Raw genomic sequence first — 71,018 nt, 5'->3', positions numbered from 1 at the left:
CGTTGCCGAATAATTGCACGTACGATGCTTCAATTTATACAACAAACCCATTGGGTTCCAACTATAGTAGTCAAATGCCCAAAGTAAAAAGCACAAGGTAGATATCATATTTTAAGGGCATTAATACTAATGAAATCTCGAAAATATCATACCCAATCACGGGAAAAATATTAAAGTAAAAAATATGAAGAGTCTTACCCACTGAACCCGGAAATTATTTTTCATAACATATCAAAGGGGATTGTAGTTAGGAGTGTTCGAAACACTTTCTTCAGTATCCAACGACTAAATGGTTCTGGCAGATTTGAGGGAGACAAAAATCCTAATAATATGATGAATCGCTCCCTACTTAATTGAACAAATCACCAAACAAAGGCTATGATGATAGCAGTACCCTGGCTCCTAAAAAGGAACATTTCGCACATAACGTCTCTTCGACTACAACTAGAAAATGCTCGGGGTAACTAACTAGTTAAAACATGCCTAGAAGGAATAAACCAGACCGTCATCATTTGATACGTCAGTTCTCATATATCCTGCCAAGGAGTAGTTGGAATTGCAACAACAACAAAAATTGTAAAATCTAAATTATACAGAATTTCCAATCCACCTCCTAATTACGAGATATAGATCAATTCTAATTGATCCAATAACCACTTTCAAACGAGCGACTCCAATAGTATTATCCCATTAACAATGTCTAGTGAAAAATAAAATGATAAACTCATCTCATTATGAAACAACAAAACTAAAACATAAGCAAAGCATCAAGTGACGAAACAGAAAACTTCTAAAAGAAATCATACTATCATCGTCCAGACAAATGTCAGTTAAAAACATCAAGAAATAACTAGCGGAAGTATAAAATATCTCCAGATAACATTAAAAAATGGCAGTTATGCCGAATTCTCGAGCCTCTTACTTCTCGGACGAGTTTGGTCCTCTCTTCTTGCCGAAGCCAACAACTACAAAAGGACATTAACATTCATAAAAAACTAGAAAAGGATTTAACGTTCGAACATAATTACAGTATCAGAGAAAAGAAGAGAGCGGAAAAAAAAAAAAAAAAACACGTACCGGCAGTGACGAATCTGCGGTTGTATTGCATACGTTTGTGTGCACGTCCTCGTGGCTTCTTCTTCTTGTCTTGTTTAGCAACCTTTGGTGTTTGGCCTCTCACCTTACCGGCACGAGCCAAAGAACCATGAACCTTTCCTGAATGTCGATTACAGAGATGAAGAAACAGATTTCAGGAAAATGAAATCTGAAAGGAAGAGAGAGAGTTCGATACTCACCCATGACGAATCTGATAAGCGACTTCTCCTTCTCTGGATGTTCGGCGACTGGCTTGTTCGCTCCGTCCGCTAGAAACTAAGAACACAAGAGGCAAAGATTAGGGTTAGGGTTTTGGACCGACAAATATATAGCAGTGGGTTATTTGACGCGGGAAAATTTGATCCAGCTCGCCCATTCCATATTTAATTTCACTTCTATAGTCGGCCCAATATGAGGTTGGCCCAAAATATTTTAACCCAATTAAAAACTATTGTGTTTTTTAGTACAACATAGTTGGGAATTCGATCTATGACCCTCTTAATCATTCAGATGTGCTATATTCGTTTTAATAAATTTTCAATTCCCTTGATTTCGTTTGATAACTATTTAATTTTTTGTTTTTTTTTTAATTAAGTATATAGGCATTATACTTCCAAATTTCTTCCTTAGTTCTCTGTTTTTAACCAATGGATTAAAAAACCAAATCAAAATTTGAAAACTAAAAAAATAGTTTTGAATAACTTGTTTTTGTTTTTGAAATTTGGAATTCACCATTGTAATAAATATGTAAATTATGGTAAGAAATTATGAGGAAATAGGCTATGCAAATCATGGTAATAAATTAAGAGGAAATAAGATTAATTTTCAAAAACCAAAAACCAAATAATTACGATACAAGAGATTCATTTTTTTTCCCTCTAAATTACCTGTAACCTTTAGCATGAACATCACTGAATGTAGATATTACAAGTGAATTACAATTTATTTTTAGTTTTAAAATAAAAATATCAAATAATTACCAAATCTATGAACAAAATAAATCATTAAACCAATTTGTTTTATCTATTTATATTAACTTAAAAATCTTCTATTCATTTATTATCCTTATAACATGAGAAAGAAGAAAGTGGGAAGTAAAAGTTATGAGGGCAAAGCTCAGAGGAAAGTAAAAACCAGGGGTTGAATGAATACATCCATTACGAGTGATCTTTTTCCAACAGAACATCATCATAAATAAAAGCCAAAGTGAGGTCAGGCTCCTTTCCGAGTAATCAAAACCTCAAATAAAATTAGATATCTTCTACTATGTGATAGGGGTATTCAAAAAAATTGAAGACTCGAAAAAACCGAGCAATCTAACCCAACTGGTTTGGGTTGGTTAAAAAAAAAATGGTTTGGTTTGGGTTTTTCTTCTTTTTTAATGAACCCGAATAGGTCGGTTCGGTTCTCGGGTTCATAGAAAACCACTCGATTCGAACCGACCCGACCCAAAGACTAAACGATCGCTTAACAAGTCCAAACGATCGTTTACAAAATACTATACGATCGCTTAAATTATCTACACGATCATTGAGTAACAAAATGCTATACGATCGCTTACCAAATGTTACACGATCGCTGAGCTCGGCTAAACGAACACTGAGTAACAAAATGCTATATGATCACCTACCCAATGCTACACGATCGCTGAGCTCGGCTACACGATCACTTAGCTCTACTACATGATCGCTGAGTAACAAAATGTTATACGATCGTCTACTACGATTGCCTACCAAATGTTACACGATCGCTGAGTAACAATCGCCTACTAAATGTTATACGATCGCCCATGAAGACCTCGCGATCGCGGAACTACCAAATGCTACATGATTCGCCTACTAAATTGGAGGCCCCTATCAAATATCCAAAATATTCCGTCAATCTCCACTTTTTTAACCCTTTTACTTGACGTTTTTTTGGTCCAAAATCATATTACTTGACATTTTTTCCACATAAACGTCAAGTAATTAAAAACTACAATACAAGTGTCAAGTAATGTAAATTTTGTAGTAGTGGTTTTTCTTTTGTGATTCCAAGTTTTTTTTAAGGGGACCAATGGACCCAACCCGACCCATTTTTTTGGATTGGTTTGGTTCGGGTTCATAATTGAACAAGTGTTAGTTTGGGTTAGAAAAATACACAAGTTAAAGCATAGGGTTGAACCTAAAATATCCAATCCACAAACACCTCTGCTATGTGATTGGCCTAATCCTGACCCAACACAATTATATTATAAACTCGTAGAATATTAAATCTTAAGAAGTTAATAATATACTCTTCACTCCTTACCCACCTTATCCACTTGTACTAAAAAGAATTGTTGTTTTAATTTTTGAGAAGCGGGATAAGTCAACTTATACCAATTTATACCCCTATGATTACACTAACATTTTGTGGAGGCTTTGTTCATTCTATGCCAAAAACAATCCCTATCGTAATGTGGCCGATAGACACAAAGGAGATATTTGAGAAAAAGAATTGATTATTATACTCCTAAATTATTATAATTAAATTATTATAGTTTGTATTATAATGATATGTATTTGAGATGTAAACCATTTTAGTTTAAAAAAGAATTGGTAAAAATTGTAGCAAATAATAAATACGATAACAAATGAAGATTTTGAAATAGTATTTCCAGTAACTAATTGAAGGTTTTGGTTTTGAAATGGTATTTCTTGTAACAAGAGGTGATTATTATAGTCTCTTTGCCCCGAACACCCCAAAAGTGTTCATGGGTAGAAAAGACGTTAGTTTAAATAAAAGAATAACTACCAAACAAACATGAAACCGGATTTCAGATTGAATTATATAACATGGACGCGATTTTCTCAAGAGCTAACCAGCTCGGTTAATGTAACCCAAAAACATGTGAACTTAATAATATATAAGTCCAGGAACTATAAGTTACTTTAACCCAAAAAAAATATCCAAACACAACGATAAAATATGACAGTCTTCTTTCATTCAACAAATCAAAACTACAACCTAACCTCATCTTACCACCTCTTCTCGAAAACAGATGACAAATCAATCGTCTTCCTCAATAACTTTTGTCCCGAGTCCCTTCAGTCCTTCTGCTGGGATTTCTGCAACTGTTACGAGGGAGTACAACTCTTCCTTGGCATCTTCATCATCATTCCTCTTGCGAGCAATGCGAACTCTGATTCTTCTGGGCACACTCCTGATTCCCCTGCTCCAGATATGCTTGTTAAGCTTCACATCCACTCTCACATCCTTTGTGCCCATAGCCTTCTCAGCAAACTTCCTGATCTCCTTGATGGCCTTGGGAGCCTTCTTCTTGAAGGTGCTGTTCATTCAAAAAGGGTAAAGGCTAATGAGTCATAAATAAAACTATCTTGTGGTTACACATTAATTTCAGAAATAATACAATCATGAAAACAGAGATGGACATTAAAATTAAATGAGATTATGAGAATACACTATCAATCATAGTCTATGACACAGATAAATCGACAAGAACTCTGCACTCTATCTGGTATCAGTGCCCATATATGGCGATAAACTAAAACAGTCAAAAGAATTGCACATCACAGGCAGCAGGTGAAACCACTAACACACAGCATGTTTTATACCAGTTGAAGCTTCTAACTTTTCAAAAACAAGAGGATTAACAATCTTGGTTGGTTCCTTCCAAAGGCTCAAATCTATCTCATATGCGGACGATACAACAAAACAACAAAACAACAAAACATGTTTGTGTAGTGGGAAAATATGGTTATTCTGGCCATTTGTACACAAAAGTAAGTTCTAGTTTTTCCTTGGCCAAAGTCCCTAAACCCCAAAATACTAAACTGTAACTTCAATTAACAACAAATCCGAAATATCAAACTCCAAAGTGCCTGGGGTTGTATTTTCCAGTCAGTACCACAGACGGTAAGAACTAAACTGAAGTGATTCCAATCTAATAGAATCTACATAGTTCTGGGACAAAGGAAGAAACATTGAATTAATGGCACGTACTTCCGAATAAAGAACAAAAATCTCCTGAAGTCATATCAAATAATCGATACTAAATCGAGGTTACTCCTCCCACAAAAAGTACATTCTGAGAAATTAGCTGGAATATACAGACCGAAGATTAAAAAGGAAAAACACATATGAGAGGCAGATAAAATGAACGTACCAGCCATGAAGGCGTTTGTGAAGGTTAATAGTATACTCTCTGGAAACTACCTCCTCCTTTCTCCCTTTGGTCTTCTCCACCATTTTTAAATCTCTTCAGAAACACCTGTACCCAGCAAGCCAATCAATATAACTCAACCATAAGCAGAAACAATTCAACTATCCAAAATTCAACGAGGCAGAAAAGCTGAATGCACTATCTAATAACAGGATTCATGAGCAACGCGGATTAGAAAGGTGGGGAAGTGAGTAAGACGATCGCAGCAAATACAAAAAGGTTATCAGAACAAAAAAATGTTAATGACTCTCCAATTTCCAAAGTTTCAAAATGAAAAAAAAGTATGAAACTAATAATTGAGAAGATATTGGATGTTGAGAGTTGAAGAGTAGAGACCTGGCGTTGAGCGACGGGAAGAGTGGCCTCCAACGAAAGAAATGATCTTCAGGGGCACAAAAAAAAACCCTAACACTGAATTTATATATATGGGTATAAAATTATCGCGGGCTTACTGTGACAGGGACTTCGTGAGAAAAGCCCATATTAAATTTTATCTAAGTTTGGGCCTAAAGATGGATCAATGAATATGAATGGGGTAAGTAGAGATGTCCATGGGCCGGGACCATGAATGTTCACTCCCCATTTTCATTCTCCATACTTGTAAAATTTTTTACGGGGATCGGATTCTTCATAATAAATTTTTTTTTCGTTGGTTTTTTTTATAAAATAATCAGTTAATTTAAATCACTAATGTGATCAATTTTTAATTAAATAATTAACTTTATCACTAAATTGTTTATTATAGTTAGTTTTACATAATAATTTGAATTTAAAAATAAATTACTCAAAATTTAGCTTAAAAGATTGATCAAATTTGTGAGTATAAATAAATAAATATAAATAAAATTATTCACAAATATAATCTAAATGTAAATAATCAATTTAAACATATTCATTATCTTGACCAATAAACAATCAAACTTGAAATTTAAATATTGTAGTAGTAATAATATTAAGGATGATAATAATAACAACGACGATGACATCAACAACAATAAATAATTATATTAAATAAATAAAATGAGACTAATTAGGGTGAGAACGGGGAACGGGATAGGGGCGAGGGCGAGAGCGAGGGCAGGGACGGGACGGAAATTGCATTCCTTGTCCCCATCTCCGTTTAGCTCACGGAGATCGGACATCTCTAGGGGTAAGGGGAATGAATCAAAATAGACCCATTTGACCATATTCTGACATAAAAGGCCTTAAAATAAGGGTTATATTACATTGATGTCTTGAATATTTCATTTTTTTAAAAAAGACCTATAGAATTTTGTTTTTCCAGTAATGCCAGTGGTTATTTATAATTTAGGCCTTGGCTCTATACACAAATATATATATATATATATATAAAAAAAATTGTGATTCTCTTTCCCCTATGCACAGGTTTAAGGTTTCACGCCCATTAATGTTCCTTTTTATAAGAGAAAAATTGTTATACTCCTCCACTTCCCCTTTGTTCCTCATCTTTCTCTTTTCTCCTTCCGGCGATTTCACACCCTATGTCGTCGTCATTCGTCCTTGTTCATCAACCGTTTTCCATCATCGTCGACTTTCGCATGCCACTGACCGCTGGTCGCGGAGGTAAACCACTAGTCGTCTTTGATTCTATCTTCCATTCACGGTTTGCTCCCTCCATTCGTGCCGCTTGTACAGATCCATGGTGACCATGGCTGAAGAAGAAAAAGAGATGAAGATGGGGGGTTATGTGTTATAAACTCTCACATAAAGATGGACTTTGTTCGTGCCTCCTATACAGATCCGTCGTACCAAGATAGAGGATAACTTTTCTTCTCTTTTTTTTTTAAACCCTAATTGTATATGTTATAAACCCCCAAGTCAATATGCATTCCTTTATTTGATATATGTGAATTATATATTGTGCTATATACCTTTGCTTATTTGATATATACTATGATTTATGTTGAACATTAAGTCAATATGTGATTAATATATTGTGGGATAACTGATAAAAAAATTTGATTAAACAATATATACTCTTAATTTTGTATATTGCAATATATACTCTTATTTTTTTATATGATATTACTCTTAATTTTGTATATGTTTCAAGGTATATTGACATACATATTAGAACATCGAGGGAATATATTGTTGTCTTAAGTGATACCTAAGTATATACATAAATACCTGCTATATGAACCAAATAAACAATGAAATATATTATATTAAAACAAATAATACTCAAAACAAACAATGGTATATCTCCATGGGTGCTTTTTATATAATACGTGTACAAAAAATTGGTATAGTTCCTAAACCACTAGCTAGCCAAATGGTAACTTTTCCTTTTAGCCCTCTTTAGACCTAGATTCAAGCCCTACTCACTACGTTTTTTCTTACTGAATTATATAAAGCCCCCTGTTAACAAAATTTTTGGATTTGCAAAAAAAATGAAGAGATGTGGAAAATCGTGAAATGAAAAATAAAATAATGCTTTTCTCTAGAGGTGACTAATTAATGAAAAGGCATAATTACACTGAAAGCCTTTATTGAAAATTTTCAAAACTAAAGACATTTTTTTAAAATATATGGCCAAATATGGTTTTTTATGTAAAAATCTCTATTCAGTTTTAGGGTAATTGGAAGAGGTAACAACAGATAAGACCCTATATTTCACTTTTATCCAATTTTTCTATTATTTTTAAAAATGTCCAAATGGCTTCTTAATTACATAAAAATTAGGTTCTAATTACCTTTTAATCCCCAACCTACAATTAATTACATTTTTTAAAGATAGGAAACTAAAAGGTTTTGAATCATCAAAGTGCACGAATATTTAGTAAAATATCTTATTTCAAAATTTCCAAATAAAACCAGTATTTCCCAAGAAACTTCTATTGGGATGTATACCCTAAAGTCTCATAGTTATATATTATTTGAATCGATAGTTGGTTAGTTTTATATTTAATATTCCATTAAAGAGAGATCCAGGGTTATTTTATGTACCTTAACATATATGTGGTTGATATACAGATGGATCATGTTTAAATAATAACCTAAAAGGTTTATAGTATATAGATAAGGTTAGGTGTCTTATCCTAGTAACACTACTGATATGACCCGTTTTGTAATTGTTATAACTGTTGTAAAGTGTTACAAATGATTTTATCCCAATCATTCATATGGAGACATTTGAGTGGAGTATCCTATATAAAGAGATTGTATAAGACCGGACCACGAAATGTTAAGTCTCCCTTCATAATGTTGTTGCTAGAAGATACATATATTTCACCATGATGACCATATGTGACTTGACCTTAATTTTGAGTGAGTTATGAACTCATGCCTATAAGGGCAATCATTTGATCTGCATGGGTGAGAATGACCAAATTCGCTAACTCAATATGCCTATCATTTTGAGGATTCGTCTGATTGAGGAGCTAGGAACATAGTTACGCAAGAAGAAAGTCACTCTTTCCCGACTATTAGGGTAAGTAGATAAATTGTTCCCTTAAGGGCTGATTTTGAGGCTTGAACAATGGGGCACCTCGCCCTCTCCTAACCTGAGAGGGGTTCGGTTGTAGTTGGACTATGACTAAATTGTTCCTTAGAGGGATCAGTGGTACTTGAGAAGTTAGATATAACTATAGGGGTAAAACAATAATTTTGACCCAGCTGTACTTACGAGCAATATATGAAAAGTCAACATATTGTTGACTGGTTATAACCAAAGAACACAAAAATATATCTATAATGCGAATAATGCAACTGTCAATCTTTAATGTAGTGGCTGTCAGTTAATAAATGTTGATTAATTTAATTAAATAGTTTAATTAATTGATCAAATATCATTGGAGCTTCAATCTATAGGTCCATAAGGTCCCTTTGTTAGCTCAATAAGGAGTAATAAGAATCAAATTAATTTTGGTTTAATTTGAATTGTTCAAATTAATTAAAAGAAATTAATTGTATGAGATACAATCAATATAATATATGTTGATACATTATATAGTTTAATGAGAGATATAAATATTTGAATATGATTTAAATATTTACTCTATGAATGAGATTTATATAAAAACTATATGTTAAAATTAACGTAAATATGATTCATATTAAATCTTTATAGTATTATGAGAGAAATAAATATTTGAATATGATTCAAATATTAATTATTTGAATATGATTCATATAAAAACTATATGTTAAAATTAATGTGAATATGATTCATATTAAATCTATTGAGTTATATGAGAGAAACAAATATTTGTATATGATTCAAATATTAATTCGATTCATATAAAACTGTAGGTTAAAAATAATATGAATATGATTCATATTAATACTATAGATTTTATGAAAGAATAATACATTATAGGTTATATTATATATGATAAAATATAAACTATAGATTATAGATGATATAACCTATGGTTTAATATGTATATGTATTAAAATAGTTAATATGTATTAATTAAATTCAAATGTTGAATTTAAATTAATATCTCACTTGGGAATTATTTAACTTCTCTCAATTTATTTAAAATAATAGGGAGTTAATTTTGGGTGAGATTAGAACATGAAACAGATTCATAAGTGAGATTCATTTTCTTCATCCTTCTCCCTCTCTCTGTGTTATGATTTTTTTCTCTTAATGAGTTATCAAAGAAAACTTCTCTCCCTTTTCACCAAAACTAATCCAAGCGAGCCCATGAAACTCCACCTTGATTCTCACCTTGAGAATAATAAGGAAGACGTTGTGGTGGTGTCCTCTTCATTACTGCTATGTCTGTGCCAAGTTCGGGAGATCAAGAGAAGCAATGTACATATTCGTGTGGTAGGAAGTGAGAAGACGATGTTCTTCAAAGGTAAGTTTCTCTTGATCCATTCTCTTCTATATTAATTTTATGTAGAGAAGTATGCTTAGTTATTATATTTATCACATGTTTCCATCATTCTGCATGAATGGTGTTCTGTAAAACGAAATTAGGACACAACGACATCAATTACTTCCGCTTCGGGATATTCAAAATCCTTTCACCTTCTATATTCTCCCCTTCCTTCTCAAACACGTCATATCTCACGCCATTTTCTCCCCTTCCTTCAGCATTCCATTTAGTAGGAGTGATCATCGGCCGGTCGAAGTCGGCTTTACGATCAGACCGACCCCGAACTGACCAGAATCGGTTTGGAATATGTCCAAACCGATCACGGCCATCGACTGAATAGAAACACGACCGGTCGGCCGATCGGTTTGTTTTGGTCGGTTTTATTTTTCCCTATTTCTTCCTTTAAAGGAAATTATATTTATTTATTAAAATTCTAAGAAAAATTTCTATTAGGTAGAAGTTATATTTAGTTATAAACCATTATCGTTTTAAATAGCAATTTTTTAATACAAATAAAAAATCAACTATTTATTAACTTCCTTATCATTCATGTTTAGTTTTCTCTCTTAATTTGTGATTGTGATTCAGAATTCAAGATACCATTGTTTGGGATTGTATTACTGTTCGCTTCGCTTAATTGTTTAAAGAACCTCTAATACATATTACAAATATATTTGAAAACAAAACTAATATGAGAGTCGAGAATGTATGTCACAAATAGAAACATAAAATCAATTGTCAACTACAACCCAATTACAATAAAACATAAAGTCAATTGTCAAATACAACCAAATTATAATAAAACACAAAGTCAATTGTCAAATACAACCAAATTACAATAAAATCAAATGATAAATTCTTAATCGATAACTGACAACTTTGCAACATCTGGAAGGTCTTGAATGTCTTTTTCGTTGTCCATAATCGCTCTGAATCCTATATAATTAAGATTAAGAAAAGAAAGACAACCTCATTAAGATTTTAATCTAACAAGTTACAACTACAAAATACAAATGATGAATAAATACCTTCTTTAAATAATGAAGCTTCTTCCATGTCATAATAGACTTCAAGATCTATTGGACCAGAATTTAGCCAATTTTGAGTACAAATGAAAGCCTCCACTGTTTTTGGAGCCAATGAACAACGTGATGAATCAACAACACGTCCTTCTATACTAAAAGCCGACTCAGACGCTACAGTAGATACTGTAATTGCCAAAATATCTCTAGCCATACGACTAAGAACCTCAAACCGATGACTGCTCCTCTTCCACCATTGAAGTATGTCAAAATCACCTTCATTCTTAACATTCGCTTCCAAAAATAAATATCAATCTCTGATCCCTGTTCGAAAGGTGTAGTCTTATAGCCTTCAAAATCAAGATCAATTATATCATAGACAAAGTCTTCACTCACTTTTTCAGTTGGATCACAATCAATCATGGTCTTTGAGGCTGAGATAATTGGTGTATTAGTAGTAGTACAAGTACTCTTACTTCCTCTCCCATTCCCACTCTGAGTATGAGTAATACTGTACTCATGAAAGAGACGTCTACAACATTGTTCTACTACATTTCCTATAGATTTGACAACCTCTGGCCCAAAAAATTTTTTAAGGCAAAAAGATACAAACCTTAGCTTTTTTTCGAGGATCTAGCACAATAGCAACATACAACAATAGATTACTTTTTTCATTGTTCCCCAATACTTCTCAAATTTGGCCTTCATGCTATTGGCCATTCCAACTAGAATTTCATTTGCATTACCAACATTCAAATGTATACAATTCTGAACTACTGTAATTTGATGAAAAACCATATTCGAAGTGGTGTACAAAGACCCTGAAATTTTCAATGTCACATCATAAAATACCTTTAAAAACCTAATCAACATCTTAGCATTTGTCCAATCTTCCGTATTTGGTGACAAATCGTATATATTATAAAAATCTTCATCTTCTAATCTATCAAAAGCCTTTTCAAACTTCACAGCTGCCTCAAGCATCAAATATGTAGAGTTCCATCTAGTGGGAACATCAAGACACATATAACTCTTACAAGAAATTTTTTCAATTTCAATGCACTTTTTAAATTTCAAAAAACGTGCAGGAGAATATCTTATAAACCGTACAGCATATCGAATCCTTTCAATGCAATCATTATGTTCCTTAAAAGCATTACATACTATGAGATTTAATATACGAGCACAACAATGAACATGCAGAAATTCTCCACCAAGCAATAATCCCTTATTGAATCTTTTCAGAAGATAAGCAATGACAGTGTCATTCGAACTTTTATTATCAACAGTCAAAGTCAATACCCTTTCAATGCCCCAATCCTTCAAATTCTTTTCAATGGGTAAAACCTTTATGATTCTCAATTGGACAAAAACTAAGTATCCTTTTAAGTAATCTCCACTCAGAATTTATGAAATGGGCAGTTAGTACCATGTAATTTATATTTTGTCCCGATGTCCAACAATCCGTAGTGAGAGAAACTCTATACTTATTGTTCACAAACATGTCTTTCAAATGTTTTTTCTCATTAACATACAACTTAAGCACATCTCTAGCCACAGTAAACCAAGACGGAACAACAAATCTAGGTTGACTTGCACATGTTAATCTATCGACAGATTTCTTAAATCCTTTACCTTCCACAAACTTGAATGGTAATTCGTCAACAATTACCATTTCAACCACAATGCTTCCCGACCACTCTCTAAACTATATGACCCACATACAAGTTGTGACGTATTATCCCTAACATTGTCTTTGGCTTTAGTTTTGAAAGCTAATGTCATTTGTGTTGGATCTCTCTTTTTCTGGTAAGGGTATTTTTTACAATTTTTCAAATGATTTTTCATAGTCCTAGTACTATTACGTTTGGAATGACATGCATAGACAACTCCACAGTACTTACATTAAGCATGAAAGTCTTTAGGATCACCTTTTAGCCTCTCAAAATGATCCCAAACCATGGATTTTTTCATTGCCTTCATTCTTTTTGGTGGATTTGGAACATATGATGTCTCATTTGTTGAATCAACATCAACGATATTCGTATCGACATCCGTTTCTTCTGCATCTCGTTCATTTTTTGAAGCATCAGTTGCAGTTCTATCAAACTCCATATCCGTTGAATCCATGTAGCTGAACCACAATATATCAGACGCCAGTATCACACAATTCACAAAAACTAAAAGTTTTTCAACTTTACATAAACTCTACAAAACTAATTTCTATTTTTTTGGCCACTCTGTAGTGTGTAGAATATTGAATCTACAATACAATGAATACATTACAATCAGTCAATCACTATCCACACATCCATAAATCAAACTAATTTCTATTGAAATGGCTAGAATCTACAATCCACAATACATTGAAACAGTTGGAATGGAAGATATCAAGATGAAGATACGAACCTGCGAAAGAAAGAAGAAAGTTGGGTTGGAAGTTGGTGATGGGAAATTAGACGTCAAATACTCGACAACTAAAATCCCTTGGTCGCGATATGCGATGCATGTTCTTAAGGTATGCGTTGATAGTCATGCGTCGATGGTCATGCGTTGGAATGACAATGCGTTAACGAATGTATACGATGACCATGCGTTCTATCACAAGTTTTCTTGCGCTTACGCCAAGTATAATAAGAACGCAAGTTTCTCGGGTGATCCGAGGTTGAACTCAGGGACTTGTAGCAAAATGAATGCGATAATGTGCATGCGGCAGTTTGAATAAAAGAATGGATGGGAAAGTTTCTAAGTTAACACTTCTCCTACTCCTAGCTAACGGACAATGTAGTGAGAATATGAAAGAGAGATAGATACACGAAAACCCTTGACATGAAACAAATGAATGGGAAAATAGATAAATGCGGAGATGATTTCATTGCAACCCTTAAGAGTGACCGCAAGGGCAACCTTAGTCAACACAAGCCATGTTGTTATGCTACACACACCAAAGCCTAAATCTAGGACATATGCGGTGCATATGCGATATTGCCGAGAAGCCTATGCCTGCCTAAACCCCTATAACCCGCTCATGAGCTCTCGCCACATAAACGTGATGGCCGCATATCACATCTTATCCTACTTCCTGGACGCATGCAATATCTTATCCGTAGGGTACATACGCTGTGTGGAAGCAAACGAAGCTTATCTCTAAGATCCCCATTCTTGCCTATGCGTTCCAATCTACTCTCTCGAGTCTTAGATTTGGGTTTTAGACTACTCTCCCAAGTATACCTAAATGATGAATGAAGCACTCATAGGACAAGGTAGCCGCATGAACTTTGCTGACCTAAGATTATTCCTATCCCTAATGAACAATGACTTACATTGCTTAATGCGACCAACCACATACCCTTTCGGGCAATTGGTTGTTGCTGACTTTACTCATAGACAAGTAATGCGTTAGCCTATAGACAGGCGTTGCCGTAACTTTACACTAAAAAAATAAGGTTTTCTCACATACTCGCACAACACACACCTCTCGGTGGTTTGCTACATGCTTCATATCCTTAATCCACATGACTAAGTATGCGATACTCAAGCAATCTCACTAAGTGATGCAATGAAAGTAAGGAAGCTAGGTGAAGATGATGGAGATGGAGTCAAAGGAACACAAAAATATATTGAAAATAAATTGTATTAATTCTTTAATCACAAAATGTCATACAATACAATATAAGAAAAGAAAAGAAAATGAAATGACCTGCTAGAAGCAAGGACTTGCTTCTAGAGATAAGCATCAAGGCTGCCGGTGGTGCCATGGATGGGCAGTAGAGTTGACTCTCTCGAGATCTAGCTCCGGTCGAAGGCTCTAGTCGTCACTCGGAATGGATGAAGGAGGTGAAGAACTCTCAAGTGTCTTCTCACGCATTTTGTCTGGATCACAAGGATCCGCCCTAGGCGAACCTCAGGCGAAAACCTTGGATAACTTGAATTTCTGCTCATCGGCTTCTTTATATAGAGTCTGAATTGCCGACAGCATTAATGGACTGCTCTGATTCTGACATTTTGTGCGTTTAGTCCTTTCTGAACCTCTGTTGCTAACGGTGTGGTAGGTAAAATATCCACATCATCTTTAATTTTTCTCGAGGTAGATGTGTTGATGCGTTCATTCCACCAACATTGCGTTGATCCCATTAGTATACATTATCGCGTAGCTGCAATCATTCAGTAACCGCATTCGCTTAATAACTCAACTCTACACGATGACCTCAATCGCTTGACGAGCGTAACTCCCATGCGATGGACGCATGCGACTGATTACCGCAACATCCATACGTTGATCGAACGCATTCGCCTTTGCGATGGAGAGTTTCTCCGTATGTGGTCGTCTATGCGGTGGTTCGGTTTTCGCGTTTGCGTCCACTTCCTGCGTTAGCTACAAAAATAGAACATTGAACGTATAATATCGCATAATAATGGGTTAGCCAAGATTCATCATGTTGAACGATGCAAGCTCATTTTCTCATGAATTCCTAGCATAATTGCCGCATATTCTTCTTAACAGTCCTCATAATTCTAAGTAAAAGGCCTAAGACAACATGCATTTCTGCCTGTCATCAGAAGTGCCAGCGGCTGGAACGAAGTCTACCGGCTATGACTAACTAGAGTGCTGGTGACTGGAATGAAACTTACGGCTAGAATGAAGAAAAGAAGATCGGGGACAACCAATGAAGACTGGCGTGCAGAGCGAATTGTGCGTCTGCGTGCGGGCTGGGGCTACTGCTGTGGAAGAAAGAAGAAGATTAAAGTAAAACTAAACCCTAAAAGTAAAATCTAATATATATTTTTTTAAATAATAAATCGGTCGGGTCGGGTCGAGACCTGACCCATTACACACACCGACCGCAGATACATTTGGTTAAAAAAACCAAAAATCGACCTGATCGGTTTGGGTCGGTCGTGTTGGCTTTTCAGTCTAACATGCTCACCCTTGACATTTAGGGTTGGCAAAAATCTTTGCGGGTTCGTATCCCCACGAGTCCCTGCCCCAATTGGCATGAGGAATCCCCAGTTTGACTGGGGATAAGGGTCACGAGAATCCTAACCGGGTCCCCAGTCGAGGACAGGGCGGGGATCAGCACGGGAAACCCCCGGTTTGACCAGGGATGGGAGTAAAATTAGGGATCCTAACTAGGTCTCTGATCAAGGACGAGACAGGGACAGGGAGGGTATCCCCGATTAATTTTTTTATTATATATATATATATATATATATATATATATATATATATATATATAGATATAGATATATTAACCACAAATATATATTAACTACAACCAAGGTATATCATATAAATGCCTCTTATGTTATATAAACTATTGATTAAGTCATGGAGACTTAAGTCTTCAACTATTTAAATCGGAAAAAAAAAACCCCAGAAAATCAAATAATACGTTAGAAAACCTCTAAAAACCGTGGTATCGAGAACATCGGTTTGGAAAACCTCTAAAAATCGTATATATATAAAACGGGGATGGGTCCCGGTGGGGACTCGTTTCCCCAGCGGGGAATCCCTGTCCCCGTCCCTACCTTCAATTGGCAGGGGCGGGGTGGGGACGGGGATTGGGAGTCCCCCGTCCTGCCTCGTTGCCAACCCTAGTTCCATTCCTACCATGCATGAACCTATTTCACGGTATAAAAGAATATTCCGACCATATCTCATGGTGTAAAAAAAGATCCTGACGATTCGGGCATTCGATTTTGATTTCACCATTCGATTCCACCAATTTCGGATTGAAGGGATCCAACGTTTTTTTATTTCTTCTTCTCTAATAAGTGTTTGCGATTCTTTCTTCAACCCATGGTATTTGCGATCTCTTCTTCACCCCCAAAATATTTTGCATTTTTTCTATTTCCTCTTTTCCAAATCGGTGTTCTCGATACCACGGTTTTTAGAGGTTTTCTAACGTATTATTTGATTTTCTGAGTTTTTTTTTCGATTTAAATAGTTGAAAACTTAAGTATCCATGACTTAATCAATAGTTTATATAATATAAGAGGTGTTTATATGATATACCTTGGTTGATTTAGTTATACATTTCTGTATGACTAATATTTATGTTCAATTTTTATGCGAAAATTGTCAATTATTGTTTATGTTTTGGGGTATAACTTATATAACTTATACAGACAGTGTGCGACTCGGCTGGACAGCAAACGATGAGTGGCTCTGCTTAACGACAGTGGACATGCAAAATATGATCAAATGACAGTAGATGGGCAAATATTCTAACAGAACTGGTAAATACATTGAAATATATCTTAAAACATTGTATTAGATGTTTGTAAATAGGCAGTGCGACTTGGATGGCGGTGGACATGCAAAGTATGATCGAACAACAGTAAATGGGCAAATATTCTAATAGAACTGATAAATACATTGAAATATACATTAAAACATTGTATTAGAGGTTTGTAAATGTTTAATTATACCTTAAAACACTGTATTAGAGTTTGCAAATATTCTGACCAATATAAAACATAAATGTACTCAAATAGAAAATAATTGGTAGTAAATAAACAATATTTGAGTACATTTATGTTTTATAAATTAGTCGAAACATTTACAGACATCTAATATAATATTTTAAGGTATATTTAAAAATAATCATGATTACGCCGAAAAAAATCAAGAAGTTGCATGAAAATAGTTGTGTTTGAGTACATATCAAATGTATTTACCAGTATATTTCATATAAGGGTTAAAACATTTGCAAAATTCTAATACAATGTTCAAAAGTATATTCTAAATGACATGAATCTACAAGTAAAACCAATTGTTTGATACGGGAAATGCGTTAAATAAAAAAAATCATATTAAATAAATTTTCTCTCTCCAATTGAAAATGGAATATATACTCTCTCTCCGATATTAAAGGTGCTTCGTAAATATGGAAAGATTTTTCCAATACAAATTTTCTCTCTGGTCGTCCACCACAAAGGGGTATTTTTTGTCTAAAAATTTCATTAAATCTTATATATAAAATATTTAAAATATTTAAAAAATTTGACATTTATGAAAATAAGTTTTGGAAAGGGGATTGAATCATTAATAATCCCTAATCGGAATGAGTAGTACTTTTAGGGATAATAATTAAGGTCACATTTACCAATCCGTAATAAAAATTGGTGTAATTTGAATGAGACGTCATTGGTGGATGAATCGTAATAGGCCTGAATTGCAAACATAATTTGATTGTTTTTTATTGCATTTATCTAGAATTATGAATTTTTCACATTTTATTGTTACCATTACTGCTTGACTCTAACGGTAACAGTAAATGTAAAGATAACAACAAGTGTGGCAGATGCATAATTTTCATATTATTACAGGAACAATATTTATAATAGTAACGATAGCGATAATGGAGAAGATAGTAGGTCCCACGTAATTTTCAACCACAATCATATTGAATACTCTTCCATTCGTAAATTAAATTGCATGATTTAATTACAGATTTTAAGGTGGACCCCACAACTCATTACAATTATAGAATGCATATAAACAAAAACAAAAGTAATCAATTGGGACCTACATTTTACATTATCAGCAATGGATTATCTTTCACCTGGAGCAAACGTAACCTAAGTGTATAACAACATTTTTAAAGTATTGTACATAAAGAAAAATTTGTTAGTGATATACTTTGTTGATGATAGACTCCTAACAATGACATGGTCTATTGTTGATAGACTCTTACAAATGATTTTTCATTAATAAATTTCAAGCTCGATCTAAGTTTTACTATGTTTTCAAAATCTTTTTCACTATGTTATACTTATTAATACTTTAGACCTAATTATTATATTTGTATCTTGCCCCTTAATTTTCAATTTTTATAGTCGAGAAATGTTGGAATTTTTCCACAGCACATGTTGAACTCAAATAGAAAATGTATGCATTCTGACAATGAACCAGGTTTGGTCTACTGTGTGAAAATGTTAAAACGAAGATTCAAATAACAAAATAATTTTGGAGGTAAAAAAATCTAAATTTATATATAATCTAAAAGTGGCTTAAAGCCAATGATTTTTTTTTCTTTTCATGCATATATTCAATTTTTAAAATTTTGTTAATATCACACGTCTGTGTACTTTGCTTCCTAGTTCAATTTTCAAGGCATCTCCTCTTTCTTTTTTAATAAAAAAATTTCATTCACAACACTAACCATCTACAATTTTTCCTTTCTTCCTTACACTTCTTTTTTTGTTTTTTCAATGAATCACCTTTTCTTTATGTCAGATTTACTTTAAAATTTTAGGCCATGTTTACATCGGAAGAGTGGGAGTCAAATGGCATAACCAGAAACTCATAATGCCCATATCTAGTCCGAAAGGTTGTCTTAGTGATATCTGATTCTCTAACCTCTAACTAGTGGTAACTTAATCTCATATCGAGTTTAGAAAATATCGATGCTCCCTTTAACTGGTCAAACAGGTTGTGAATACGAGGTAACAAATACTTATTTTGTATAGTTACCTTGTTCAACTGCCCGTATCCAATACATAGCCTGAGTGTGCTGTCTTTCTTCTTCACAAATAGAATTGGCCTCAGGACGACATAGTGGGCTTGATGTAGCCCCTATCTACCAATTCCAGTAATTAAGTTTTCAATTCTTCCAGCTCAGCTGGTGCCATCCTATAAGGTGCTTGAGAAATGGGTGTTGTCCCTAGAATCAAATCTATAGTAAACTTCACCTCTCTATCTAGTGGTAATCCTGGTAACTCCTCAAGGAATACGTCAATGAACGCACCATAGGAACATCTTCTGGCCCTAATTTCTTCGGTGGTGAAACTGTTACATAGGCAAAGTACACTGCACAACCCTTACTCATTAGCTTCCTGGCCTTAACTATTGAAATCAAACATGTAAGGAACACCTTCCTTTCTCCTACAAACACTATCTCTACTTGACCTGGTAATCTAAATATCACTTCCTTCTTATAACAGTCAATGGTTGCATGGTATTTAAATAATAAATCCATCCCCAAAATAACATCAAACTCTCTAGCAGTTCTAAAGGAATCAAATCAATCATCATGTTTTGTCCCTCTATTTCAATTACACAGTTCCTATAATAGTTATTAACAATCGGCACATCACCAACAGGGGTAGAGATAACTAACTCATCGGCCATAATTTCTAGCACTCTATCAGTACTCAATGCAAACATCCTAGAAATAAATGAATGAGTCACCCTTAGATCAAATAATACATGAACAGGTCTATCATGAATGAAAACCATACTAGTAACAACATCTAAGGCATCACCAACCTTCTGTTGGGTCATGGCATAAACTTTGCCCTGCTGACATGGTCGTCCACCGTTACACCCTTCTACTTAGCACTACTGGTGCCTTCATCACCTGCTATGTCTACCTTAGGTTGCATCATTGTCTGTGATGCTACTTTCTGCTCAATCTGCATCCCTGGAACTAACTGGGGACATTCCCTCTTATAATGTCCAGGTTGTCCACACTGATAGCAGACATTCTGCCCTTCATAGCACTATCCTAAATGAAATTTGTTAGATCTTCTACACTAGGACTTCCTACCTTTACTGACCATTGATTCTTCCATACATCCGAATTTATATTCCTCAGCTGTCTGGCTGGATCTCCGCCTACCTCTTCTCTGTTGACTATCTGTTGTACTACCCTGAGAGGTCGTTGACCCACTGAAACAGGGCTTAAAGTCTCTCCTGCCAGATTCCCCTAAAGTAAACTTTCTCTTTTCTCCTTTAAAGGCTTCTCTGTCTTGCCCGTCCCCCGTCAGGCTCTCCTCTACTCGTATCGCAGTTTCTACTAATTGAGAGAAATTCGTCCAATCAGCTATAGTAGTAACAGTTCGTATCTCTCTTCTCAGCTCACTCTCAAAACATCTACATCTGTCTTTTTCTTCAACTATAATCATAGAAGTATACCTGGATAACTCTATATATTGCTACTAATATTCAACAACTGTCATATTACCTTGAACGAGCTTCAAGAATTCGTTCCTTTTCGCCTCACGATAAGAAATAGGATAATATTTATCTTAAAAAATCCTCTTGAACTCATCCTATGTCATCTCCTTTGATCTATTTTCTTATGGAGTCTATCACTCTCCACCACTGCTCTGCCCTTTTTTATATCAGAAACACCGCTAACTTGACCTTTTGGTTCTTAGAACATCCTGTTAATTGGAAACATTTCTTTATCTGAATCAACCATGCCTCAGCATCTGCAGGGTCAGTAGTACCCTTAAATGCAATAACGCCTAATGCCTTCATCCTCTCAATGCCATACTTCTTCTTGGGATCTGTCTGTACATATCCTACGCTAGCTGTCAGTCTCTGAGCAATCCTATCGAAGACTCTATCCTCCATCTGAGGATTTGCTCTCACCTGAGGGTTACTAGACTCAAATGTGGCTTCCTGTACTACTGGTTCTCTGATCATATCTGGATCCTTTTGAGTTACGGGATCTATGGCAGGGTCATAATCCCCTTCAGCCATCTACTAAGTCAGTCTGACACCTTCTCGAGGCTTGGTTCCTGTAACATATACATTATTATGTTCATAACATCATTCACATGTTCCCAGTCTAATGTATGACTGTCTTTTCCAAAATATTTTGCTCTGATACCAATTTGTCACACCTATCCCAAGATTACCCTCTTGCCAACCCTCTTATAACAACTATTGCCCAACATACTCCTGTGAACCTGTGTCCATAGTACCTGTTAAACCTGATTAGCAATTTATGACTTAACATATTGAAGGAAACCGAACTCGAGATTTCCATGAGCAGCGGAAAATAGATCATTCCAAATTACAATCATGAATGAACATTACAATTACAGTCGTACACAAAACATATAGTTATGCAATCAATTCTGAAATTACAGCATGAACAATCAAATGAATAAGGATAAACACTACGAACGTTTGTCGACTCGTCTCCACGCTCCTTGCTCACAAACCTCGAACGCTCGAACAACAAAACCGCAGCACTGCATGAACATTTCACGCTCGTCCTCAGCGATCTCCTTGGTACGAACTCCCACGCAACACGAACAACCTCCACAGAACCTCGACGACATCAAGTTGAGTATGACATCACTAAGAAGGCTACCTTGGTATTCTTGGTGTGAGAATCCAGAGGGTGGGCTCTGTTTGGACTTGGTATGAGAAAGATGAATGAGGAATGAACAATCGTGTACACGATTGGGCAAGTGGGAGATGGCTGAAACCTATCGCATAGGTCAATGCCCAATCATTTAGCTAAAGCTAAGTGATTGTCTAGAAAAAGCTAAGCGATTGTTTAGCTCATCGTTTAGCTCAGTTGCCTGTCGCCTACGAAATACTACACGATCGTTTACTTCGCTCAAGTTGTCGCTTACTAAGTCTGTATTTACTTGACAAGCTTCCGTGAGATGTTTTTCCGAGAGAGAATTCATCAAATCTCAAACTTCAACATTACTAAAAATAGGAAAACAATTTTCCTTTTATCTCACGGTTACCATGAACCACCAATAACTTCCCACTTAATTGGTTATTAAAGAAAAAGATTTAATTATCCAATAATTAATATTGTTATAAATATAATTGATAACCAACTTATCATACTATATTTATAACCTATAGTTTTAATATTTCATCTCATGAAATATATAAACCATAGTTCTTTTTCTATTTCATGGTACTTAATATAAATCTAATTTACATCAACCCTCCACTAGATGTATCTCATACATCATACTGATTATATCATATATAATCAAAATACCTCTTGTCAATTTGAACATTTCAAATCAACACCAAGAACTGATCATCAACTAAATCCATTGAGCTACCAAGGGGACCTTATGGACTTGTAGCTCAAAACTCCAACGGTACATGAATAACTGACTAAATTCTACAGTCATGGGATCCACCATCCATTAACTGTCAGACACTTCACCAAAGACCGACAACTGAACTCTCCTTACCACAGATATATTATGTGTCCATCTTAACCAATCAACAGTGTGACAACCCTTCACAGATCGCTCATAAGTATAGTTGGGCCAATAGCCGTTATGCCCCTGTAGTTACATCTAACTTCTTAAGTACCACTAATCCCTTAATGAACATAAGTCATAGTCCTACTATGACTGAGTCTTCTTTTCCAAATAGAAGTTGTGGTCACTATGTTCAAGTCTCGGAATCAGCCCTTAAGGGAGCAATCTCTTTACTTATCCCTGCTTCGGGAAATGAATGAATTCCATCTTGTGGATTGAGTTCCCAACTCCCAGATCAGACAAGTCCCCAAAAAGGTAGGCATGTTGAGTTGGCAATATGGCCACTCTCATCCATACTAATAAAATGACCACCCTCAAAGGCAGGAGTTTTCAAAACACTCAGGATTGAGGTCGTATCACCTATAGTCGTTTAGGTGAGATGTAAGTCTCTAGTATCAACAGCGTTATATACAGAGTCTAGTCATCTCGTGGTCCAGGTATTATACAAACTCTTTGTATAGGACACCCCCGCTCGCACGTCTCCATGTTAATGGTTAGGATCTACCATCTGTAGTAGTTTACAACACTTGCAAACCTCTACAAAGCGGGCCGTGTTCATAGTATCACCAGGATCAGATATCCCACCTTAATCCTTATATTACAGACCTATTTAGGTTATCACATAAGACATGATCCACTTGTATATCACATATACATGCTTAAGTTCACATAAGATGACTAAGGAGCTTTATTTATTGGATATGAGTAAATGCCAGAATTAAATAACAATTATTTTATTCATCAAACAATGTGTATCTTTACAAAAGGAGCTTTATTTATTGGATATGAGTAAATGCCAGAATTAAATAACAATTATTTTATTCATCAAACAATGTGTATCTTTACAAAATAACGAGACTCCGAGAGAATTAGGACACCAATCCCAACACATATAACCTTAGCAACAGTTCAATATCAACTCTAACACACAAAACAGTTTCAGAAAACCAAACCTATTTACAACAACAAATCGACACAAGTTTAACCTGTCAGGTACACACAAACTAATGTTTAAACAGGACTTAGTGGACCACCTAAATTCAACTCTCGGTAATATCTTGAGTAGTGACTGACTGGCAAAATTGCTAGGTTGTGGAACGTTGACCGCAAACTGGGGAAGAAAACATTAAAAAGAGTGAGCTTAAAATGCCTAGTGAGTGACATTTTTTAAAAGAACATACATTCATTAACTCTTGATGTAAATAAGTTTATAATAAAACATTTACATTCACATTCAGGGTTCATAAATGAAAATTTGAAATGATAATCATAGCATGAAAAACCCTAGACTGAACTCATTAATATTCCTTGTAAAATTCCTCTACTCCCTTGTTTGAGCATGCGGGAGAGCCCTTTTGCTCGATCTATAGCAACCTTAGTTGAGAGAAAGCCCTTTTACTCGATCTCATTAACGTCAATAACATAGATCTTACGTGCATGTAGAACTGAATAGGATCCCGCTTACCTTACCATACCTTCGATAGCTAGGGTCGCATATAACTGGGTATCTTACCATACCTTCGATACCATATGCTTAAGAGTAAAATTTACATAGCAAATATACATGTTAACATCATAAAACATCATACTCATCATCATGCTTAAGGGATTCAGTAAATAACTCATTTAAATACTAAGTCATGGTGTCAAACTCAAGTGGAACACATAGAAGTTACATGTAAAACATTCTTTAAAACATTAACATGCGTTCATGCTTGACTCCCTTTACCTAAAGCATGCGTTAAAATATTTAGAGTAAAACAACTATGCGTTGGAAATATCAAAATAATTCTACCCATACGTTGGAAAGTCATCAGTAAAATACTTAGCAAATATTTTGGAAACTAGTCACTTGCAGTCTTTGGGTTACTTCCTTAAAGGATTGTAGGTCTCCCTATATGCATATGCCCTATGAGAATAATAAGAGTCTTTGGTTAACGCCTTAACTTCCTCTCAAGCTTATCTTATTATTCAAATAATGCATGTTGAGCTTCAAACCTAGTTCGATGCATCGTTCCCTTCCTTTACCATGTGATGTATCCTTAGTATATTGTATTTAACGCATAACCACACTTAACCAAATTTTTACCTTGCGACCAACTAATGTGTGTGGCAGCTCACACAAGATACCCCTATGCGTTAAAATTTGTTGGCTTTGTCTATGTGACAATGGCTTGTCCACATTTAACATTTGTTAGTCAGCTGCTTGTTTATGCGTTGATTGTAGCTGCTTGCTTGTTCATTCAATCAAAATTTTAGATTTTGACTTTCAACTTGAATAACTTAAATTCCATGTACAATCTCATGAAACTTCCTACTAAGAACTTATTTCTAAACATCTCAACTACCTTACCTTAGAATTATAGCTTCTGATTCTTTTCTGCTAAGCTTGGAATTCACCAATTCTTACAACTCATCCACGTGGTCTTAGATTCTCAAAGACTTGAAGAAATTCTTCAACCTTCATCTCAATTCTATGGAAATCTTCTTCTAGCAGCCTTGAATTAGCTTCCTCACAGCTCAAGCTTCAAATCAATGACAACTCTCCTCCCTTAGCACTAGGGTCAGCAAAAATCCCCGCGGGATCGGGGTGGGGAATCCTCGATTTTACCGGAAGATGGTGATCAAACTGAGGATCCTAACCAGGTCCCCGGTCGGGGACAAGGAGGGTATCCCCACCCCGTCCCCGATGAGGAATCCCCATCCTCGTCCCCGCCTTCAATTGGTAGGGACGGGGGCGGGGATGGGGGGAAATACCCCCCGCGAGGACGAGGATGGGGAGTCCTCCCCCCTCCCCCGGCTCGGCCTCATTGCCAACCCTACTTAGCACGCTCAAAATGCCCAAACCGAGCTCTTCAACTTCAAATTCCCTTTTATACTAAGGCTGCATGCTCATAGAGTTCCTTAAATTGGCAGCTGGCATACTTAACGCATTTTTAAGGCCTCTAAGCATGCCACATAGCTCACTAATTAAGTGTTTAAGCTGAAGGCTTAAGCCTCTTACCAACGTCTAAGCTTAGATTCCTGCTAGCCTTCTGCCTCGGCCAACACATTTCATGGCTAACGCTGGATCTTCATTTGCTCACGCATTACTGTTTAACACATATGTAGGTTTTTACCCTTAGACACTCGTGCTTAGGCCTACTGCTCATAGACGCGTCCCTTACCTCTAACACGCCTCAACATTGCTCGTCTACTGTGCATTCACTTAGGCAAACCCAAGTGCTCGCATATATCCATCCTAAGGTCTTCACTAACCTCTAAAGACCCTTGATGCATGTGCACCTTCAATTACGCTTAGTCAAATTTTCACCTTTAGGTATTTAGGTCCACAAACGCCCATGCATTCCCCACTTATCTTAGCTTTTCCAAAATTTGTCTAAGTGTTGGCTACTCTTTGCTACCCGAGAGCATCCTATTTCAAGACTTAGAAATTTTTCCTCAACTCCACCTCATATGCATACCCATTATAACTTCCATAATTTTCAACTACTACAAACATTACAAGCACATACTTACAAGAACTTATACCTATAATTAAGATAATTAACACATAATTAAGAAGACTTAAGTGCAACTAGCTAATAAAATAAGTTTAGGGGTTTACAGATAGTCTAATTAGAATCAACCAAAATTACATAATTTTTCATTCTCCGTGTAAACTGACCTTTAGTGTTGTGTGTGCGTATGAGACTTAAGGGTCTACCTCCAGCTAAATAATTTTGGTTACAAAATAATAAAATAAATCAAGTATTTTTTTAATTTACTAAATTAAAACGGTTTCAATTTTTTTTTTTTTTTTTTTTTTGAAAAAAAATGAATTGAGAGATATCTCACCAACTAAATTGCCATAGTTTAAGGTCTTAAACAAAAAAAAAAAAATAGGGTCAATTGCAAATATAACAATCAAGCCCAACATATTAGCAGATATAATACAATGCAAAGAAAAATACAGATATAACAAACTTTAGATAGTCTATCAAAGATACACTATAATACTATTAGAAGTCTATAGTGATAGATCATATCATTGATAAGAATGATATTTTAATTACATACGTAGCCTGATGATTATGCTAAAGTGATTGCTTCAACTTTCATTTTAATTAATTAATTAAAAAAAAAAGCAAACAATTAAGAAGTCCAATCAGCTATTTGTTAGTATTTAACAATTAACCCACAAGTACACCATCTACGTGGATCAAAAACAAAGATACATAGAGCAAGAGCACCTACTAAATGTTTAGTTAAACTTGCCACGAATCAACTCCATTTTTAAAAATAAAAATACCCATTTCAACTTTTGTTTTCATTTATCAAGGAAAAAGAAAAAGAAAAGAAAAATAAAGCAAAATCCACAATGAGACAAATAAATTATTGTCAATCTAAACATAGTTAAGATATATATTCTTGATCAAAAGTTCCAATCTCGGTAAAACCTACTCTTAAACCGCCTTTGCTTGTCTCAGATCAAGAGGTAAAGTAGAAATACAGAGATGAGAGAACTTTCAAAGCCCCTGTTCAGGTTCAATACATCAAGCTACAATTAGGAGGGCCCAACAGATAATACCATGAAGAGCAAGAAAATAAATTATGTCCAAATCTATAAAACAAATTAAAGACAGAACAGAACCTCCACTTGCAGAAATGAATGGGTTAAACAGGAAGCAAATGAAGACCTCACTTGAAAGAATGGCCAAATCTTGCAGGTAATTATGAGCCTGACCATTGCTTCTCTATCTGCGATAATTTCTTCCACAGAGATATTGGATATATCAGCTCTTTATCTTCTAAGTCAGTGGTGATGCCATAAATTACATTTCTAGCCGGAGATAGTCTCCAAATAAAAAGGAAATCTGGAACCTCCATTTGTACACTTCTAGCTCCGTTAATGCCCTCATTCTCAACAAGTCATCATAATATGTACGGAAGAATTCAACTTGATACAACCCGAAGCGCATAGAATCGACCTAGGGTTTTCAGTTACTTCTCCAATATCTCCACAAGCTAAACGTCAAAATTGCTACACTGGCAAGGCCGACTAAAATCTGCTCAGCCAAAGAAAAGAGCGTGCATATGTGATCCTTTGGAAGTAATAGAATAAAATTTGTGAAAGGTATCTGCTAGGGTTGGAATTTCACAAATATTTAGAAGAAAAAAAATAGTCCTTGGAAGGAAGGACAGAAAGCTTTAATAGTTGCCTAAAAGATCAACAAATCATAAAGTTATTTAGAAACCAAACTTTTATTGAGATATATGAAAGGATATACAAGGGCCATACCGTTGTATAGGTATCAAATCAAGAAATCAAAAAGTTCAATGTTCTACTTGATAACTAATTGATTTTATATTTTTGGTTTTTGAAGATGAAACTTATAAATACTATTTCCACCAATAAGTTTCTTTGTTTGGTTATCTACCTTTTAGGCATGTTATCATAAGTAGGCCAAGAAAACTAGTTTTCATTTTTGGAATTTGGTTATGCTATGAATTCAAGTGCTTTCTTAGGAAAAATGAAAACTATTGTAAAGGAATGGTGAGAAAACAGCACATTTTTTCAAAAATCAAAATCTAAAAACAAAATGGTTACAAAGCCTAAACTTTCCAAAACTGCGTTGTCGGGGGCAATAAGAATTGTATGCCACTATGACATATGGACTACAGCGAGTGACAAGCACTGAATTGAAACTAACCTTTGCGTCTCTGCCAGAACTTGATAGACCAAGTCGGAAGAATGATTTCAGTTTCCTGAACCGATATGATCTTGGTAATAGAATTACTGCAGTGTACTGTTTTGTGCAAGGAAATGGAAGTATCCTTTGTAGTGCCAACTGCGCTGTCAATGGTGTCAAGGAATTCCTGACATTCAAACGTCCCTCATCCTGGATCTGCTCCAAAATGAGAACAATTTACAAAAATTTATGAGAAAAGGTATACCAATTTATCTCTCTTTGGAGAAAGTCGAAGGTCAAGATTACCTATAGAGTTAACACTCCAAAGCATTGCCAGTGAAAGTGAAACTAAACAAGTTATCTTAATTCTTAAGGTAGATGAAAATATTTACATTTGATGACCACATTTTATAAATATTTTAAACAACTTGATGTTTTGACCCAAAAAACAAAAAGGTGCAGAGAAAAACTAATTAAATGACACTAACCTCAAAAGAAGATCCTACATCACCAGAGTATATCCTCGACTGGTAGCTGCGTAAAATCCTGTCCAGCCAGTAATAATTCTCCTGGAAATGAAAACCAAAATCAGTAAACTGGTTGTACAGGAACGATAAAATTCCTCCCCGCTAAGCATACTGCCAAAATATACACTAGGAACAACTGAAAACCAGCTTATTTTCTTTATGGAAGTCGACATCATGATGGATCACAAACCTTCTAACTACAGACGTGCAAAGTAAGGGTAAATATAAACAACACCTTGAAGCACGAGCAAGTAGAACTCTTTTCATTTGAAGACGAAATTCTCTTCCAACCTGAGGATTTCTTTCCCCTTATCCATATCAAATACAGGAGAGTGGAAGGAGGAGAAATAAAGAAATGGGGAAAGAGGGAGGGATTTAGAGATTGCAATTCATTGAATAAGTTGAGCCAAGCGATCATCCACGATTACCTATACTATTCAGATTTGGGAATCTATCATCGAGAGAAGTTATGTGGTAACGTCTCATATTGTGTAAGTGGCTGGACATAAATGCCACGTGTGCAGCCACCCATGTTTCCCTCTCCATAAATCATTAACAAAAAAAAGGGACTAAAAAGACTGAAAGAGAAGTTACTAAAGATGTGATGGTGGAACTTCGTGTGTGTGTGGAAATCAAGTGTTTGGGAGACTTTGTTAAACATATCTTAAAGTGAAGCTATTTGCAGGATACTCTTCATGTAATAAAAATAAGTTCTCATTAACGATAACCTGCAGTCCATTTTCATGAGCCCTTTGCTCAATCTCTAGGATAGATGAAACATCTTGATCTGTAGGCCCTTCTTCTTGAAGACGTAATATTTCATTCAACGCAAGATCAACCTTTGAAAAATTTCAGGATCACAAAAAATGTGTCAGCTAAATTTTCTAATGGAAATAAAGTAAAAGAAGGTTGATTGTGATAATGTATATACCAGCTTCGATGAGATTTCTGGATCACAAGAAAAGTTTATGCTAATATCACCACGAACAGGACCAATTCTTGAAGGTTTGTTACCTCCAAGAAATACTGAAACCCCAGCAGAATAGATCTGGAACAGAAAAGTAACTAGAGAATTAAGCAAACGAATAAAAGAACAAATACTCAGAAAACCTACAAAATAAACACACCTGCCCATGCTTGAAACGCAGAACTTGCATCATTCTAGTCTCAAGCAATTTGCTCAAAAACCCTACGTAATGAATTTCCTCAACCTGCATTTTTTTTTTAATAAAACACATTCTGAATCATGAGAAAAAAAAAGTAATAAACAGGGCACTTAATTTACAGTCTACCCTTCCAAATGACAATTAAAGAGAGAAATACCATGGTTCCATTTGTGAGCTCCACGGGAAAGCATAGCTGAACTGAACATTGGGCTTCAACCATCGGGCTATATACCACTTCTCTACAATGCATGAACACTAAACGTGCTTAAAGAAAGGGAAATCCCAAACGAATGTAATAAATGTATGAACCAGAAAAAATTATGCAAATTCGACCACATCTATGTAACACCTTACCCAACAACATAAGGGGGGGAAAACAGAGAATGAAAGAAAGAAAGAAAGAAAGAAAGAACACCACTGGATGAAAAACAAAGAGAGACATTATTCTTTTAGTTTTTCTTTCACTGTGCTCCCTCCCTTGATTAATTATAGCACACATTTGGTAAACAAGTTTTTTTTCTATAATCATTGAGTTGAATGCAAGGTCTAGTGCACTATACCGAACTATGCTTGTAGGAAACGTGAATGGCAATCCTTTCAGGTCATCGCGATTAAATTTCATAATAGGTTCAGGAGGTTTTGGTATTCCACCCTGCTCAAGGAAATCAAAATCTTACTTATCACTGACGACAAAGGTTGTTAGTGCATAAGCAGACAGAATATAAAGCTACACGTACCAAATACTGCTGTATCAAAGGAAGTGCTATTGAAGGATTGATATTCCCAACAATGACAACAGTAAAATTGGAAGGATCTCTGAAACAGTTGTTGAAATATTCACAGGCCCTTTGTGGATCAACCTTTCGAAGGTCACTTAACCTAATTGGCTGGAGAATAAGAAATAAAAAGTTTTAAAAGACATAATACCATAGAATAGTAATAATAATAAAATTTTACAAGCATGATAACGAGCATACTCTAAAAAAGTAGGAGTTTCCATAATTAAGCTCCTTCACACGGTTCACAAATGCAGTATAAGGATCCCTCTCCTGAGCACGAACAGCTTCTTCCGCCATTTGCATTACAATTTTGACATCCTCCTCTCCTGGTGTCACATTTGTTGTGAATAATTGATAAACAAGCTGCAGAGAAACAGAATGTGGTCAATACATGTAAAACAAAATGTAAAGAAATGGTCTAATGGGAAAAATTTTTAGAAACAATATTAAATTAGAACCATGCAATATGCTGCTTGAAAATTGACTGAATCCTTCATAAAAAATTATTTGTTTACGTTAAGGCAGTCTTACTTTTTATTTATTTATATCACAATCACTAGACACTAATATAGGGTATTGGTAATGAGACTACCTCATAAACTGCAATTAGCTGTAAGGCCAAATGCATGACAAACAATAAACATTTATAAATTATAAAAAATATATATTATATATAATGGATGGAATTAAGAAATAGTTGACTCCGAATTGGAATCAAGAAAAAGACTTGGAGACATGTCCATGCACAAGCAGGAGGAACAACATTAGCTTAGGCCAATTACTGCAAAACCTAATGATTAAGTAAAAACAGAATAGCCTCAGAAATGCTTTTCTTGGAAAGTCAGTTTAAAAGAAAGCATAGTAAGTTGTATAGGCCATCAACTCATTAATAGAGGAGATCCATGGGGATAATGCGTAATCATATCATGTCGCTATGGAATAAAACTTTTAATTGTGTTCTTTCGTTCGAAGGCTATATAATAAGTCATGGAGTTTGAAAAACTGGGGTTACTTAATTTGATGCAAACAGGAGACAAACCTGCAGGGCAGTTTCCAGATCTGACGGTGAACAATCACCAGAAAAGGTTCTCATGTACGCTCCAAGCTTTGTACCAACTTCAGCTCTCTTACCAGCCAGTATATCCATTAATACAGAAGGTCGATAACCAAACACTCCAATTTCTCCCGCAATGGTTGAACCCATTGAGCAAGAACTATACTCTCTCTCTGGGAGTTCAGATAAGGCCCCATAAGAGAACCCTGTAAATACTACCTGTTAAGATAAAATTGTATGTTATAGACGTATAGGAGAAACTTAGACTGAGGAGGAGCAATAGAAGAAGATCTATTCAGATTTAATGGACCATTACATATGAGACGTAATTTTAACAGATTTATGAAAAAATTAAAGTAAAAACAGACACCTGCTTTTCGGGCTTCACAATCTCTTCAAGTATGATATGACCTTCTAAGATGATATATGTTATGGAATAAATAGGGCAAGCAAATAACTCCTTATTTTTTTACCCCTCAGGTGTTAGGAAGAAAATTCATCATGTCAGAGTTGGATGTAATGTCATCAGCAAATATTAAATTAAGATTGATTGGTTGACAGCTAATACAACTAGCAGCAGAAATTAAAATATCAGATAGACAAGGCACCTGATCATCAAGAAAGTCTGTACACTTGTAGCACACTCGCATGCCATTTGATAGAAATATTTCAGTAGCTCCGATATTTGGATATTCTTGCTGCTGCAAAATATTCCTGAAACAATATTACAACAGAGTAGTTACTACACCATTATAAAAATAATGTCTCCTAGAACATCTGAATTCAAAACTTCTCAAAGTGAGGAGTTTGGCATAAGAAGTTAAACAAAACCAAGAAATGCAATACTCTTTATATGTTTTTGAATTGAGTGTGATACACCTCATGTGTTCTTTTCATTTCACTCAATTTGCAGCGGTTTCTGCCTAAAAACAATTTTATAACTACTATTGGATAACAAACAAATCTGATGTTATTGAATAGGTTGAAATCACAATTAATGGACTCTGAAAGATTAGCCATTATATTAGCTGTCATGGAAAAAAAGGAAACTTTAAACAATCGTTATTCAAACATAGTTCTATTGAGTTTCATAAAACATATGGATATACACACGAAAATAGTTCTCAAACAAGTTCCATATCAGATGACAGAACAGTAAGGACGTGAGAACCAAGGGTCTTCAGATTTTAGTCTTTCAACCTACACAACGCAGGGGAGTTATAAAAATTATAGATTACCCTGGATTTGGCATGGTACTGACAATTTCCTCAGGGATGTGTTCTTCATCCCAAGGAGGAATGCTTCTCTCTTTCTCAAGACAACTGATATTCATGACAACATTTTTTAAATCATCAATGGTTGCAGAAGCACGAGGCTCTATTATCTTGATGACACAGCTGCACAATGATGTTAACTTCGCTGAATACTTAGATAATTCTGATGCTGATATATCTGTGAGCAAAAGTAATATGCCAGAGAAAATTGAAGTTCGTAGTATATAATACATCACAGGGAACTAAACATCATTAAATTATACAAAGGAGAAAAGAACACTAACGAGGTAGAAGAGTTTTTTGAAGCTGGGCCTCATACTCAATCCCAACTACAGGTTCGTTTCGTAGAAAATGCTGCTCAAAGAAACAAGATAGTTACATCAAAAGGAGCAATGATATATATTAACATACACCAAATCTCATCATTAAGACACCTGCAAATATTCATCTCGCAAATTTGTTGATTGCATCTGATCGCGCTCCAAATAGGCAGATTCAATCTCTGACATCAGTAGAGCTCGAACTATAGATATTTCACGTTCTGAAAAACCATGAAGCCGTACTCTTGCAACCTGAAGCATAATGGGACATGGGTCATTGAAAGTATATATTATTGTATGGAAAAATATAACAATAAAAGAGAGATGTTGAAGTTTAAGTCAGAGCACATAGGCACACCTCAGTCAGCATAGAGTCCAGTGCCTTTACAGTTCCTTTTTCCTTACAGGATGAGCTCATTATAAAAGCTTTCAGTGGGAGAACAACAGGATCTGCTGCAGCTGAGCATGAAAAAAATGGAGGATCCTTGCCACGAGATATTTTGAAAAATCTTTGATTTAGTGCCTGAAGGAACATGGATTCTACAAGCAAATTTCTGTAGTCTCTCACTGTCTTCAGCTCGTCTGCTGGCATTTTGTAGCTAATCATGACAGCTGACTATGAAATGCCCAAGAAAAAAAAAATTAATAGATCATTTCACATGACAAATTTTTTAGCTCAAACTCTGCAATAATGTTCTGCATAAATAAAATCATGGTTTAACGGTGAACTAACCCCAGCTGCTTCAGATTCAACAAAACAGGAAAAGCATGGCTCATCACGTGATGGAATAGGAAATGTTGGTACATGGGGAGGTTCACATGCAGATTGTATATGCCCAAAATGATCTTTTATCAGCTCGACGACGCTCTAAAGATGTCGGGTCACCATTAGATATTTTCAAATGGAAACATTCTCTAGTGATCTTGATAGTGAAACTTATACACTGATAAAACACACCTGAGTATCAGAAAAGTCCCCAATTGCGATCACTGCCATATTATGCAGATCATACCACTTCCTGTAAAATTTCTTCACGGTCTCGGCAGACACAGTTTTAATTACCTTTTCCAAGCCAATTGGTAAGCGCTCAGCATACTGCCATCACGCATGTACTCCATTAGAGACAACATAAAACACATAACATCAAAGACCAGTAAAAGATGAAAATACTATTACTTAGATAATTAGTCCTGAACAAAAAGAAGAAGAAAGAAGAAGAAGAAGAAGAAGAAGAAGAAGAAAGGAAAGACACTACCTTCGAACCTTCCATCATCAGAGCCCAATGTGCATCCTGCATCCTTCCTGTAGCATTGCGGGTCCCTCTGTATTCTTCCATAACAGCCCCTCTTTCTTTTTCCAAATCCTCTTGAGAAACTCGAATCTTTATAGAAAGGTGGTAGTCAGCGAAGAGAAATTTCAAAAGGAGAGAAAAAAAAAAAATGTGAAGAGGATAATCAATCAAGGTACCTCAGAACTAAATTCAGCAAGTATTGATATGGCTTGAGATAATAGTCCTGGCTTATCAACTGGTACAAATAACTCATATACTGTGTCATCAGCAGATGTGGCGGCATTTTGACAAGCTCCAAATTCCGCTCCTATACTTTCAAGAAACTTGACAATATCATGATTTGTATATTTCTTTGTGGCACTGAAAGCAAGGTGCTCAACTATATGAGCAACTCCACGCTCATCCTCCTCTTCCAGAACTGATCTGTCAGAAGCCTGATAATTCAGCTTGTTTCACTAGTATGTCTTGACTAATTTATATATTTTAGTTTAAATGAGAAGAAGAATAATCCTATAAGAAAGTGAGATGATAAATGATAAGGGAATAGTTAAAATCTAAATAAAGAAGTTTTAAGAGATTGTAAGGATATGAGAACAAAGTAGTGTTCAAACTTAACCGAACAAAGATCATTGTGTTTAGTATTTGAAACATAGGAGTATAATTTTATGTCATTAATACATTTCTAGTTAAAAATTTAGACCTTTAAGTCTGTTATTCATCTGGGTTCTTAGCCAGTAATCAAGCTTCCATTATGTCCCACTTTTTGGTCATTGCAGAGTAAACAATTATCACTTTGTCCTTTGAAGAAGTAAGAAATCGGTTTGGCACATATACCTTGAGCGCCAGTATAATAAATGGCTTTGGCAGGCACTTTTAGACGTGTTCACCTATAGTTTCATTTGGCCTAATAGTTTAAAGAGCTCCATCCTTCCAGCTTCTGTGTGACCAGAGACTGCAGCATCTACGCCTTTCTTGAAAGGGATCCGCAAAACTTTACACTCTCTTAAGGTAACTGGGACGGCCTTTTTTTTCGGCTCCGCCTAATTCTTACTCTAACATCGTAGTAATTATTTAAGTTCCGCGAAGATTATAGCCAATTGCTATACCTAAGATTTTTGGTGGCATGGGCCATTCGAACATATAATTATCAACGAAATTTTCTCAAAATAAATAAATAAATAAATAGCAAACTATGCATTAAGTTGACTAGAAAGCATCGATTAAGTGAAGAAACTATTAATCTTTCACATATATGTGGATGGTTTTGTCCAGAATTCGCAAGAAAAACACTTTGGATTATTGATTAATCGCTTGAAATGGCTTAGAACAAATAGTTCGATCAAAACTACTAAATGCAAACCATATTGCCTACATGTATGTTCATTTCTCAAGAAAAGAAACTCGGCAAGGGAGGGATCACACGCAAGGTTTCGTTCTCATAAATAGATCAACATTTCATTTCTTACTTCAATAGTAGTGGCTCAAATTCCGTAATCCCTAGATGAAATTCAAATAGCCAAATAACTTAGGGAGGATCCAATGAGCAATTACCCGGCCTTGACAGCAAGCGCAAGAGCCGCTCTCATTCTGGGCTTGGAATTGCATCGGACATAATAAGACAAGCCATTATCGAGCTGGCCATAGTGAACACCGTAGGGCTGCTCGGACAGGGTGGCGTTCAAATCGATGCTCACCAATTTGAGCGACCTAAATCGATGCTTCTGCGGTATTTGTGAAGTCTCGGCGGGAAGCAAATCCATGTGAGTCCCAAATTCCGGGAAGAGCAGAAGAAGAAGAAGAAGATGATGATGAAACTGCGGGATGGGGTCTTGGAGGGCCCAATTGAATTGAATAATGATAGATTAGATTACTGATTTTGGAGAGAAAAGGGGTCAAAGTCAATGAAGAACTCTCACATCAGCAAAACCGCCATGGCAATGCCCAGAAATGGCTATGCCGAGTTTCTTGATTGTTCAATATGATTTCATTTGCGCTGTTGTTGGTTGTTGAATAATGATCCACAATTTACCCACCACTTCTATTTATTTATTTTGGGAAAATAATATATCCACCATTTGGGAGATGAATGGAGTGGGAAAATAAATATTCCTCTTTTATTATAAATCTGACCAAGCAAGGTATATAATTATTAGGATTAAATTTTATTGAAAAATAACACACACGCTTGAACTCTACCTTAGCTTGGATTGGATTGGAGATGTTTTTAAGATCAATTTGAAGATTCGGGTTGGTTGGATTGACAATCCACGACCCAAATAAAATCTCCAACCAACCCTAAAAATTCAGATTGATTGGGTTGTCGGGTTATAACATGTTTTAAAAAAATTAAAAATATATAAATTTATATACAACACATATGACTAATAACTAAAATCTCATCAAATTCAAATGTTAAATATTATATATATGTGATATTTATTGTAAACTTTAAACAATGACGAATATCATAACAATTTCTTTGAAGAAAGAGATAAAAAATTTACAAATTAATCAATACAAAATAATCAAACAATAAACAAAGAGAAGTCAAAATAAACAGGAACCCAAATTTTTTTTAGCCACGATCCCAACCCAATCCAACAAAAATAGAAAATATTTAACCCAACCAACTCAAAAACAAAATTAACCCAACCCAATCCTTACATTTTAGGTTGAGTAATCTGGGGTGTTCGGTTTGTCGGGTTATTTGAACATCTCTACCTTCCATTTCAAAAACCACCACTATAGCATGAGTTAAATGGGCGATCTTCGTAGATTCTCAACTTGATCTACAATGTGGATAACGTTGTGATTTACGGCCTTGCTTGTCATGTTTGAAAATATCGTTTTATCGTTGATTTGGCTTGAAGACAATCTCTCATGGATGAATTATTTATTAGTAGTTGACTATCGTGCTTCTTAGTTTTCTCCCTTTTCTTGTATATAATCTTAAAAATACAAATAAATAAATTAAAATGAAAAGTATTCCATTATTACTTGCCCTCTTGTAAATAGATTAAATGTGTATATGAAAATTGAGACTCGTAACTAATATGACTCTTAAGACTTGAAACCACATTATTTGAGTCTCGATTAAATTGAGACACTTTTATGAGGGAAAAAAAAAAGAAGATTAGAAATAGTACATTTTTTAAAAACTCGTTCAAATAGCTCTTATCGATTGTTTGGACGCCTTTCTCGATACATCTCGGATAGATTACACCAAGTTATTTTTATAAAATATTATGTGATTTTCCTACATCTTATATATTTTCAAATTTTCTCCAAATTTGACTATATTTACCAAGTATTATGTCAAAGTCTTATATAATTTTGTAAATCTTTAAATAAATTTATAATTTCCAAATGAATTTACTAATTATCAAAATATTTTTTTAGATGGATCTTATGTGATTGATTTTTATTTTAAAATTTTTGGAAAGATTAAAATAAAAAAAGAGTAAAATATGGAAAATATATAAAATCTCGGTATGAATATCGGGCAGATTAACACTGAGATTGGTGAATTCTCGGATAGATTAATACTGAGATTTTATATATTTTTCATCTTACTTTTTTTTTTTGCAAAATTTATTTTTTTTCCAACATTTAAAAATCAAAATGCAATCATCCATAAAATACTAATTGATAAATTCATCTGGAAATCAAAATGCAATCATCCATCTGAAAGATATAATTGATAAAAATTGAATATAATATTCGGCAAATATAACTAAATTAAGAGAAAATTTAAAATATATAAGATTTGAATAGATTATCTATGGAAAAATTACTAAAATTTTGACGTCTAATCCCTTAGAGATGTATCGAGAAAGGCCAAAAGGCTAAAACAATCGATAAGTTAGAAAAAAAATGAATTTTTTTAACCAAATCTCGGTGGTCGATCTCGCCCGAGATCCACGGTGAAAAACTATTTAACAACTTTTCATAAGAACGTGCTCGTTTTGAAAGATGGCAAGTTGAGGGTGCTATTTATAATAATTTACCTAGATGTTTCAAGTCCTAATTCTCAATTTTTGTAGGACATTCTACGATTCATACTCCATTAGTAATTTTAAATTAGAAGGATTTTAAAAAATAGAAAAATAAAGTAAACTATTTACACATAATAAAAAAAATTAATATTCCTTGATTGATGTTTATAGAAATCTATCATATCTATCATTATTTTTTGTTTGACACTTTTTTTATATGTGAAAGATTCCTATTAAAATATTTATGAAAAGTAATGATAATATTATAATTTTTGAAAAAGAATATGGATAATTTAATAAAGAGAAAAGTTTAACGTTTTTTTTTTTTTTTTGTCTTTTTGTTTTGTTTAGCCAATTATTCTTACCCTGGTACCAATGATTATCTATAATATAAACTTCGCAACTATAAACTTGTGTCACAACAATAGTTAAAACCATCACCCTTGCTCAAGACACTAAAACTATGATCTTTGATTCGACCAGTAAATCAAAAATTTGAATTGAAGCTGATTGCATAGAAGGTGTTTGCAAATGAAATGTTATCAAAAAAAAAAAAAAAAAAAACACTCATTACTTACATTGATATTAGAAAAAAAACTCACACCCACACATTTAAAAGTTGGTGAATTACTATTTATATTGTGCAACTAAATTACTATTTCAAAACCCTTTTTGCTACTATATTTACCATTCTCCACTTATCCTCAATTTTCCTCTTTGTTACAATATTTGATATTTCTTATCCAAACTAAAATAATATACACTCTAAACACCATCTATTATAACTCACACCCTATAATAACCAACTCAACATCCCAAATATTCTAAAAAAACCAGTTTTAAATAACTTTTTACGCGAATAAAAACATTTTTTTAGAACATTAAAAAAGTTCTTTGAAAAATAGTATTGGGGCAAAATGGGGGTGTCCATTTGGAATCCAGTTAAAGAAAATACCCAACAAAAAGAAAACCATATGTCCTAATACAGACTACTTTTCTCTGGCCTGGACGAATACACTCATTTATATGGTACAAGGAAATGTGATTCTTTAGTCAACAGGATAGAACTCAAGACAGTTATAGCAAACTTCCCTAGATTCTGGAAAAATCATGGTAATCTGCCCATTTCCAGGGACAAGTAATAAATAAGCCAGCCATTGCTTAAATTAAGAACAGATTTTCGTGAAAAATGAGCTCGAATAAGGCCTGATCGCTTGGGATTTAACATGCAGATACCTTCTGTGCAATCAACTTGATTTCGTTCACTCTATCATCTACTAACTTCTTGAGCTGTTCTTCTTGATTAGCCCGGGACTCATCAGTCTCAACCCCAGTACTCGCATTAGTCGTTGACCTGAACATAACGAACGACATCTCTTGATCATAATCGGTAGGAACATCAACCACTTGCTTCCCTTCGGCATCTGAGCTTTCGCCTATCAGATCATCCCGCATTCTACTTGAAACTACAAGGATAAAATCCTCCATGTGCTTGTCAGGTTCAAGACCTAAAAAGACTAGTATCTCCCAACAGTGTAAGAACTGTTCCTTTGTAATTTTCAAACTTTTCCTAACAGTTTCGATAGCCTCAGATGGAGGTAAGAGCGGAGGGAAGGAAACCTTCTTTGATAGCCTTCCTAGTTTAAATTGTGATACGGCAGAACTTACAGCTTCTTGGATGGGGCTAAATCCCCGCAGACGTTTAATGTCGATGCAAGTTCGCAACTGCAGTAGCTGACTTAATGGCTCTTCAATGGTAAAGTCGTGAACATTTTCCAATATTGCAACATTATTCAGCACCTCTAAAAGGAAACGCCCAAAACCCTTACGCTGGTAAGGAGGGAGAACAAGTATCTGAACAAATGCCAGGCATCGGTAGATAGTTATGCGAGGACAAAAAAAAATGAATAAAGAGGCATAAACACCAAAAGTCCTTCGCTAGACTCAACTCCAGGAAGTAACAGATGAAATTATAATAAAAATACTAAACCTGACTCAGACGCAAGCGAGAACTATCAGGATAGTGGTAGAAACGATAAAGGGCAGTAAATCCAAGCAATGTAGGATGAGTTTGCTCCAGTTGACCATTGTTCTTCTGAGTAAGGACATACAACTCCCATCTTGGATCAGTAACATCAATAGGGCTGCTGCCTAAATAAATCATACAAAAAAAAGGACATTTTAGGCCCTATACTTAATCAGTCTCTGTAACAAAGAAATAAATATCCAATGACAAAATTAAATGAGACATCAAACAAGATAAGAAATACCATCAATAAGAAGAAGAGCAAGAGGTACCAAGCGACTATAGAGGTTTCTTCCAGCCATATTGTCCATGGGAAATCGAGTTACCTGGATCAGAAGGCAATAACGCAAACCATGTCAATAAAATTAAAATTATATTACCTCACAAAACAGCAGATGTTTTTTTTTTTCCTCATATCAGTGATCCTTTCGATCAATGAATTAGCTACAAGTGAGGGAAGCAAGGAAGAGAGATACTATAAATTGCTCTTAAGAACCGTGTTCCATAGCCAGGAAGGATAAAAACCACAAAGTAGCATGGAAAAGGGGAGAAAAAACAGTAAATTTGCAAAATTCTAAAATGGTTTTGACATTTCCTTCCCAAAAAAGAAACACATGCATGGAATTTGGGGGAAAGAAGAATGGCACTAGCAGCATTATGAAGGGATCGGGAAAAAAGAAAGAAACAAGAAATTTGTCATTCATCTGGACACAAAATGATACTGAACTTTGAAGTAATATCAGACCAGCGAAAGGATGCACGGGATAGGTCACTGGCTGAATAAGTACAACCATATAGGATATGAAACAAATGCACGTGAACGTTGAAAGTTTTTTTTTATTTATCTTGAAAACAGATCAGGATTGACATACTGCTGAAAAGCTCGGCAGAAAAATGCTTGTAAAATTACAGAGAAAAATAAGAATATGAGAATAAAAAAGGCATAAAACGACTTGAAGCAGCAAAATATCCAGCACACCTTCCATAAACAAATTTTCACTATAATAGAGCAACTCAAACAAGGAAATCACCTCCAAATCATAATTAGCTGCTTGTAAATGAAAATTAGAATCATTTGATATCCCGTTGGAGGAAGCTTTAGGATGCAATACTTTTCCCTCTGCGACAAGGGATCTGCAATATAATTTACAAATGGGAACAATACATCATCTGTTAAAATATGAACCAAGGACAAGAAGAGGATAGCAGGGTACATAGTTAAGGTTTTTGAAAGAATTTCCAAAAAAGAAAAGATGTAACAAAGATTGATAATTACCCAATAAAATTGACATCTCTTGAAAAAGTTTGAAGGAAGTCATCTTTATTGTCCACGAGAGTCTCAGCAAATATATTCTGTTAAAAAAGCAAGTATAATTATTAGAATAATCCTCAAGAAACAATAAATAACTTGGTTGTGAGTCCTGTACTTCAAAATGTTCACCTGAAGTGCAGACTTCAGATCTGTAATACCCTTACCGCCCTATAACAAGCAACAAGAAAAAATTATTCCCGAACGTCCAAAAACAGAACAGGAAAAACTATAGCATTCAAAGGGGAAAAGGGAAAAAAAAACAACAACAACAAAAATTGTGTAAGAGAGAGAAGTCAACCTTACCAAATCAGGTTAACAAAAAGAGTCATGCAAACATTTTTAGCACTTACATCAGATGTACTATCGAAAACAATATCCGCGTAGGCATGAAATGAGACAATGCTGAACCATACAGTTATCTGCAGTAAACATAGAACTTAATTATACAGCCAGCGCCAACTTACACATTCCACATACACTACGAGCTAAAAGATGTATTCTAAACTACAGATCCAAGCATGTACCTTCAAACCTTGGAAACCATATATTTTTCCGTCCTCGTCGTCAAAGAAGCTGTTCAAGTCAACTGGGTCAATACAGAGACTGTCTGTACTTCCCACTTCCTCTTTCGTACAAACTGCAACAACGCATAAACGTAGAAATAAATGATAAACTACCCAAACTAGTTACTTGAAATGATCGTTTTCTAGAAAACCTAAGCACCGGATTTCAAGTTAAACCAAGCCAACCCACAACACAACAAAGACTTAGCAACACGAAAACTTCATCCGGGCACTAATTTATCGGGTGAAGGGCCTGGAACTACGGAAGTGCACACAATAACGAAAAAAGTGAAGTAGAACCCAACCCAAAACAAGTTCCAGCAAGGAAAACACGCACACCAAACCCTGTACACGTCTCTAAAAACTCAGTTCACATGTGGATTCCATAGATACACGGAGTTTAAAAGTGTCCACGAAACAGACGAAGAAAAGACAAATTCGAACAAAATTGTTTTCAAATCGAAGTGCGGGGAAAGCAAAATGGCCATACCTAGATAGATTTTGATACAGTCTTTGGCTGGAATACCAGTATCTGCGCAACACCCATAGATAGAAAGAGAAAAGGGAACAAGTTCCGGTGAGCTACCAAGGGAGGGGAGAAGCTGTAAATTAACGAAATGAAGAAGGGAAATTGAGAGAAATGGAGAAAAATAAAGGATGAGATGAGAGGTCACCGATGTTGGAGAAGGCGACACGACGCTTTTTCTTAGTGTCGGGGCGTGGGTCACCGGAGAGTTGCTGCTTCTGACCCATCTTGGATTAGGGTTTACTGAGCGGGAAAAGTGAAGACGAGGCGCGGGAAATTCGTCCGAACAAACTGAACGGAGTGAGCTCTAGTATTAGTAGGAATTCCTGTGTCTTTGTAGCGTGCGTTTCACGTTGCTGTCAAAAACCGGTTCATCGTTTGGGCCGGCCCATCGGGTTTACGGATCTCATACTGGTCAATTGGACATGCGGTTTTTCCCAATATTATATATATTATATTTTTTTGTAGTGCCCATAGTCTTATTGCTACTTTAAATTTTAAGTTCAGTTTTTTTTTCTTATCAACATATGAAGCGGAAGAATCGAATACATTGAGACCCATAATATTAATTTTATGGTATTTGAGCCATATTTATGTGGGATATTATTTTTTTTATATATACAAGTGTCTGGACCCACTTACATGATCCTATATTGATACAAGTATAATGTTTAAATTTTAAAAATTTTGTGTCTATTTGATATCTTAATTTTAAAAAATATCTAACAAATCTTCCACTACTACTTTTTTGTCTATTGAGTTCATAATAAATTCAAAATTTACTAAATCAATTCAGTCATTAGATATAATTTAGATTTTGTGACTAAAAATTATAAATTTTTAAATTTATACCTAATAAATCGGTAAATTTAAAAAATTAATTTAAAAATCTATATTTGTTTGATAATCATTTATTTTTTAATATAATTCTTATGCAACTTACAACATAATAACTACACTATAAGGAAAGTCATTAGATATAATTGAAATGTTAGAATCCGAGGTTTAAAATATTCTTTTGTTTTATTTTAAGAGTAAAAAATAAAAGTGAAAATATAATAACTACACTATAAGGAAAGTAAAGGATGCTAATAAAAGTATGTGGTTTGCTCAATTGAATTGTAACTCACGAGCATTGCCTATTTCTTAAATGAAGTTACTCCATTAAAAAGAAATGACACTAATTTAGAGATATTGACTACCATATGACGTAATGGGATTAGAGAATTCTATAACAAGTATTTCTGTGCAATTTTTAATTTCAACTAAGGATGGACAATACTATGTGTCTTGAAACAAATAGAGAAACGTTTCGGAAGCTAATTTTAGAGCAAAAAAGCAAGTTTCAAAAATTAAGATAAATGCTGAGCAAATAATCTCTTGAGATCACCAAAGAGAGCATCTTCGTATCAATATTTCATAAATAATCCTTTTAAAACTACATGAAATGAACAAAAATCCAAAGGGGCAGGTGCTCAAATATAAACCAAAATCGCCAAAAATCTTAATTTTCAAGTAGGGTACATAAAAGTTTGAAATTAAAGAAAAGCCCTATAGAAGCATCTCTTTAGAAATTGGGAAACAGGGTTAAAAAAAAAAAAAAAAAAAAAAAAAACTCAAATAGAACATGTCATTATGAACCATTGTTTTCACTTCCTACCGCGGGTCCTAACAGCCTGCCTGTTCCTCTTCTTGACACCTGACTTTGCAACCTTGAGGCTCCTGTGAACTGCACTCAGCTTAGCAAGAGCGGCATTCTTCAAGTCCGGGCGGTAGTAATTGTCCGCCACCTGCAAAATCAAACAAGTGAACCCCAAATTTAGCAACATATAATAAGTTGCAATCAGAAGATAATAATATACAGATCTCACAAGTACAATAGAATAACGACTCTTCCCAAGAATATTAGTTTAATAAATTAATGCTCAGAAGCCAAGCGTAGCAAGAAGATTTCACTGAAGATGCCACTACAAAAGCAACACCTCCTTACATGTTAGCAGCTCATCATCGCAGTAACAATTTATGTTTGATATTATGCTACACGAGGAAGTTGTGGGAAATTACATGCAGGGAACTGTTTCGGAATATAATCAGAGATCCAATCCAGCAAAGCAAACTAAAGATCAAAGATGTTTTCAGCCAAAAGGAGAATTAATGCTCAGAAGCCAAGCGTAACAAAAAGATTTCATTGAAGATGCCACTACAAAAGTGACATCTTCTTACATGTTAGCAGCTCATCATCGCAGTAAGAGTAACAGTTAAAGTTGGACCTCCTCTCTAGTTGTTCCATTAACTTTCTGGTGTAGTATAATATTAACAGAAGTTTGAAATTATGCTACAAGAGGAAGTTAAGGGATATTACATGACTAAAAGTGTTAAGGAATGTAATCAGAGATCCATCAAGAAAAGCAATTAAAGATTGAAGTAGTTTGTAGCCAAGAGGAGAATTGATGCTCAGAAGCCAAGCGTAACAAAAAGATTTCATTGAAGACATCACTACAAAAGTGACCCCTTCTTACATGTTAGCAGCTCATCATCGCAACAAAAGGTTCAGTTAAAAAGTTTGCCCACCCAAAGTTGTTCCATTAAATTCCTGCTGTAATATTATATTATTAACAGACGTTAAATATTATGCTACATATGGAAGTTTGGGGAAATTACATGAAGCCAACCGTAACAAAAAGATTTCATCAGATACCCACTATACAAGTGACCTCCGTACAAGATAAGAGGCCAACATCACATTTAACAGTCTTAAGCTTGCCCACAATTACTACCTCATAGAACTATGGATCGTCTAGTTTTTCCATGAAAGTTATGAAAAAGACAGCTAACACCCCATTACTTAGGATCTCAAGCAACATTATATTCAACAGTTAAATGGAAAATGTTGCTCAGAAGCCAAGCGTAACAAATATATTTCATAGAAGATGCCGCTACAAAAGCAGCCCTTCTTACATGTTAGCTTCTCGTCACTGCAACAATGCACAATTCAGTAGCATATTCGGATCAATCCCAATATCTAGGAAAGCTATAAAACAGAATAAATCTATCGGCTACTTCTTAAACACACTAGGAAATAGAAAAACATGGCATCGAACATGATGATGTTGATGAGAAAAAAAACTAAGATCTTGTACCAAAAGATTCAACGGGAAAACAATGCAGAATATACAACAGAATAATTCCCTGATGACTCAAACTATGCACGACCAATGGCAACTAGTAACTACATGCATAACTAGCAAAAGGATGATATAATCGGACTTGGGTAACACGAATTTCATGTCAATGGGCATCATTGACAATATCTGGAGAGGCTAGTTACCTGATTAGTCACAGCCTTGGCCATACGAGGAAATTCCTTCCTCATGATGGATTTGTGGAGCAAACTTGCGGGTTTGTTCTGCTTCTTCGTCTTTGTTGTCGCGAGCAATACTGACAAATCCTTGCCTCCTGGCTGAATGGTCACTGTCTTTTGGTTTGCCAGCCCTGAAAAGGCACCCAGAGAAAATTCCATGACCGAACTAACAAGAAACCAAACACATTAAAAGAAATAACTTCCTCATATTTTGGTCAAGATAAAACGATTGTACTAAGCAAGAAAAAGACGGGAAAAAAAGAACAAAGCTTACTGATTTGAATCTTACCGGAATGCTTGTAGGAGTTGAGATTGTAGAGGTTGTTAGGCTCTTTGCTGAATTGAATACTAGCATTGCCTCTGCCAAACTCTTTAAAGAGGAAAGAGCTGTTCTTCTTAACGATTTCCCAGACCAACTGCCCCGGAACGTTCGCCATCTACAAAATAATTTTTTTTTAAAAAAAAATAACTACAAAAACAACTGATACGATAAGAAACAAATCTATTTCGAAGAATGCTGACGGCGATCAGCAACAAAAGTAAGGATGCAAATTGATATGAGATATACACAATGGAAATCCGAAAAATGGGTCGAAATCTGATTGAACAGGATGAAAATGAAAGAGAAAATAAGATTTGAAAGGCCAAGAACGAACGGACCTGCGCTGCAAGAAGTCGAAGTGAGATGCAGAAACAGAAGAGTCAGCCGGTTCCGTCTGCCGATTTCTTCAGCCCTAACTGAACGTATATATAGTAATTCAGTGAAAGCTTAACTGGGAAAAAAAAACCCTAAATCGTTAAACTTAAGACAAATTATATTTGGAGTAACTTTCCATCAACCAAGGGCGTTTGGTCTAGTGGTATGATTCTCGCTTTGGGTGCGAGAGGTCCCGAGTTCGATTCTCGGAACGCCCCTATTCTTTTTACTTTCATTATGCTCAATTTAAAAGTTGCTGCTGTTGTTTTTAAATTGTTTCATTTGTAGTTTCAATTGTTCTATTGGACTCGAATAACGATTTTGGTTTTTGGTTTGGGTTAAATTACAAAATGTAACGTTGCTTATATGTAGAAAATTGAAACTTGAAATAGGTATGATAGTGACCTAGAATAGTATGTGAGTATTTTAGTTTTAAATTCAATCACAATCATTTTGTTCAATTACAATTTAAAATAATTTCATAGTTGAAAAAAATGTTCAATGATCTCTCAACACTAGTCACGTGCATGCTTTTTTATTAATCTTCTAAATTTTTATTATGAATTGATATTCAATGATTAATATTACTTTGCTTTTATACATTAAGTGTGAGTCATACAAATTAATACAAAGTTAAGTATGATTAATAAGTCAAAGGTTTGAATTTCACATCTCATGTATTGAATTAAACAATGTACCTATAATCAATTATGTTTTGAATGCTAATTATTGGAAGCTAAATGTAGAGGAGGGTTTGGATGGATTATTCCGGATCACACTGGTCGTGATATCATGGGTGGTTATAAATTTAAAGCTCATGGTGGAAACGTGAGTATACTTGAAGTCGAGGTTGTATTTGAAGGTGTCAAAGCCTAAGATTTGGAACGGGTTGGTGGCAATCCCATTATTGGTATTGATTCTTATGCGCCGAAGGTCATTAGGCTTCTTATGAAAGAGGAGCTCTCTTATCCTGAGATTGGTATTTTCATTGAAGAAATTTTTGTATCTAAAAGACCGTGTTAATATTGTGCGCTTTTGTCACATTCTTCGAAAGGAGAACAAAGTTGCTCATGCCCTTGCAACTTTGGCATCCTCTCAAAGTTGCTATTTAATCTGGAAAGATATCTTTCTAACTTATCTCTCCACTCTCTTTCGGGATGAGTTGGTGGGTGTATGGGAGTTGTTGACCATTTGTTTTGGTTTGTCTAAAAAAAATGGTTAGTTATCGTCTTTAAAAATGCGATTAGATTATTAACATTTTCTTTCATACAATCATGTCTTATAAATAAAATCGTAATACTATAGACATGCAACAACGGCACAATTCAAGAAAATATAAACTGAAAAGAATAAAAACAATCAATGATACAAGCTATTATATAAATAACAAACTATAAACTTTATGTTTTTCCTTTCATTTCGGGCATATTTGGATTGACTTCAGAAAAAAATATTTAAAAAAACTTATTTTTATTTAATTTTTATTTTAATAAAAAGTGATTAAAATATACTTGAAAAGTTATTTTAACTGGTTGTCAAATACTTTAATTTCTTTCAAAATAACTTGTTTTTTAAATTAAATGCTTAAAAATATATTCCAAACATACAATTAATTTAACATCCACGGCTAGAGAAGATATCGATGTACTGGCAACCGTTTTTTTTCTTCATGTGAATAAAAACATGTTATAAGCATGAGTCATATAGATCAAATATGATATTAACATAATACACTTCATATATGTTTAAAACTACCATGATACGACTATCACTTATCTTCGATCATATAAGTCGCAATTAAAATTACATGGAACCACTATAAAAATAATACATTTGATCTCCACTCCGCGATTAGGTTTTATTAATTTTTTTATAATAATTAATATGGTGGAGGATTCGAACCACATGCCTCTTAGTCGTAAATACATACTACATGTTATTGAGCCATGTATCATGTTATATTATATGCCCCCATTGAAATAAGAGCAGCAACAAAAGTAGCATTAAAATGACAAAAACACATCAAAAGACAATCTGCAAAAGTCTAACAAGCACTGCCCACAATGGTTGGGTCCTTAAAAATGAACTGTTTGACAAACAAAATGAAAGGAGGAAACGAAAATCTAACAGCTACTGAAGAAGCCTAAAACATGAAACAATGAAGTATATTGGTATTTTGCTTCACTATGCTAAAAACATCATCCTTAAAATCCAGATGTTCCAAATTACAGCTAAAGAGGACAAAAATGAGGATAAATATTCTGTTTGAGATTTCTTAACTCTATTGAATAATATTTCAACTAATGAATCAGTCGTGTGAAATTTTTCATCTTGTTTTGGAGAATATGTGCAGTAATCGATGGAATGAACTGTGGTTGGGGATGAAGGATTGAGTTACCAACCGACGCGGCTATCAGAGCTCAAGCTTTGAGTTACCAAATTGGCTGAACATGATGGCCAAATCCATGCCCTGCACCATTGTAGGAACAGCTGTGGAATAAGGGCACTCCTGTGAGAAACCAACTTTCCCAGATTTCCGCACTCTCTTAATACAACTCTTGAACTTCTCGTGACATTTTATATTAGTTAAACCTGAAAAACCCATGTGATGTGATAGAGGTTATTGGTCTTGAAACATATTAAACAGAGTGATTCCCAAGTTCCAACTGTTACAATTCCACCCAAATCATAATGAAACAAAACAAAACAGGATAGACCAGTAGATTGCTTGGTCTCCTTCTCTAATATAATGCTACAAGTTTCAAATATGTAGTATCACAGAAAAATCACAAGCATCTAAGAACTAAGATCTAGAATTTACCAACACCAGACATTGGTCTAGTATCTCCTCTGTGTTTAACATGCCAATTGGCCAATTCCTCAATATCCTCCAATTTTGTATCTAGTTTTGTTTTTCAATGGCCAGAAGCCCAATAACTTCACTGATCCGTAATAAACAGAAGTCTACTATGTGCATAATATAAAGAACTGACTTATTCATAGGCATTTACTGATGTAATCCACTCAATGATCACAACAACGGAGGCATGAGTGTTCAACGTCCTTACTGCAACATGCATTTGAAAAGGGACAGTTAGTCATCCTAACTCCGCTTAGCCTACAACATTTTTTAGTGTCAAAGAAACTTGTAGGATATTAAATCCTAGGTAAGTGGCCACCATGAATTGAATCCATGCCTTTTTGCCCTTTATCAAAGTCATGCCTCCTACAACATTTTTTAGTGTCAAAGAAACTTGTAGGATATTAAATCCTAGGTAAGTGGCCACCATGAATTGAATCCATGCCTTTTTGCCCTTTATCAAAGTCATGCCTCCTATCTATCTCATCCTAGCCCGAAGTTAATGTCAGGAAGGATTCTACTTCAAAGCTGTGAAGAACCTAATAGACTATTTCAACTATTCAAAGCTGTGAAGAACCTAATAGACTATTTCAACTATTCTTTGCCGTATGTTGATCCGGTTTCTATATCCATCTACTTCAAAGATTTGCGTGATTTTTTAACCTTAAATTCAAATTTTTTTGGATGGACAGAATAGCCAATCTCATTTTCAAATCCTTTTTTACAAAAAAATAGTTGACCTACTTCAACATCAGCACCAAATGAAGAATTACTGTGCAAAACCAAGTCACGCCTGCGATCAGCATGCACCGACGGTGGAACCTTTGAAAGACCACAATCCATTGCATTTGTAGTTTGAACTATCTCATCATTAACCATTGTTTGGTTTACATATATATATTTATGTTACAATGGGTTTCCCTTTGTGAATCCAATGAACCATTTCAAATCAAAGGAACTTAAGAGTGACCACACTCCGTTTCATTTGGAGTTTGAACTGTATCACTAACATAAGATTCCCATGAGTAGATGTTGTTGTTGTCTAGAGACAACTCTGAAATACTCTGGAATCTCATCTTCTTGTCGACCCATCACAAATGGTTCACTCTGTTGGTTCTCCGCATGTGTATCATTATACCTCACACTATTGAACACCATATTCTCATGAACTACATGCTTCAATTCTAGCGTTACAAATAGTTAAACTTTACAAAGATCTCCATCGTTTCCTGAAAAAGGAGGAAACGAACATCTCCATCGTTCCTTACATACTGTGGAGGGGCTTCATAGTCCAACTCATATTTAACCCTCATTATGATGTCAAACTCTGAAGAATTGACATTTGTAATCCTATATATGTAAACTTTAAGTTCTTCATACTTCAACGTAGTGGACACAATAATTCCTATCAAATCACCTCCAACATAAGAACTTTGTTTCTCATCCTATCGTATGAGTATACATTTCTCTCACATCCTACAAATAAGAGAATACGTGTCAATAAGTTGCAAAAAACAAAATAAGCCTACCGTATCTCTATCTCGCTCTCTCTCTCTAGATCTTGTTGTCTCACTCCCTCGCTATCTCTCTCTCTTGCTCACATCTCTCTCTCTCGCTCACTCGCTATCTTTCCCTTTCACCTTGTCACTCTCTTTTCCACTCGATGCTACCTTAGTGTCTGTCACTCTTTGTGTCTCTCGCCCTCTCGCCCTTTCTATCTCTCTCTTTGTTTCCAATCAAATAAACTACCAGCAACGTTGGTATCAAGTTATTGCAAGTAAATTAAACCGCTAAGAGACAAAACGTCCAAGAATCATGTTCCGTTCAAACACCTGTAAATAATGTTCTCTACGTACTTGTTCGAAAAAACACTGTTTGAAACCCTAAAACACCGTTGGAGAGAACACCGTCGACAAAAGAAACGCCCTTGAATGAAAAATTTTGGTTTTTAGGGTTTAAACACGGGATTTGCTTAAATATATTGGGCAAAAGTAGTGTTGAGTTGAGGGTTGAGGCATGTGATTACATGAACTTGTCAAATTGGTTATACGTATACTGACATGCAATCATCACACAAGAACAAAGTGAGTGAGAGACAAGAACCAAGAGCACAGCCAAGAGCCAAGAGCGAGAGCAAGATGAGTAGCGCATGTAATTGGGACTCTGCATGACGTCGGCAAAAGGTCAATTATCAATGGTTTTTAAAAAGTGGGGCATATGTCAATTTGGGCCTTGAAATTGGGTCAACAGTGCAATTTTCACATCAAAATCAGCCTCTACATGCCAGGAAGTACATTAACCTTGAGGTATCAAGAATCTGGCATTTATAACAGTAGAGCTTTGGGAACTCCAAAGAATATCTTGCTGCTAAGTATACGTAACAACTAATTTTATTTTAGCTTTACAAGTCTACTTTCACAAGGACAAGTGTTCACAATTGGTCTCGCTAGCTCAGTATAGTAAACATAAATAATATGTGAGTGAAAATAAGTGAGCGCACATAAAATTTAGTGTGAATTCGATTTTGTTTTCCCCTTCAGTGATTTTAGCAGAATGGTATCCAAAGCATCGCTGGTCATTACATATGGCAGACCAACTGATTACCCTATCTACCATTATTAGTGTGGCCAACCCAGTAACTAACTAGTAGGGACTAAACTATATGACAACAGTTTCCTCGTGCAGAAGTAGCTATTCTCTGTGGTTAGGCTTCTATAAGATGCATTGATGTATGTTGGTACGGAGAAACTGGTGGGCCGGTGGCTTGGAGTTTCATGACATTTAGCAATTTCTTGCTCAACTACGGAGGCAGAATTTAGAAGCCAAAGGAGTTGAGACTTAAGAGAGCTCATTGATTGTTAAGAGCTTGTTACAACTGTATATTTGTTTATATTGCTGTAGTATTCAGCTGTATTGTAAGTTAATATTGTTTTCAGTATCCTATGACTAGGATGACTGCTTTGATCACTATCCATTGAATAACATAGTACTTCTATGGTTACTGTTATTCACTCTTCTCTCTCTTTCTAATTCTTGTGGTAGTACTAGAGACATGCCTTTGACTTAGCCATATTGGTAGAATGTTGAGGTGCCAAACAAAGAAGTGGTGAACTATAGAACGGAGAGGCTCCATGGTACTTTGTTTGAGTAGAGTATAGTTGGGGGATGCGACTAAAGTCCCACGTTGGTAATTGGGAATGAAGAAAACCATCTCTAATGGTATAAGGTATTTTGGATGAAATAAAAATACATAAATAAATAAAATCACTTAGACAATTGAACTTATGTCCAAAGTGGGCAATATCATCCCAAATCATATGTTATGCTAACAAGTGATATACGCACCTAAATTCTAGAATTTTGCAATTAATGGGTCCCAAGGATGAAGTATTCAACGGGAATTTTATTTGAGATCGGAGATGATCTCAGAGGGACGAAAACGAGGGGTAAGCCATCTGTGCCCACCCGCCAATCGCTGTTGACACTTCAATCCATAAAGATCTCGTTGAGAAAGTAATCTTCGCTTCTTCTATTCTACCTTCAATGCCTGTTAGATACTAACACCTAATTTTTTGGTTTGTTGATAACTAGTTGCTGCTCCCCTCATCCTCAAGGGATAGAAACTGTAGTTGAATATTTGAATAGCAGACGCATCTTTTGCAAAGTATGCAGTAGAGAATATACCAATAATGTTTAAAAGACGAAGAAGAAGAAGAAGACAGGTTTATAGATCGATGGGCGAATTTTATATGCAAGTATAATGACGAGGAATGGCAAACAATGCGAAGGAAACAAAGGACACATTAATAAGGTAATGTAGTAGTTATAGATTGACAATAACCTTTTCTTTCAACACATTCGTCATGAACTTTGCAACAGGCATCAAGATCATCGCAAGGCTTTTCACCAGCACAACCCGTCCATCCTACTCCGCAGAACTTTCCGTACCGAATCCCAACAGCTAAATTTCAGATAAACGAACAAAATAAAAATATGCAAGGAAGAAACTGGAATTAAAAAGAAAAAAACAGTAATACCAGAAGACGAATTTCACATCAATTACAGAATATACTCACTATTGCAGTTAATTGCAACACAAGTTCTGCTGCATTCAACCTATCATCCAACGAAAAATTAACGTTAACATCGAAATCGTTGAACGAAAGCCAAACAAACTGAATCGAAGGAAACTGAAGATCCAAATGTATGAATCTAGCATTTGGTACTTCAAATCATGAAGGGTTCAGATCGTTACTCGAGATTCGTTGTTGGAGCAGTCGGAGACGACGGTGAGAAGAAGGATGAGAAGGAGAATGGCGGATGAGAGATGTTTGAGAATGGAAATGCTGGTGTTGCCGGCCATCTTCAGGCCACCAGAGATTCCTTCAACGAAGTTCCTTCTGTTCCGTCTCTCCCGTTCGCTTGACTCTGAAATGTTACTTGTTACCAACGGTTTATCTTGATTGGTCTACATATATAAATCCTCCTCCTCCTATATAGTAACAATTTCAATGCTTAATAGGGAAGCTGTTCCTTTTTAATGTAATTTTGATCCTTTAGGTAGGGGTGTCCAAAAAAACCTGAAAAAACCAATCAATCCAACTCGAGTTTGAGTTGGTTTATGGGTTCATCTAATATAAAATCAATCTGAATTTATTATTAACTTTAAAATATATTTTTTATTACTTATAACACAATTATTTATACATATATTGATTTTAATTTTATTTTATTTTAATATTTTTTAATAATTTATTCTTCAACCACTCTTAGTTTCTTTGCACTTTAAAAAGAAAATTTTCATTATATAAATTGAATTGAATTGTTAATCTTAATTCAATATATAAAATTAATTAAATTAGATTTTTACATAGTTATGTTTTGCTTCTTTTTAAAACAAAATTTTAAATAAATGACCCGATTTACCTGAACCAACCCAATCCAAATATTTTATGGTTTGATTAGGTTTGGTTCATTTTTTAATAAGAGTTATTTGGATTTAAAAAATTTATAACCCGAACAATTGGGTTAGGTCTAAAAGTCTTTCAATCCAACCGAATTCAACCCATGAACACCCTTACATTTAGGCATGTTTATAATCCTTTTATTTTTTTATTTTTATTGTTAACACATGACTATTACTTCTATTTCTATTTCTATTTTATTTTTTTGTTATTTGCTTTTTATTTGTGGTTTAAAAAATCAAGCCAAATTTTGAAAATTAAAAAAGCAAAAATATTTTTGTTTTTAGAATTTGACTAAGAATTCAACAATTGAACAAACTATAGTAACAAATGTGGATGAAATTGGCTTACATTTTAAAAACAAAAAACAATTAGTTAGATCTTATTAGCTAATTATTTTTTATATTCTCTCTTTTTTTAATATCAATATTATATTTCATGTTTTTTTTTTACAATATATGGTGAGAGAATCGTATGAAAACATCATGATGATGATACTATTGAGGTTGATGCCCTAAATCTCGTAGAGTCCTGTAGTTTGTAAATACATATATGAACAAACACTTGTGATGTAATAATATGATATGTTTTCTTCATTGTAGTCTATGAAATATGAGATATTTTATTTTCATTTACCACAAACTAATAAACTAAGATCTTTGGTTGTCGTTGTAACTCAAGCATGTATGTGGAGACATACAAGTGGATCATGCCTTCAAGTGATAACCTAAATGGTCTGTAGTATATGGATAAAGGAAGGAAACTTTATCCTTGTGACACTACGGATACAGTTCGCTTTGTAGATATTACAAATGTTATAAAGTGCTATAGATGGTCTGATCCCGATCATTCGTGTGGAGACATGCGAGCAAGGTGTCATATACAAAGGAGTTTGTATAGGACCAAACCACGAAGTATTTAATCTCGTTATAGAACGTCATTCATGTCAGAGACTTTCATTTCACTATAGTGACCATAGGTAACATGATCTCAATCTTGAGTAAGTTGAGAACTTATGCCTATGAAGGCGGTCATTTGATTTGCACGGGTGCGAGTGGTCAGATTGCCGACTTAAACCTACCACTTTGGGGATTCGTTTGATTGGGGAGCTAGGAACTCAGTTACACAACATGGAATTCACTCCTTCCCCGAAGTAGGAGTAAGTAGATAGATTATTACCTTAAAGCCGATTTCGGGGCTTGAACGATGTGGTGCCACACATCTTCTCATGGCCCGAAAGGTGTCCACCCATAGTAAGACTATGATGTATTATTCATTAGAGGAATCAGTGGTACTTAAGGAGTTAGATGTAACTACAGAGACAAAACGTTAAATTCATCCAACTATATTTATGAGCAATCTGTGAAGGGTCATCATACTGTTAACTAGTTATATTTGATGGATACAGAAATATATCTGTAATGAGAATAGTGCAGTTATCAGTCTTTAGCACTACTGTTGGAGCTTCAAGCTACATATCCATAAGGTCTCATTGGTAGCTTAATGGATTCAAGTTGAGAATCAGTTTTTGGGTCAATTTGAAGTGTTCAAATTGACAAGAGGGAGTTTGATTATATATGATATAATTAAACTGACTCATTTATATATAATTAATATGATGTATGAGATACATTAATTGGAGGAATTTGATATGAATATGACTTATATTAAGTAAAAGAGAAAAGGACTATAGTTTAAATGTTACATACGACGTGATATTAAAACTATAGAATATGAATATAATATGATAAGTTAGTTATTATATTTATTTATAATTAAAATAATTATATGATAATTTTTGGTGGTTTATCTTTAACCGTGCGTGAAAGTGGGAGGTTATATTCAGTTTTCATAACTGAAGGATAAAATGAAAAATGTTTTCATTTTGAAAGAGATCGCTTCATTAAGTGCTTTTACTAATCGTTTAGTTTACTAGAGACTACACGATAGCCTTATAAGCGGGAGCCTAAACGATCATGTAAACGATATTTTTCTAAATGATCGTGTACCTAGCGAGATTTACTAAACAATCAAGCATACACAGTCTATAAGATATACAGTTCATTCTCCCACTTGCTTGGTCGTATAGTTCGATCGTTGTTTCCTCCATCCCTTTACCAAATCCAATAGAGCCCACGCCTCATGGATTCCCACTCCGAGAATACCAATGTCGTCAAGTGGTTGTGTCTAAGGTTGCTTGTTCGTGGAGAAGAGTGTTTGTGATCTAAGCGACAACGAGAGGTTGGATAGACGATGGTATCGACGACGAGAGGTTGTTGTTCCAGTCTTTCACGAGAGCGAGAGATCTTCATAAGAAATATTCTTCAAATGTAAGTCTCTCACTCCTTTTGTATTTAATTATGAAAGCATGTTATAATTTGTTATAAGATGCATAATTGTTCTGTATGTTTGTGAATGCCTTTAATTTTGTCACAATGGGCTTGGAAAGATCTTGCTTCCGCTCATGGGTTCTCTTGAATAAGAGTTCCTTCAGATATGATCACTATGTCGATCGAACTACGTTCATTTTGACTTTAAAAATGTCAAATAGATACTTGACTTTTAAATTTAAATATATCAACTACTTAACTTTAAAAAATTTCAAAATAGTTTTTATTATGAATATTATAATAAAAAAATAGATGTCCATTGCTTAGTGTCCATGTGTCACCATTCACGTTGTTTATGTAATAATTCATGATTGATGTCCATGTAAGTCCACATTTTACTTGCCACTTTGCCAACAATGGCCTTTGTTGGATCTTAAAATGATATACACATTGGTGATAAATCTACATCAAATTTTACTAAAATTTTCCATTGTCCAATTTTATAATTTTATTTATTTATTATTTTATAAAAATATTATTATATTATAATTTTCCATATTCGTATTCCTATTGTGCTCCTCAATTTTATAACACGTTATCAGTATGAGCTCCTGTTGTTTTCTCCGCTAAAGGTAGGTCCTAAAAAAACATTGATCATTTTCATACGTTGGGTGTTTAACAAATGAGCAAAGAATATCTATGTCTGGTTCCAAATCGACAGTGCTGAAATACAATATCAGGTTTTGCAAAATTGATCGAAGGTTTTGGTAAAGCAAATATTATTTTGCCTAGAATAACAAAATTTACAATTCACAATGCATTGTTCTCGGTCAAAGGTTATCATATTGAGACTGATAGTAAGAATAATGTGAGATATCTATATATCATATCCACTTGCTCAAATGAAAAACGTATATTGGAAGAGTTGCATGCTTTATCTTCTGGATTGTATTATACTCATATACGAGTAATTGAAACATATGCAACAATGAACCTGAAGTTTATGAATCCAGACATATTTACAATTTGGCATGACTGATTGAGTCATCCAGGATCTAAAATGATGAGGAGAATTATTGAGAATTCATGGATACTCATTGAAGAACCATAAAAATCATCGATTTAATTAATTACCATGTGATGCTTGCTCCCAAAGAAAAATGAAAATTAGACCATCACCAGTTAAAGCAAGGACTAAATCACCTGCATTTTTAGAACGAATTCATGGTGATATATGTGGACCCATTAACCCACCAAGTGGACCATTTAGATATTTATGGTGTTAATAGATGCATCCAGCAGATGGTCACATGTGTGTTTATTATCAAATTGAAATCTTGCATTTGCTAGATTACTTGCTCAAATAATCAAGTTTAGAGCACAATTTCTTGATTATACAATTAAGACCATTTGTCTTGATAATGCTGGTGAATTTACATCTCAAGCTTTTGATAATTATTGTATGTCAATTGGGATAAGTGTTGAACATCTTGTAGCTCATGTTAATGCACAAGATGGTTTAGCATAATCACTTATAAAATGTTTTCAATTAATTGCAAGACCATTACTTATGAGAGCCTTCATCTGTATGAGGACATGCTATTTTGCACTTAGCGTCACTTGTACACATTAGGCCAATAGTTTATTATAAGTACTCGCCATTACAATTAGCTCATGGTCATGAGCCAAATATTTCCCATATGAGAATTTTTGGATGTGCAGTATATGTTTCAATTGCTTAACCACAATGCACGAAGATGGGTTCTCAAATGAGGTTAAGAATATATGTTGGATATGATTTCCCATCGATTATTAAATATCTTAAGCCCCTGACGAGTGATGTATTTACTGAACGATTTGCTGGTTGTCATTTTAATGAGACAAATCTTCCAACATTAGCGGGAGGAATTAAGAAGTTGGAAAAAGAAATTATATGGAATGCATTGTTGTTATCTCATTTAGATCTCGATCAATGTGAATTTGAAGTTCATAAAATAATTCATTTGCAAAATATAGCAAATAAATTACTATATGAATTTATAGATGCAAATAAAGTAACTAAGTCACATATACCAGCTACAAATATCCCATAAAACCTTGATATCCCAACACAACAAGTTGTGACTAATGAGTATGGAACACGTCATAAGCGCGGTAGACAAGTGAGTTCCAAAGATAAAAATCATCGAAAACAAAAAATAATTAACAGTGAAAAAAACTTGCCCATAAAGAAATCATTGACGTGACTAGTGAGAAAGGTGAAATACCTAAAGATAATAACGAGATATCAATAAACTATGTCATAACAGGAAAAAGATGAAATCAAACTAATGTAATTATTGACGATATTTTTCCATATAATGTTGCTTCTGATATTATATCTGAAAATGAGGATTATGAACCAAAATCGATTAAAGAATGTCGACATAGAAATGATTGGCTTTAGTGGAAAAAAGCAATCGAGGCATAATTAAACTCACTTTTAAAATGTTGGATTTTTTTACTAGTAGTCTGAACACCAGAAGGTGTTAAACCTGTGGGATACACATGGGTATTTGTGAGGAAAAGAAATGAAAACAGTGAAGTCACAAAATATAAAGCAATACTAGTTGCACAAGATTTTTTCACAAAGACCGGATATTGATTTTGAGGAGACATATTCTCCGGTGGTGGATGCAATTACATTAAGATATTTAATTGGCTTGACTGTGTATAAAATTATGAATATGCATCATATGGATGTAGTCACGACATATTTATATGAATCTCTTAATAATGATATTTATATGAGAACCCCAAAATGATGTAAGGTACTTAAAACATATACGTCAAATTCCCAGGAATGGTATTCAATAAAGTTACAGAGACTATATGGATTGAAACAATCAGGACGGATTTGGTACAATTTCCTAAGTAGATATTTATTGAAAAAAGATATCAAAATAATTCAATATGTCTGTGTGTTTTCTATTGTAACTGTATATGTTGATGACTTGAATATAATTAAAACTCCTGAAGAGCTTTCAAAGGCAATAGAATATCTTAAAAAAAAATTGAGATGGAAGATCTCGGAAAAACAAAATTTTGTCTTAGTTTACAAATTGAACATTTAGTAGATGAAATATTTATTCATCAGTCAACTTATACAGGAAAATTTTAACAAATATTTTACATGGACAAAGCACATTCATTAAATATTCCAATGGAAGTCTGTTCATTGGATATAAAAAAGGATATATTTCAACCTCGAGAGGATAATGAAAAACTTTTTGGTCCTGAAGTATCATATCTTAGTGCAATTGGTGTATTTATGTATTTTACTAATAATACAAGACCAAATATTTCAATAAACTTATTAGCTAGATATAGTTCTTCCCCTTAGAAAAGACATTGGAATAAAATTAAGCATATACTCCGTTATCTCCGAGGAATAATCGATATGAGTTTGTTTTATTCAAATAAATCAAATTTTGATCTAGTTAGTTGTGTAGATTATGGATATTTATCTGATCCACACAAAACTAAATCTCAAATAGGTTATCCGTTCACATGTGAAGGAACTGTTATATCATGGCAATTGGTGAAACAGACTATAACGGTCATTTCCTCAAATCATGCTGAAATTCTTGCAATTCACGAGACTAGCCGATAATGTATATGGCTAAGGCCAATGACTCAACACATTCGTGAAATGTATGACTTGTCTTCCAATAAAAATATTCCAACAATATTATACGAAGACAACACAACTTGCATAGCCCAAATCAAAGGAGGATATATTAAAGGAGATAAAACAAAACATATTTCACCGAAACTTTTTTACACTCATGTTCGAAGGATACCCTGGCAGACTTCTTTACAAAGGCAATATCAACCGCAACTTTTAAAAAATTGGTGCATAATATTGGAATGCGGCGACCCGGAGATCTTAAATGATGCTTTCATAAGGGGAGTAAATGTATTATATTCTTTTAGCAGTATGTATTATATGAAATATATACTTTTTTTCTTCACTAGGGTTTTTTTCCCATTGGGTTTTTTCTATCAAGGTTTTAACGAGACATATTTTATAATATTATAATAAAAAATAGATGTCAATTGCTTAGTGTCTCAGATGTCATGTGTCACCATTCATGTTATCCATGTGTCTGATAGTAATTCATGCTTAGTGTCCATGTAAGTCCACGTCATACATTCTTCCAAATTTTAAAATTTAGTATATGTACTTGTAAGGTTTGAATACCACTTTATTCTTTTATATATATATATATATATTTGTCCTTATACTTTTAAAAGATTCATTTTAGTTCCTATATTTTTACTTTTGATTCATTTTGATCCCTATACCTTCAAAATATTCAATTTCATCCTCGTCCGTTAAACTTTTGTTCATTTTGATCATTGAACTTTAAAAAAATAACAGTTTTGATCATTTAAAAATAAAATAAAAATGGAAACGAAGGGACCAAAATGGCCACCTCTTGAAAGAACAAGGACCAAAACAAATATTTTGAAAGTATAAGAATCAAAATGAACCAAAGTTATAAAGTATGAGAACTAAAATGAACCTTTTAAAAGTATAGAGACCAAAATAAATAAATAAGTATAGGGACCAAAATAGTATTTAAACCTACTTTCAATATATATTAAAACATAGGGTCGTTTGGTTGTAAGGATTTTACATGAGAATTTAGAAAAATTTAATGTTTGTTTCACAGTTTTCAACCATTTGTTGGGAATAAGCTATTCTCGGATAAAAGTTTTCTATTCCCTTATAAAACTTTCTCTTTTCCTCTCTTCATCTGTTTTTTATTTTATATATAATTTTACTTTAAAATATAGTTAATTTATCAAGTTATTAATATCAATTTAATAAAGATAATATCAATATTTATTTTAACAAGATATGATAATCTATTAAAATATTTACTTAACTTATTTTTACAATAGAAATTTATTAAATTAATGCAATTAATTTTTAATATAAGTTAATAATTTATTAGCCAACAATATCTTAAATATATTTAATTAGTAAACCAGGATTAGTTAACTTTAATTAGTAAAAAAATTCATATCTCAATAATAATAATTTATTACTTTATTGTTTTTTAATAATCAAGTAATTATTTATTGAGATTAATTTTAATTTAATCATTAATTGTGAAAATGTAATCATTATTGATCAGCTAATTATTTATTATGATTAATCTTTAATATATCACATTTTTATCTTTTTTTTTTAAGAATATCGTTTTTTATATAATATATTATTTATTAAAATATATTTTCTTATATTATTTAAGTATTAGATTATAATTAGTATGACGATCATTAAATATATTAATCGGTTAATTTTAACTATAAATTACTCAATTTTAAAATATTCATAATTAAAATTATTATGACGATTCGTAATTAATTAATTTTTTATCGATATATTGAATATTGTTTATTGGTTAATATATTAATCTATTATAATTATAAAATATTTTCATGCTTAATTTCTAAATCAAATACAAACATAACTTTTGTTCATAAAACTTTAATAACATTTTATTTTTGATTCCCGGACATCTTACTTTTAAATCAAATACAAACATAACTTTTGTTCATAAAACTTTGATAGCATTTTATTTTTGATTCACGGACATCTTACTTTTAAATCAAATACAAACATAACTTTTGTTCATAAAATTTGGATAGCATTTTATTTTTGATTCACAAATATCTTACCTCTAGGTATCTTATTTACAAACATCTTTTCTAGGTATCTATAAAACCTTAAACCGAAGGGTAAATTTATATTTCTAAAGAATATACTACAAAGTTTCATTTTCCCTATTGTTGGACTCTCATTTGTGGGAGTTTCTTTTTTCTTTTTAATATTGTGATTAGGAAAACAATTTAGGAAAATATAGTGGTTTTGAAACTATTTAGAAATTTATGGTTATTTTGGAGTTTTCGAGGCGGGGATTTTGTTTAAAATATGTTGTCTGAGGGTCGATCTATCGAAAACTAAAGAAGATAGAAGAGGAGAAAAATTGAAAGAGGTCGAGGGTTGGAAAATTATAGAACAAATCCTATAATTTTCAACCCTCAACACTCAACCTATTTTTTTTTTTTTAAAAAAAGCAACAACAATATTTTTCTAAATGGTTTCAAAAGTACAATATTTTTATATTTTAATTTCCCCCTCATTTGTGCTTCCTTTTCATCATCGCTCACAGATAACAAGACTCCTCCCACCATCTTATTATTTGTATAATAAAAAAATTAAATCATATCTACATTATATTTGAAATGAAAAGGTTTTGTCTCTCTCATTCGGCTGGCTATTTCATTGGTGGCTACCCAAAGGCTCTATATCTGATCCATGTGTGTCAATTGGCAATGTGCTTCGAGCCGTTGTTCTGTTTCAACAGAAAACACTGACGACAAAAACCCAACAAAAAGAAAAATGGCCTCAAAATTTAACATGAAAAGTGAGACTCATTTAAATATGTTCCTAACTATTACGATTTGAACAATTTTGATTCCAAAATCTAAACATGACTTAAAATAAAAAACCCATATTAATAGAATTAAAAAAATGCAAACCGAACAAAGAAAATGTGGTAAATAATAAGACCCCAATTGGTAACTATTTTATTTTTAAAAATTAAGTTTATTAACACTATTTCCATTAACAAATTTCTTCATTTGTTATCTACTTTTCACCAAATTTTGAAAAATAAAATAACTTTCAAAATGTTGTTTTTGTTTTAGAATTTGACCAAGAAATCAACCATTGTATATATAAAAGATGTAAATCATGTAAGAGATGTAGATTAAATAGACTTAATTTTAAAAAATAAAAACAAAAAATCAGAGGGTTACTAAATGAGGCATAAAATTTTCTAAGAAAGAATTTTCAAAAAGTATGTTTAGTTAATGGTAAAGACTAAAATATTTGTGTGAAATAAATTTCAAAAAGTTAATGGTAATAAAATGTTTAAAATATTGATGACCAAAAAAATTAACCAACCAAAATATAAGCGAAGAAAAAAAGTTTGGTATCACGTATTAGATTAAAACATACCTACAACTAGACCTCTTGTTCAGCCTACAACCACACCTGCAGATCATCTGGTCAAAAGTTCCACATAAATTGCTGAGAATTTGCAGAAAAATCCATATCTAGTATGGAGGATTCACCAAATTAGATTTCCAGTTCAGAATTAAAAACTGGATTACCAAGAATATGCATCAATGAAAACAAGTCTAGGATCCACCATGGTCCTCGAAATTCATGGACTATTATTAATCTATTAGGGTTGCTCACAGAATCCTCAATTAATAGGAAAAAAATTGTATGCGGAGTACCCGCGGAAAAAGAAAAGGGAATTCGTCATTGTTAATATCCCTTCCACAAATTACTCGGGACGATCTCAGACATAATAACCTGTGAATGTAAAGCCCCTTCCTACGATCTCACCGGCACAAAACCATGCAAAGCACTCCAGCCCGAACAAGGCAGCAATGCCGGCATCTTCAACTTTCAGCTCCTGTCTGTTCTTCCACAAGTTTTTCACACAATCAAGTTCTTTCCAGAATGATTCGTAACGACCTGGGATGCTGCATAATCAATGAAATGCAAAAAGGTCAGAATTCACAAATTAAAGAAATGAAGCTCATCCTGGGAGAAGTATTATGTCATATGCAACGCACCCCATATAAAGGAGTACATCGGCACACCTGATTGCTAGGAAATACCAAGCCTAGGATTTTAGGTTTTTTCTTTTCTTTCCATGGTGTCCAAGCCCGTTTACATATGCCTCAACCAATCTCCCGGGACAACCACGGCCCTCATTGACCAGTAAAAACCAACCCATGATGGTTTTAGAATCTTAGGTTTGTATAAATGGTCTGATGGCAAGGGCAGATAGTGATAAATACAGCTGAAATTTAACTACCTTCAGATTAAAGAGAAACCAGTGTGGCAATACAGATGTAAGAGTTCTGCCATTAAATTTGTTTGTATTAAAAGGCTAAAAGGAAAACAAAGATATTATGGCACAAAGCTCAAAAGATTACAGAGAATACTATAGAATTTCATGGGGATAATAGTAACATTTAAGCTTCCATTTTCAAAACCGACAAAAAAAACGTGCTTCAGTTAGGACCGTTTGGATTGACTTGAAAAAAAAGTGTTCTTTAAAAAAAAACATTTTTATTTAAACACTTCTGATAAAAACTAATTATAATACACTTGAAAAACTATTTTGAGTTGTTATCAAACACACCAATTTCTTCCAAAAATGACTTATCTTTTAAATTAAAAACTTGAAAATATATTCCAAAACGCACCCTTAATAGGGGACTCGTTTTCACATCGATCAAATAAGTATATTCCATGAATTGAAATAAATGAATGAACTTGGATTCTCATGAGTGATTGCGCATGTTCAAAAAGTGGTTTGATTAGAAGAAGGTGCTGAAAGAAACTAGAAACAAGTGAACAAGCAAATGGAAACACGGACCACGCAATCACAGCAGTTGGATGTCACCAAAAATACTCAAACTGAGCTAATAGAAAAAATCCTAAAATCATGATGAATCGTGATATGAAAACATGAAAATAATAACAGTAGAAATCCTTCCAGAACCACATTAGAAAAATGCAAAGATAATAAGAATATGAAGGTAATAACCTCGCAAGCCGAGTATAAAACAATTGCTTTGAAAGCAAGCTGCATTTTTCCACAGTAGCTGGTTCTTGGATGTACTGCTTGTTCTGCTCCACTAACTGCTTGTAATAGGAAGACCCGTGTTTGAAAGCAAATTGGGAAGCTTGACAGGCCTTGGATTGCAACTGATGCAACTTGGACGCCATCAATTCAAGATACAGCTAAAAAAACTGCAGCCATAACACAAAAAAACTTTAAGAAAACAAATACGTCTCAACCAATGCGGGAAACAAGAACTTCTTTATCAACCTCTACAAAATATCCAAGGAACATCGAGACTAGGATAAGCCTAGTAAACACGGATTCAATAACACTTTCAATTTTCATAACATTTCTAAAGTAATTTCTCAGTCAAAACCGGAGGTAATAAGAGATCTGGAAAACCCACTGCCGCGTGTGAAAATAATTTTCTTCATCGAACACAAATCAACGTCTAGCTGCTAAAGAACAGCAAAACGGGGGAATCAGAATTTTGCTACCGATACGCACTGTCGGCAAGGAAGATCCGGAGAAACCATTCAGCCTTCAGGCTTCAATAGCTCCCCAAATCACGAACATTTCCCCTCTAATAAACAACTAAAACCCTAATCGATTTCCAGCATCCGATACTCGAAACAACAATCCAAACATTAAGACAAGACAAGAATTCCACTATTATACAAATAAAAGAAATATCTATACCATAGAGTAGATAAATAGACGATCGAGATACCATAGAACAACACACAATACATGAAAAGGCAAGAAACAGGGATCAAATCAGACGCAGATGTAACGGAGGAGGACGAAAACTTGCAAATCAAAAGAAGAGAGAAGAGAATGTGAAAGGCGTCCACCTTTGAGAAATAGAGAAAGAAACGGTGACGGAGGAGATTGATAATGTGACAGAAATGGCTGCTTTTCTCTGGCCGCTGGTTGGAGGAAGAAAGTCGAGCTCCGAAACTGTGCAGAAGAGAGAGAAGAAACGCTTTGGGATTTTGAGAATTTCAATGGACAGCGAGTGAGGAAGCGAAGACTTCTTCCACTGTTTGTGGGCTTTTTCTTTCTTTTTCTTTTCTTTTTTTTTTTTTTTTGCTAAAGCAAGCCCAATTCCGCAAACCGAAGCCTGGGCTTGGCTGTTTTGACCTCGGCCCAAACAAAATTTCTCCTTTTTGAAAACAACAACGACTAGTTTTGTAAACCAGCTATAAAACACGTGCGGTTGGTGTGAAATTTCGATAATAGATTAATATAAATTTTATTAGGTTTAAACGATAAGTATCTGACATAAGAATTAAACCTAATAAAATAGTTAATAGTCAAACTATATGTATCTTATGTTAATTCACACCAAATATAAAATGAGTTGTATGTATTTGAGGTAGGAGTGTTCAAAAAATTCGATGATCCGAAAAAACCGATCAACTCATTTGGGTTGGGTTGAGTTCAAATAAATGAAAATTTTATGGGTTTGGTTAGTTCATGAGTTCACCTAATATAACCCAAACCAACCCGAATTTATTATTAGCTTTAAAATATAATTTTTTATTACTTATTACACAATTATTTATACATATATTGATTTTAATTTTATTTAATTTCAATATTTTTGAATAATTTGTTCTTCAACAACTCTTAAAAGTAGTTTTTTTTTGCACTTTAGAAACAATTTTCATTATATAAATTGAAATTGAGTCGTTAATCTTAATTTAATATATGAAAATAATTAAATTAGATTTTTACATATTTACATTTTACTTCTTTTTTATAATAAAATTTTAAATAAATGATCAAATTAACCCAACCCAACCCAAATAGTTGAAAAAATTTACAATCTGAACAATTGAGTTGGGTCTAAAAAGTCTTTTAACCCAACCCAACCCATGAATATCCCTAATTTGAGAAATCTTTGGGATATTTTGAACACAACTTTTGGTGGTAACATACTTCTCATGGGAGTATAAATTGTAAATTTTTTTACATGAAATTATTAAGTGATGAAATAACAATACAAGTCATTTCCTAACTAATGAATAATGTATCTTTGATGAATATTGGTTTTGCTAGCATGCTTGTGTAATCCAAAAAAGATTTATGTCCAAATAAAAAGTTAAAGATGCATATGTACTAATACCTTTGTTTTAGATCTATTTTGAATCTATCAAAATTGATTTTGTTGTTCATTGTTGTACTTGTCCTGGATAGTTCTCCTAACACGATGAATAAAAAATAATTTAAGCACATGGAAAATAGATAATTTTTTTTTGTTCAAACAAGTAAATAAGAAATCTAAGATTTTGATAAAATTGAAACTATAAAAATCTAATAAAGATCTAATTGAAAATAATAAAATAATAATAATATAAAATTTCACGAACTAACAAAAACTACATGCTCAACATTTAAATTTAAAATAACACAAATGTATAAATCTTTGTTATGATTGAAAATGAATACACTCTAAATAGTTGTGTTGCTACCAAAATGAGCAAAATTTTAAATATACTAAATAATTTATCAATTGAGAGAAGTTCTATTTGACAATTTGAAAATTAAAAAGCTTCTTATAATTTCCTATAGAGAATCATGAAATGGAAGCATTGATTTGAAACATACGATAATGAATGGTGTTCCAAGTCTTCCATAGTGTTAACGCTCTTTGAAGTTTGAAGTCAATTCCCCACTACTACTTTTCTAAATCTAAAATAATCGTCATTGCTAACACTCCCTCCTTAACCCTATCATTTCTTTCACATATGTTCTTCTTCCATATTCCCCATTCAAACCCACTTACATTTTTAATATACCAACTCAATTCTTATTTAACCATAATTTAAATTTGAGAATAACCCAGATATTTGTTATGTTGGAAACAAATCTACTAATCAATATTGTTTTAAAATGTAAACTTCAAGATACTATGATTATATGATTTCTCAAATATATTTGTTAATGAACAATAATAAATGAAAGTTTAAATATGAAGATAACAATCATGCCTTTTAGTTCGAGAAAATAAGTTTATGAATTATCAAGATTTCATTTTGCCATGATCCATCATTTTCTCTATGAAGAATGAAAACTTCAATTTGAAGGGTTTGGAATACCCGAAACGGAAGCAATAGAATGCCATTGTGTCTCCAGTTTGGTTTTATAGAACATAGAAATTACAAGGTAATGGAAACATGATAATGCGTGCTTTATACTGTGAATTTCATAGAGGAAATAGGGAGAGTTATAACATACATTTGAAGAACCATATCTTCGCGTATCCTCTCGTTCACAACACGAACTCAACCTTCTCAATCTCGGGAACTCGACACCAACACCTCAAACACAGCAGCAAGGAGACACCACCACAAGAAGTCCGATTTATTCTCTAGAATGAGAATCAATAGAGAGATGTGGGCTTCTACTGATCTTGACTTTCGTTTTCATTATCAATGCGTTTCTGCATTATTATTACCGGTTCCTCTTTGCCTACTAAATCCGGAATCAATGGTTCCCAGACTATGGTCATCATAGGAGATTAGTCTGAAAGATTTTTTACAGTTTTTTTTTTCACACAAAATTGGGAGAGCCTAAAGATGAAGAAGATGGCAGACATTTATATTCTCTCTATGTTCTCACGTCTAAGAGATTAAAGAGGGATTGAGGGAGTTATTATTAAAAAAAAAACTCGCCACCATTTTTTAAATTTAAAATAAATTCCAATTTTAAATTTTTGTATTTTTAATAACATATATAAAATAACTAACTTGATATATATTCACTAAGATAAGGTACCTAGCTCTATCCATCTACTATAGATCGTTCAGGCTATCACTTAAACATGATCTACCTATATATCTTCACATACATATTTAAGTTATATCTTAGTTTATTAGTTTTTGGTCAATGCAACTAATTGTCAAATAAGATACAACATATTTTATTAGATAAATAATATGTCTGTACAGATACAGTCCATAAACTACAAGACCATGAGATTTAAGGCATCAACCCGAACAATCTTTCACTTATCCTAAAGCTAGTGAGATGTACAAATACAAAGTAAAATTACAAAGTGTGATACACAAAAACAAGAAACTAGGGCATACAATATGTACCCAGTAAAAATCTCCCACTTGCCCAGACTAGATGAGACCTGTCTCATAGACCCAGAATTTCTAAGTGACCCTTGAACACTTTAGCCGTAAGAGCCTTTGTAAATGGTTCAGCAACATTGTGCTCTGAAGTGGTCTTCGTGATGGTCACATCCTTTCAACGCACAATTTCCAGATGAGACGATATTTGTGCTTTAGATGCTTGTGTTTAGACTCCCTAGAATTTGCCACAACACCACTATTATCACAATAAAGGGTGATGAGCTTTGATAT

General features: G+C 34.0%; 7 protein-coding genes and 5 non-coding genes across 15 annotated transcripts; 1 reads left to right on the top strand and 11 right to left on the bottom strand.

The window, feature by feature from the left end:
- Positions 1 to 704: 704 nt before the first annotated feature.
- LOC120080115 (Ribosomal protein S30 family protein) lies at positions 705 to 1,388 on the bottom strand. Its single transcript, XM_039034675.2, has 3 exons — positions 1,296 to 1,388; positions 1,078 to 1,215; positions 705 to 965 (listed from the first exon to the last, which is right to left on the bottom strand). Exons 1-3 carry the CDS (start codon positions 1,297 to 1,299, stop codon positions 919 to 921), a joined length of 189 nt encoding a protein of 62 aa, XP_038890603.1. The 5' UTR covers positions 1,300 to 1,388; the 3' UTR covers positions 705 to 918.
- A 2,533-nt stretch (positions 1,389 to 3,921) lies between these two features.
- On the bottom strand, positions 3,922 to 5,688 carry LOC120079327 (Ribosomal protein L31e family protein). Its single transcript, XM_039033487.2, has 3 exons — positions 5,636 to 5,688; positions 5,243 to 5,347; positions 3,922 to 4,405 (listed from the first exon to the last, which is right to left on the bottom strand). The coding sequence occupies exons 2-3, from the start codon at positions 5,323 to 5,325 to the stop codon at positions 4,126 to 4,128; spliced, it is 363 nt and encodes a 120-aa protein (XP_038889415.1). The 5' UTR covers positions 5,326 to 5,347; positions 5,636 to 5,688; the 3' UTR covers positions 3,922 to 4,125.
- A 21,902-nt stretch (positions 5,689 to 27,590) lies between these two features.
- On the bottom strand, positions 27,591 to 37,393 carry LOC120079760 (Insulinase (Peptidase family M16) protein). Of its 4 annotated transcripts, XR_005482344.2 has the most exons (22): positions 36,852 to 37,393; positions 35,477 to 35,723; positions 35,265 to 35,390; positions 34,967 to 35,104; positions 34,742 to 34,876; positions 34,367 to 34,624; positions 34,123 to 34,260; positions 33,973 to 34,042; positions 33,653 to 33,866; positions 33,023 to 33,128; positions 32,400 to 32,633; positions 31,559 to 31,723; positions 31,319 to 31,468; positions 31,142 to 31,233; positions 30,739 to 30,820; positions 30,543 to 30,626; positions 30,347 to 30,463; positions 30,144 to 30,254; positions 29,377 to 29,457; positions 28,910 to 29,104; positions 27,850 to 28,264; positions 27,591 to 27,733 (listed from the first exon to the last, which is right to left on the bottom strand). XR_005482344.2 is itself a non-coding variant. In XM_039034132.2 (21 exons), the coding sequence occupies exons 1-21, from the start codon at positions 37,058 to 37,060 to the stop codon at positions 28,196 to 28,198; spliced, it is 3,021 nt and encodes a 1,006-aa protein (XP_038890060.1). In that variant the 5' UTR covers positions 37,061 to 37,393; the 3' UTR covers positions 27,591 to 28,195. The 4 variants fall into 4 exon arrangements, 3 of the variants coding, with proteins under 3 accessions (XP_038890060.1, XP_038890061.1, XP_038890062.1); XM_039034132.2 differs by having other exon boundaries at positions 27,591 to 28,264; XM_039034133.2 differs by having other exon boundaries at positions 27,591 to 28,264; positions 35,477 to 35,734; positions 36,852 to 37,373.
- Positions 37,394 to 40,202: 2,809 nt separating this feature from the next.
- On the bottom strand, positions 40,203 to 44,058 carry HAG2 (histone acetyltransferase of the GNAT family 2). Its single transcript, XM_039033163.2, has 10 exons — positions 43,871 to 44,058; positions 43,687 to 43,728; positions 43,158 to 43,270; positions 42,984 to 43,052; positions 42,763 to 42,801; positions 42,598 to 42,674; positions 42,353 to 42,455; positions 41,566 to 41,647; positions 41,286 to 41,446; positions 40,203 to 41,149 (listed from the first exon to the last, which is right to left on the bottom strand). The coding sequence occupies exons 1-10, from the start codon at positions 43,947 to 43,949 to the stop codon at positions 40,517 to 40,519; spliced, it is 1,398 nt and encodes a 465-aa protein (XP_038889091.1). The 5' UTR covers positions 43,950 to 44,058; the 3' UTR covers positions 40,203 to 40,516.
- Positions 44,059 to 45,204: 1,146 nt separating this feature from the next.
- Positions 45,205 to 47,855, bottom strand: LOC120079356 (large ribosomal subunit protein eL28z-like). Its single transcript, XM_039033517.2, has 4 exons — positions 47,744 to 47,855; positions 47,373 to 47,520; positions 47,051 to 47,214; positions 45,205 to 45,512 (listed from the first exon to the last, which is right to left on the bottom strand). The coding sequence occupies exons 2-4, from the start codon at positions 47,518 to 47,520 to the stop codon at positions 45,372 to 45,374; spliced, it is 453 nt and encodes a 150-aa protein (XP_038889445.1). The 5' UTR covers positions 47,744 to 47,855; the 3' UTR covers positions 45,205 to 45,371.
- On the bottom strand, positions 45,643 to 45,736 carry LOC120080631 (small nucleolar RNA R24). Its single transcript, XR_005482585.1, has one exon. It is a non-coding gene; the product is annotated as a small nucleolar RNA R24 (small nucleolar RNA).
- On the bottom strand, positions 45,876 to 45,969 carry LOC120080630 (small nucleolar RNA R24). The gene has a single exon (XR_005482584.1). It is a non-coding gene; the product is annotated as a small nucleolar RNA R24 (small nucleolar RNA).
- LOC120080629 (small nucleolar RNA R24) lies at positions 46,172 to 46,265 on the bottom strand. Its single transcript, XR_005482583.1, has one exon. It is a non-coding gene; the product is annotated as a small nucleolar RNA R24 (small nucleolar RNA).
- On the bottom strand, positions 46,612 to 46,704 carry LOC120080628 (small nucleolar RNA R24). Its single transcript, XR_005482582.1, has one exon. It is a non-coding gene; the product is annotated as a small nucleolar RNA R24 (small nucleolar RNA).
- A 71-nt stretch (positions 47,856 to 47,926) lies between the features above and the next one.
- On the top strand, positions 47,927 to 47,998 carry TRNAP-UGG (transfer RNA proline (anticodon UGG)). Its single transcript has one exon. It is a non-coding gene; the product is annotated as a tRNA-Pro (tRNA).
- Positions 47,999 to 49,815: 1,817 nt separating this feature from the next.
- On the bottom strand, positions 49,816 to 55,151 carry LOC120079481 (putative phospholipase A2 homolog 1). The gene is made up of 4 exons (XM_039033682.2): positions 54,896 to 55,151; positions 54,717 to 54,756; positions 54,482 to 54,601; positions 49,816 to 50,372 (listed from the first exon to the last, which is right to left on the bottom strand). The coding sequence occupies exons 1-4, from the start codon at positions 55,001 to 55,003 to the stop codon at positions 50,194 to 50,196; spliced, it is 447 nt and encodes a 148-aa protein (XP_038889610.1). The 5' UTR covers positions 55,004 to 55,151; the 3' UTR covers positions 49,816 to 50,193.
- A 10,056-nt stretch (positions 55,152 to 65,207) lies between these two features.
- LOC120079436 (uncharacterized) lies at positions 65,208 to 67,693 on the bottom strand. The gene is made up of 3 exons (XM_039033612.2): positions 67,497 to 67,693; positions 66,625 to 66,830; positions 65,208 to 65,548 (listed from the first exon to the last, which is right to left on the bottom strand). Exons 2-3 carry the CDS (start codon positions 66,804 to 66,806, stop codon positions 65,362 to 65,364), a joined length of 369 nt encoding a protein of 122 aa, XP_038889540.1. The 5' UTR covers positions 66,807 to 66,830; positions 67,497 to 67,693; the 3' UTR covers positions 65,208 to 65,361.
- Positions 67,694 to 71,018: the final 3,325 nt, after the last annotated feature.

Source organism: Benincasa hispida, chromosome 6, assembly GCF_027475165.1.
Source record: "Benincasa hispida cultivar pf3 chromosome 6, pf3_genome.v1.1, whole genome shotgun sequence".
Lineage (NCBI taxonomy): Eukaryota > Viridiplantae > Streptophyta > Magnoliopsida > Cucurbitales > Cucurbitaceae > Benincasa > Benincasa hispida.
This window is presented reverse-complemented; position numbering and strand designations above follow the sequence as displayed.

Excerpts from the sequence above, each read along its gene's own strand:
- LOC120080115 (XM_039034675.2), bottom strand. Across the intron at positions 966-1,077 it reads CCGCAGATTCGTCACTGCCG|TTGTTGGCTTCGGCAAGAAG; the intron begins GTACGTGTTTTT and ends GTCCTTTTGTAG.
- LOC120079327 (XM_039033487.2), bottom strand. The coding sequence starts at position 5,325 with ATGGTGGAGAAGACCAAAGGGAGAAAGGAGGAGGTAGTTTCCAGAGAG. Across the intron at positions 4,406-5,242 it reads CACAAACGCCTTCATGGCTG|CACCTTCAAGAAGAAGGCTC; the intron begins GTACGTTCATTT and ends TTGAATGAACAG.
- LOC120079760 (XM_039034132.2), bottom strand. The coding sequence starts at position 37,060 with ATGGATTTGCTTCCCGCCGAGACTTCACAAATACCGCAGAAGCATCGA. Across the intron at positions 31,724-32,399 it reads ATCTGGAAACTGCCCTGCAG|CTTGTTTATCAATTATTCAC; the intron begins GTTTGTCTCCTG and ends GTTTCTCTGCAG. Across the intron at positions 30,627-30,738 it reads AGCTCACAAATGGAACCATG|GTTGAGGAAATTCATTACGT; the intron begins GTATTTCTCTCT and ends AAAAAAATGCAG.
- HAG2 (XM_039033163.2), bottom strand. The coding sequence starts at position 43,949 with ATGGGTCAGAAGCAGCAACTCTCCGGTGACCCACGCCCCGACACTAAG. Across the intron at positions 42,675-42,762 it reads ATCTGAAGTCTGCACTTCAG|AATATATTTGCTGAGACTCT; the intron begins GTGAACATTTTG and ends CTTTTTTAACAG. Across the intron at positions 41,150-41,285 it reads CTCGCTTGCGTCTGAGTCAG|ATACTTGTTCTCCCTCCTTA; the intron begins GTTTAGTATTTT and ends GCATTTGTTCAG.
- LOC120079356 (XM_039033517.2), bottom strand. The coding sequence starts at position 47,520 with ATGGCGAACGTTCCGGGGCAGTTGGTCTGGGAAATCGTTAAGAAGAAC. Across the intron at positions 47,215-47,372 it reads CAACTCCTACAAGCATTCCG|GGCTGGCAAACCAAAAGACA; the intron begins GTAAGATTCAAA and ends GTGCCTTTTCAG. Across the intron at positions 45,513-47,050 it reads CCAAGGCTGTGACTAATCAG|GTGGCGGACAATTACTACCG; the intron begins GTAACTAGCCTC and ends TTGATTTTGCAG.
- LOC120079481 (XM_039033682.2), bottom strand. The coding sequence starts at position 55,003 with ATGGCCGGCAACACCAGCATTTCCATTCTCAAACATCTCTCATCCGCC. Across the intron at positions 54,757-54,895 it reads GCTCCAACAACGAATCTCGA|GTTGAATGCAGCAGAACTTG; the intron begins GTAACGATCTGA and ends GTTGGATGATAG. Across the intron at positions 54,602-54,716 it reads TGTTGCAATTAACTGCAATA|CTGTTGGGATTCGGTACGGA; the intron begins GTGAGTATATTC and ends TCTGAAATTTAG.
- LOC120079436 (XM_039033612.2), bottom strand. The coding sequence starts at position 66,806 with ATGGCGTCCAAGTTGCATCAGTTGCAATCCAAGGCCTGTCAAGCTTCC. Across the intron at positions 65,549-66,624 it reads TTTTATACTCGGCTTGCGAG|CATCCCAGGTCGTTACGAAT; the intron begins GTTATTACCTTC and ends TTGATTATGCAG.